A 72,089-nucleotide genomic window follows, 5' to 3' on the forward strand; every position below is an offset into this window, starting at 1 on the left:
TAGAAGACACCTCGTGTTACATGGATTTGTCCTAACGAAAAATCTGAATCACTTGAAACCTTATAGCCTTTAAAACTGAAGTTGAGCATTGACTCAATTGTAAAATGTAAGTTGTGAAATTAGTTAAAGGAGGTGAATATCCGGTGGATATATTGAGGTGGGTCATGCTCCACGTACCTTCTTTGAATTTTGTAAGTATGCTAGCCAATTCAGAACTACCTTAATTCTTATGGACGTAGGCATTAAAGACATCTATTCATATACTAAATAGAGTTTCCTCTAAGTACGTCCCTAAAACTCCTTTTAAGATATGGACAAGACAGAAGTCTGGCCTAATATATAAGAAAGTATGGGGTTGTCAAGCTGAAGTTAAGCTTTATAATCATCAACAAAGGATACTTGACATGAAGATCGTCAGATGTACTTTATAGGATACCCGGCGGAACGCTCAAAGGGTTATATACTCAATTACCTTTCTTATACTACTCGCATAGGATACACGATTCTGCCTCTTATAAATAATGAGGCCATTTATAGTCTATCAATCTTTTTGAGTGGAATAAAACTATGTTTGTTGAGCTTGATTCCATGAAAGCTTGATTTGTTGCTAAACGCTATACCCACTCACATTTTTCATGAAAGTATTCTTTGAGGATCATTATGACCTTAGTAGCTCATTTGATTTAGAGCTACATCAACTAACTTGATGAATTAAGTTTAAAAGGCTTGCAAAATAAAAAAAACTGAATATACATGTATCCAACTTTAGTTTACCAATATCATTTCAAAATACAATATCCACTAGTCAAGAAAATAACATACCGGTGCTAATAGTTTTTAAGAAAAATGAAAATTAAGCTAAGAATAAGCATGAATATAAATTGGAATTCTAGATTCAGTATTACTGAATTAGCATAAATAACACCAATTTAGCTAAATTAATGCAACATAGCTGTGTATTAGTTATTTTTAATTTCTATTTGATGTGGTCAGTGACCTCAATTTGGAGAAGACAAAACTTGCCCTTGAGGGATTTCCATCGTCCAGAGAATTCTCATATATTTCCTTGCATTCTCGTACAACCTGGATTTTGGACGAGAATAGAAGATTTAAGTCAAAAGTAGCCTAATATGTAAACTTTAATGCATAAATTTAACCTCCTAAAAAATATTATTATTGGAACAAAATCATGTTTAATCATATTTGGCACACTTATATTCATTTTTTCGTAAGCCACCTCTAGATCGTTAACGTACATACCTCCTTTGCATCTTTGAGTGGTATTCCTTCACGCAGCCCAACAAGTTTCTTAACAACATCAGGCTGCAATCATAATGAAAATGGATGAAATAGCTCACAGACCAATTATTAGCAAACTAAACCATACTTACTGGGCAATCGGGTTGATGTTCAAGGATATGTGTGTAAATAAGAGTGAAGGTATCCTGGCTTTCAGCTGATGCAAGCTCTCTCAAATCAGTTAGTATCCTGAGCTTGTTTTCAACTTTCTGCTCATTAAATATCATAAGTTTCAAATTTAGAAGTAAAGAGGTCATAGGCAAGTTAGATAGTAAAACCCTTAGAAATTTTCGAGGGAAAAATAACTATAAAAGGTTGGTAAGTAGTTAACTATATTTTTCCCTTTAGGTGAACCGCATTTTTTTTGTTATCAAACGCTACGAAGTAACATTTTTATTAAGCACATTCATGAGAATTTAGAATAAGTAGTGAATTATATAGATATGTATAGTGTGTGTGTGCAGGAGATTTAGTAACTTACGTTAAAATTTATGTATTGCATGAAGAAATTTATAAGAACCTCTTCATCAGCTCTCATCCGTTCAATTGTTTCCTCCTTGATGTAATTTTTCTACAAAAATATTAATAAATTAACTTTGATGTTCTATATGTTAGAGAATATTATAGAATATATTATTAGAGTTTTAGTATTATAGTGTTACCATAGTTAGGAGATTGTATTAGATTATGTTTTCTTGTATTTATCTCTTGTAACTCTATATATAGTTGATCAATAATACATTACACCTTACGGGGGTTTTCATTATTCTACACTATATGCATCCTACACAAAATAAACTTAGGACTAGTGGCATAAGTGTGTATTCACAAAAAAATAATAATAATAAAATATAAGAAAAATAAAAAATTATGAACCATTCTTCAGAAATCTGAGACAGAAGATGATCAACATAAACAATGACTGTTTATTGCAGACATGATTCAACAAAGTGCCTAAATGATCTCTCTTCGATATACCTGACAATTATTAAAAACCATGATTAAAAGTGCCCAATTAAAAACAAGTGGCCTATACATGAACTACAAAGATAACTTATTAATGTTAAAGCTTGAAACTTACATATTCACATCCGTAAAATATTCAACAAATATTCTCACTAGGTATTCAGTAACCCGTCCTTCTCTCCATTCAGTACACGCAATAAAAATCCATAATCCATAAAAACAAAAAAGATAAAAGTAAACTGATAACATGATAGAAAGGAAAGTTTTACCTTTATGATAAAGCTTGACCAGTAATTTCTGCACGCCTGGATTATCAAATATGACGATGACAGTTTGACGGACACCATCCTAAATCAATTAAAAAAGGTTAACACATAAAATTTATTATAAGTTTCGCACAGGCTAACATAATAGTAATAACTAATAGTATACCTTTGCAACCTCCAGAAAGCCTTTACAGGTGTTTTCAAAATTAACCTGATGCAAAGATCAAAGTTGTAAGTTTAAGTGTAATTAGAAAACACAACAATTTGACTTTTCAAATTTAAAAAATAACCTGCTCCGCATAATTTTCTGCAAGAGCATCAATAATGCTTGAAGCGAGCTCCATAGCAAGATCATGGCATCGCAAATTATTGTTAATCTGTCGTTATTAAAATAGTTGAGTGGATTTGAGCATCAGTTTAATTTTATGGGTCTTAGAATGCGGTATGCAATTAAACTATAAAACGATTACAACAGAGTGGCAGGCAAACGGGCAACAAGCTGCGCCGCAACCCCCACGGAAAAACACAGAAAACTGCATACCATGGCGTATTGGTTCTAAACCACTTTCAGACGCAAGTTCTTCCAGTCTCTTTCAAATGCTTGAAAATCATTCATTGCCTATTAAGCAACTTGCATTCAGATTTATTTATGTATGAGAAAACACTGAAGAGTCCCAAAATAAAATCATACCAAATAATTTGAATTTTTACCATCTGTTTATTTGATTTTAAAATTGCAGTATCCAATTTACTTTTTGAAAATAATAGAAATATTACCATCAAAATTTATTTATTTTGATTTTTTTCTAATACAAGTCTTTTTATATTGCAGTGTCATATATCTACAAACTATATAACATGTAACTTGTGCAAACAATATGATTTTGTATACATAGAAATGTTCTGATTTTATATATACCTGAATGACGAACAAAGCGATTCTGTACAACATGACTTCTGTGCTATTTTCTCTAACAATTAGCACTTGTTCTCCTAAGATTGTAAAAAAGTCAACAGCAGCTGGAGTATAAAGCTTCCCTTTGGCTGTCGATTTTGGTGGTCGTACTTTATCAGCCTCGAGTATATTCAAACACCATTTCTGAAAACAATTAAAACAAAAGGGCCACAAAAAAATCAAGAGTAACATAACGCTCCTATGATATTAAGAAAAATGATGATCATAACATAATAACAAGTTCACCCTTGTTGTTTCTTGCATTCTCTCAACGTACGAATCCATTAGGGGATCCACTGCACTACTTTCGGAACAAACTTGAGCTAATGACTCGTCAACTCCAAGTGCAATCAGGCTAGCTTCGTACTCAACCACCCACCAAGTTACCTGATTTCATTTTTAGTTATAACTTATAAGTCATTTTATGATGATCAGAAATTACATGCAAAATACCTTTAAGATTTCCATATTCGTAATATCATTAATACGCCCATTAAGTAGCCTTAGCCACTGAATAAACCTCTCCGTGTACAAATTCACCATCAGCTGGAATATTTCATATCTGCAAACTCAAATTCAAATAAGAAATTAGCAAAAAACTGCTTAAGCAAAGAATCATAGTGCCACTTTAATTAACTGAAAAAATTGAATAAAATAGCACCAAAAAAAATAGTTTAAAACAACCTAGGAGGAAAACAAGGAGCCACAAAATCGTATATGTCTCCCAGCTCTTCCGCAATCTGAAAATAATTTACAAATAACTGCTCAACTGGCAGCTTGTATCCTTAGTTTGAACTAGAGCTACATCCATGAGTATACCTTTTTTGCCTCATCTATTGCACCTTTTAAGTTTTCAAAGACTTGCTGTCACAAGAACATTGTTATGATTACATGGTAAAAAATACGATAAGAAATTGTGTATATAGGTTGAAGAAATACTTCTGATAGTAGTTTGCTAAATCTTTTTTCAACTGCTATTATTATATGCTTATAACATTTATCTTTGTAGCATTTTCCCTGTTTTGTCTTTTGCACTGCAAGGTTTTTATAAAATGCAATTGCAGAAGTGGATTTTCTGCATTTAAGGGTCAAATAAATTAACATTTTAGAAAAACTATAATAAGGTTAATTAGCATGTATATTTAATTTAATAACAATTATACGTACTTTCCAGCCACGTGAGAATTTGCGACTGTTGTGGTTTCACAACCACCTTCAGCCTCAACAGTTTGTTCATCACGAATCTCTTGCATTTCAACAACTCTACAAGTGTGGTAGCAAATACTAGGTGTTTTAGTTTTGAACAAAAAGGTTTTTCGAAGATTCAATAAACCATATCCAAAAAAATGTTAATGCTCTTGAATAATAAATATACCTTAAAGCACGCACAAGTGTTTGTGGGCTGCAATTAAGACACACGATGACGCTCATAAACCAAAAGTTACAAATGAAGAAACATCGCATACAAAGAACGGGCGTATAAGGAAGGATACAACTGTAAATTAGCATACCTTTCTTTGGCAAGTTCAAAAAAGTTAGAAATATGTGACCATAAGGTCTGCTCAAAAGTTTCCCAAGTCCGATCTACTTCTTCAAAATACTCCCTGTAATATTTTCCATAGTAAAAATGTCAACCCAAAACTTTTTTAGTGTGAATAGCATTTAACATAATGATTGTTTTTTGCAAATCATCAAAATTTTAAAAAAATTAAATAAGAGACTTTGACCCTGACCTTAGACTGTCAACCTCCGCTTTATGAGATCCTGCAGCAGCTAATGCAGACCTCCGCTTTCCATCAAGAGCTGTTAACCTCTGAAATTTATGAAGAAAAAAAGCATATATAACAGTCAACATAGGATTAAACTTTAATACTTTGTGTAACATTGCATCCCTACCTCATATGTGTTGATGAGGTCTTTATCATTACTTAAGGAATCAAGTGCAGCAGCAGCTTCCACAGAAAATGACATCATCTCCTCGAGGTCCTAACAGAGGCGTTAATTTTATTTTATTCTTAAAAAATAAGATGAAGCTAGGAAGAGAAAAATGGTTCCATGATTGGCCGTTTTAGATGCATACCTTCAATGTGGTGTTTAAGTTATTCCGTGCATTGCTAAGAAGCTTAATCTGATCATGATTATCAATTAACGTATCACATTCTTGACATAACCTGAATGAGTAAACACTATAATTAGTCTTGAAGGGTCAACTATATCTATTTGAGTCAAAAAGACTTACAAAAATGACTTTATCAAATGTACCTCTGAATACAAACAACGTTCTCACAGAGATTATTTACAATATTATCAGATGATGCAAGTGCTTTTAAAACAGCTTGTGCCTCTTCAACCTGTAAATAACGCACGTAATTAATCGAAAGCATTATCATTCAGGACTAAAGTTTGAACCAAAATAATTTACCTGTTGGGCAACCATGGTGCTAAGTTGTGCATCATTCGCCTGAAATAATGGAAAGAAAAGGTTAGGTGCATCATTCGCCTAGTGCCCTTTAAGCAACTACAGTTTCATATTCCTAATGGAACTTGAAGGTAGAAGAATGGAGAAATAAAAAAGCTAGTATTGATATCCAAAAACCTGTTGGCGTGCAATGTAATCCGCCTTTATTGAAGAAGTCGATTGCCAAAGCTCAGGAAGCGGCAAGAGCTTTGCAACCACGCCAACTGCATACTCCTCAGCTTCCATCATCTTGCCTGACATTATAAAAGCGTCAGCGTGCCTGTATGTATAATACAGTCAAGTTAAACAAACAAACAATGAACTAGCAAGTTATATACTTTTATGATTGTATCGTCTAGCAAACTAGCAGTGAACAAAGCAACACATTACATATACAATATACACACCATCTAACATCAGTTTCTGTATATATATATATACACAAACACACATAAATTAGCTTCCTTTAAGCACAGTTCACTAGACTCCAACGAATAATATAACAAGAAGCCAACTAGATTCCCGTTGATCGATCCATCCTAAGTCCTAAAGACATATTCCAGGAGAAATATAAGTTTTGACAAGTGATTGAGATTTAAGAGTAAGATGTTTTTGCTGCATTTTTTTTTCTAAATACCTATTGTTATTGTTTCGTTGGCTCATTGATACAGTTACTTGAAAAGTCGATTTATGAGCACAAGTTGAGAAAATCCGAATAATCCTTACTTCATTCTTATAATGTAATAATGGCTACTCAACAGTGAGATGTGAATCAATGTGAAGCTTGCTTACTGTACAGAACAATGCTCCTGTGTAAACAGAGTATACTTAACACCTTAGGATGCTTATCCCAAAACATGGATTTATTTTTATTACAATGTTTATCAACAGTCAGCAGTAGATTACATTATCACTTGTGTATAATTAGAACAAAAAAGAAAAAATTTCAAACTTAAAAACATCATCAGTTATAATTAAATGTAGACATGCATTATTATACATAAAGAACTCATGTGCAATCAGAATATCATATACTATTTGTATTTTGTAGTGATAAAGGCTCCTCATTTTCATTGGCAAAGCATAGTGAAGGCCAGGGGTGGCCCCGCCCCCCAAATTTTTTGCACAACAGTGTAAATTTACTCGTTTTTCACCCGAAAATATTAGTACATAGTGTAAATTTATTCGTTTTCAACCGAAAATTTGAGCCCGCCCCCCTCATTTTATGAAATTTTTATACATTTTGAGTCCAGCCCCTGTAGTTGTCGTCCAAGCTTCGTCACGGCTCATTTTGACCTCTCAGTTAAGCTTAAGCTTGCAAATACCCAAATAATATCTTTGATGAAGCAACTGGTAAATAAATAAATGAATAAAAAAGCATGTAGAGCACACACGTAAACTTTTTAAGAAATTGCAACGTTAATATTATTATTAATTTAATTAATATTCCGAATTAGTAAACATTCAGATCAAGGTCTAAAACCCTAATCCGTACGATTAAAAACAACAGAAACGGTGAATAGATCACGTAGATGTTAAGAAAAAGGTGGTAATTGAAGGATTAATGAAAAGAATTTGGTGCTTTGCTTACAGAAGAGAAATAGATCGAACGGAGTTTTGGTGTCGAATGGTATATATGTGAAGAACCACAACTGAAGTATCTCTTTTCTTTTATCTTTGATTTGTTCTTGACACGCATTGACTGCTGTCTTTATGTTCTGTTTACGTGTATGTAGTTCAGCTTGCTTGAAATCTCGAATTAATTAATATTCGTTATTCAATAATATTTAATATTCCATCATAAGTTTTAAAGGCGACTTTTCCCTGGTTTGATTCTTAAACTGAACGAGTTATATTTTACCGTATTGTCGTGCCTTCGGGCAAGTGTTTAAGGAATCACGAGCGTTTGCCTTAGGTGAGGGTTTTTTTCCGGATCGAAAGACGAGTATATTTCAATGTGATGAATTTATCCAGTAGACGAGGATTCGTTGGCCGTTCAAAAAAAATATATTATGTTGGTTTTCAGAATTTAGAAAATACTAATGTTAATAATCTATTTAAAATTGCACAAATTGAGTAGTTACGAATTTACGATTAGGAATTGGGCTGAAATTTCCTAGATGTTGTTTTAGGGCCGAAATTTCATTAAAACTAAAAGATGAAAACTCGCAAGAAACCTGTTACAAAATGAAGAAAAACAACCGGAAATGGAACGAGCCACACGCTACAGAAGAAAGTTAACAATGAAAAACTTGCATCATTTCTCTCAATCTACTGTTGCCCTTTTGCGCCTATGTTTACCCACAAGAAGGACGAGGACCTGATTTCGTTTATCACCTTGGTCATTTTAAAAGGGTATATTGTTGAAAATAAAGGTGTTCCTTGCTTTCCAAATCGTCCAACAAGTTACCACCAATATAGCTTTATTTGCCATACATTCCTACTTATTCTTCATGATTTTACATGGGTAATCAAGGATCTCCTCAGCCGAGGTAAAATATCCCCGCTTTGGTAATTTGACCCAGTCATGTATCATTGACCAAATTCCTCTTTAAAACGAGCAATTCACGATTAAGCGTTCTGCCATTTCAGCAAGTTCACAAACAACATAGTAACTAACTTTCATTCGGCCAGATATTACATATGTAATACAACATATTTGCATGCACATGCATGCGTACGTTCAGAACACCTCACATGAATTCCCACAAATTATTTCATACTGTCTCACCGTTTCTCAATGTTTGTTTCCTCCTTAGCATCCTAAATTGATGGGTGTGTGTGTGGTGGGGGGTGGGGGGTTGATTTTGATACAAGACGATCCACATTTGGCTACTGTTTTCACCAATTGACTTTGTCTTGTTCTAGTGTGGAAGCCGAGTATTAGGGAGTCACCAACGTAGACTCTAAAGTCTGCTAGAATTACACCATCCCCCAACACATGTGACGATTGGGTATTATATCAGCGTAAGTGCCATCTATCTCATTGGCAATCACATTCAACACCAATGTACTAAGTACATCGAAACGGATATTCACTTGATTCGCTAGAAGGTGGCTCGGGGCCAGTTTAGAGTACTTCACATCCCGTCCCATTATCGTATTGCTGACATTTTCACAAAAGAATTACCTGAATCCTATTCGACAATGTTTGATTGAGTCTCAACATCCATGAACCTCTTGCTTCAACTTTGTGACTATATTAGGATATATATACTTCATAGTTTATATAGAATATATTATGAAAACCAATTGTAATCTGTAATTATAGTATAGATCAAATTCATAGGCGCATAGCGTATGTTTGCAGGGCCTCTTGCCTGTTTTTATTGTCGTATGCAGTGGTTACAAAATCTAGTTTTGAAATATAACACTTCTATTCATGTCAATCACTTAGACAAAGTAGATATGTTATCAGTATGTACATTATTATTCTAGGCAAGCAAGCGTTATTTCTAAGGCACGGTATGATGAACAAGCATAACAATACCAGCAGCATGGTAAACAAAATAACAAGGTATGATGAACAAAAGCATAATAATACCAGCAACATGGGAAACAAAATAACAAGTGAACATACGATAAAGCAACCATAAATAAAACATGGATCTCAGTATCAAGTTTACATCCATCAACACCACCTTCATGCAGGGATAACAATTAAAAAACACAAACCTCAACTCATAAACACAACACCAACTCCCTTTATTATTATCCACCATTGTCTACTCCTGCATAAATAAGACCCCAAATCAATAATGACGATAACAATAATAATCGCATTAACAATTTGTAAAAGATTTCATACACGCGGAATAATTGATAATAAAGCAGTGACATATACATGTTGCCCCCGTAACATACAAAGCTCGGCTAGTTTCGAGCTCTATTTCCAAAGCTCGAACTCAGCATGGCTTGGTTCATTTACTGTTTATTACCTAATTTTTATACATTTATAACTTTATATATATATATATATATATATATATATTAATTATAAATTTTATGATTAACATAATATATTATTTAGTTTTTTTTTAAAATATTTTAATACAAAATATTAATATTATACAAATATATAATTAACATGTTAAATAGAAAAAAATATATAAAATAATAGGCTCGTTTAGGCTCACAAGCCAGCTTGAGCTGGGCTCATTTACTAAACAAACTCACTTTTAGCCTCGAGCTCGTTTAAGCTCGATTTGTATCGAGCTTTAGGTCAGCCGATACTGACGAGCAGCTTAACTCGTTTACACCCCTCACTTTTTAAAACCAAACATACAATAAAGAATGAGCACATGTTGATATAATAAAAACAGCACGTACCTCGTCGTCATCGTCATCGTCATCCTCCTTCTTAAGGCGGGTGGTCCCACCTTCCCTATCAAGAGGAAGCTTCATCCCTCCAAATGGTGTGTCCACATCAATATTCCCTTTCATTGAATAACCAGTACCTTTCCCTCTAATCATATCCCACAAAGCCGACCCGCAATCTTTAGGCCTAAAAGTTATGGGAATATCAAGATAAGTAATACCATTTCTCTTAATATTCTCAGTTTTAGCAAGCTCCGCGCCCCCAATGCTGACATCACACAACCAGACCTCATAGTCAAGCGCATTCAACCCCAAATCAAAATCATTTTTGTTTTCCAACTTCAAATGAAGAGTTGCAATCGTCTCTTCAAATGAGAATTTCTGAAACTTAATCTTCTCAATGTCAACATCCGGTTTGTAAGGTATCGGGATCTCTCCGTTCTTCTCAAGAGGCAAAGTAAGCCTCCCAAAAACGGGAACATCCACAATTAAGTCAACTTTGACTTTGTAAGGAATTATACTGCCAGGCTGGATATCAGCATATGTGTTCTTAATGTCATCATATATCAAACAAAGTGGGATTTGAACAGTTTCTGAACCGTGTGCATGGATTGTACCAGCATCAGGGATCAATCCGGATATTAACTTTCTTCCATCACTTTCGATTAAGTAATTGATGTCAATGAGAGGGATGGGAATCGGGTTTGGGTTTGTGACGAGCACGTCTACAATAAGATCAGCCTGTTTAAGGTTGATTTTGGGGATGTGGATTGCTTTCACATCAGCAGTTGGTTTTCCAAATCCTATTGTCTCTTCAATCTTTTCACCAATATCTTGAATAAAATCCTTTACTTTATCTAAAAAGCCACTGTTTTCACCTTCTTCATGTTCTTTCTCCTTAGAACCACGTTCCACTATCTCTGGTTTATCGCATGAAGACATACCTTGAAAATAATAAGTTTTGGTGTTATATTATTAACTTCTAACAGTCTTTAATCTACAAAACCAGTTTTACGAGTTGCTCTATGTACACCCAAATAAGCTTTATGTACAACTAGAAGGTGCATCGCTCTACTCTTTTTACATATCAGCCGATTTATCAAGAAATCATTCATAATTTCTTTATCCCTATGGTTGTTTTTGCATACCAGCCTTAATGGACTCTTACCTTGACCAAATTTGACCTAGCTTTTGTTTATCAATTTGGTTTTCTAGCAAACAATTTAGTCAATTCATGCAAAATCCTAATCAAATCAACATCTTAAAGCTACAACACAACTGTCTCTTGATTGAAATACAAAAACTAACAAGAGTTCTAATAAAACCAATACCTTTGGTTGTTTTTACATTATTATCAGCTTGTACAAACCCAAAATTTGACCTAGTTTTTGTTCATCAACTTAGTTTTAGAACAAGCAATTTAGTCAATTCATGTAAACTTCTAAGCAAAGCAGTATCTTAAAGTTACAATACAACTGTCTCTTGATTGAAATAATATAAAAACTAACAAGAGTTCTATCAAACCAATACCTTTGGTTGTTTTTGCATTAATATCAGCCTGTATAAACTCTAACTTGTACCAACATTGACCTAGTTTTTATTCATCAATTTAGCTTTCTAACAAACAGTTTCATCAACTCAAGCAAAATCCTAATCAAATCAACATCTAAAAGCTACAACACAACCGTCTCTTGGTTGAAATATAAAATTCTACAAGAGCTCTACATCCGTAGACAACTATTATACAATTTTTTTAAAAACATAATCTGAAAATAGAAACATCCTTTCACATCCATTGTATGTTTCGCGATCAGTTAGATATCGATCAATCATATATAATTCTAAAAAAATGTCCATCTTGCCTTTACTAATCGATCTACTTTAACTACTGCTATACAAAGTCACAAATCCGATCAATCACCAAAGCACAACAATAACAATAAGCATTTGATTTGACTATAGTCTTAAGTGCATTGACTTTCACCGAAATCCATCGATTTGGATTCCGATGATCAAACAACAAGTAATTAACTTAGATTTAGCATAATAAAGCTACTTTGAACTCCAAACTAACGGCGATCGGTTATAATAAGTAACAGATGATAAATCAAAAGGATCAGTACCTGCAAATCGTTGGTTAAATTACTTGATTCTGCACAGACAGTTAAACAGATAGATTATATGAGATTAAATAAAGTCAAATAAAAACAAGTGGAAATCAATCAATCAATGAAATATGGATCGGAGATATTTTTGTAGATCTAAAGATATATGTGTAAGAGAGAGAGAGTACCTGTTGCTGTCTGAAAACCCGAGTGTGGTGTGTGTGTGTGTGTGTGTGTGATCGTCCCGCCTTAAATGTGCTGGTTCACCGTACAGCTAATTACAAGTCACACGCTTTATCCACGTCCTAATTTTTATTTGTTTGTATATAGACAAAATAATATTAATACCACCAGCCGACACGACACTTGTTAAAATAATATTAAACCAGTACTTTTATTTTGTCCCAGCCCGATTTTTGACCAACTGATATTTTGTCACCACCCAAATATTTTGTCTTTCACTCTTTTATCATACGATATTCATTTCCTTCTTTTTTTTTTTAACTCATTTTTGTTTTAATTTTAAAAAGATATTAATGTTATATATATATATATATATATATATATATATATATATATATATTTGATTATTTGAAAGGGTAGGCAAGTCTTCTTACTTTTTCAAAACCTTTTCACTCTTCTAACTTAAGGGTTTGCAATAATAAACTATGAATTAAGGGAGGCAATGCTGGCTAAAAATGAGATTACGACTTTATCTGCACCTTTAAATTTTATTGTTATGGGTTGTTCGAGTATATATTTGCAAGTTGAAGCCAGTTTAGTTTGGTCAAACCTGGTTAACATCATATTGAAGAGGTAGGTCCCAGCAGAGCCCAGTTGGACCCGCAAGACTCACCTTGAAGAGAGACGTCTGCGCAGAAACCAACTGGATCAGCAGGACCCACCATGCTCAGAGACGTGACGTCCTTACGCGCAGTACGCAAGCTGTTCCGGCAGGAAATGCCTCCAAATGGCGAAGTACTCCGCCTGTTCCCGCAGCTGCGGATACAAGCCATCAGGGAAGGCCACCCGCGCAGCAAGGCTACACGCACAAGGCACTTAGCTCTCAATAATTCAGTTGTCACCTGAAGGAATGAGCAAAGCCGGGAACAATCCCGCACAGAGGCGGGAGGGGGAATACTCCCGCCCAAATAAGCCAGTCCGTACGGTCGGGAAGATCTTCTGTACTGTACCTGACGAGGTATGGGCAAAAGATCTGACCAAAGATACGACAGCTCATTGACAACAGTATGGCGAGCAGCATGCTCTTGTACTGTATGTCACTATTAGCCGCTGCCTACTTACCAACTCCTGCCATACCACGTGCATAGCCGGCAGTTGGTGGAAAAGGAATAGTACACAGCAGGCCTGGTCACTGTCAGCCGCTGCCTACCCACCAACTACCAGCAGGGCACGTGCGTAGGCCACAGTTGGTAGAACAGGAATACTATTCAGCCGGCTACACCTTCTTGGAAACCTACCTTCGGCTATAAATACCCCAAATGGTATGATCATCTCATCTTATCATCATATACTATCTCGTATTATATATTATACCTGATATCTGCTCTAGCAATCTCTTAATATACATTTATATTCAAGAGCAATCTAGTCTGATTCTCACGCCGGAGGGTGGTCACAAGGAGGAACCCACCCCCTTCTCAGTGACGAGCTCACGGTGTCTGTTTTGCAGGTTATCAGAAGAACCATCTTTGCCGGGTCTAACCCCTCGTGGGAAACATCTATTCAACCCCCAGGTTACCCGTAATCTGCCCGGGGTCCCATTAGTGTTTCTTCATTGGCGCCATCCGTGCATAAAAGCTAGAACTTCATTTCTTTTCAGTTTTTTCAAACTTCTGGAAAGATGGTTAAAGAAACTCCGGTAACCACAACCCCACCTACTGGGGGGAATACCGGTGACTACACAGTTTTTACGAACACTACCCCGGTTACCCAAGCCGGGGCAAGTGCAGTAAATTTTACGAACACTACCCCCGTTACCCAAGCTGGGGCAAGTGCAATAAACAACCATCCCCTGGGATTCAATAATACCCAGGAGGAAAGACAACAGACGAGACTCCCCCGCCAAACACTTGAACAAGTTAAAGCGTGGGCGGAGGCACGTCAGAAGGAATTCCAAGCTGAGTTGGACGAACGCTTGCGTTCCGTCCAACAGGCTGACGAATTCGGAGAGTACTGGGACAATGATTCGGAGGAATCCGATAGTGACGCAAACCCTCGTCATAGGGCGAAAGGGAAGCGTAAGGAAACGGACTCCCAACCGAGAAGGCATTTTGAAGAAGCCTTCAAACCAAAAAACACAGATGGAAACCCACGTGACTTCTCGAAAACATTTACACCAACTGCTGCAAAGGCGGGAACGTCTAAATTTGCAAGGGACATTGCGGAAGCAATCGTCCCGAAAAGTGCCAAACAGATGTCCAACATCGGCACTTACGATGGTATATCTGATCCAGACGATCATTTGAACAGGTTCATAGCGGGGGCAACCGTCAGTAGTTGGACGGAACCTACGTGGTGTTACATGTTCCAAATGACGCTTATTGGGGCTGCTAGAGCGTGGTTCGATCGTCTACCGGTCCACCACATCTACGATTGGGAAGACTTCCAGCAGAAGTTTAGGCAACACTTCAGCCAGCAAAGAAAGTATACCGAGGAACAATGGACAATCCTCAAATGCATTCGAGAGGAAGATGAATCTTTGCCAAACTTCATCACTCGCTTCAACTCAAAGAAGCTAAGTTTGGGTAATATTAGCGAAGATCTTGTTCGCGCTGCTTTCATCCAGGGCGCGAACGACCCAGAGCTCATCCGCACCTTAACGAGTAAAGATGGCATGCCATTCACATGGGATGCCATCATGACAGCAGCTAAACGCTTTGCGGAAACGGAGAAGCAACTGGGTAGAGATCTCCCCCAGAGCACAAACCTCTACACCCAGAAAACAAAAGAAGACAACGTCCTTACCGCCCGACTAAACAAAAAGCGGAAGCTAGGCATTTGGCAGTCAAGGGTAAACTTTGACACCTCATCCGGCTTGCAACATCGGTTAGGCGGAAGGGATAACGTACGGTCGAACCAGAACTCCAGATGGACGCCACTCACCAAAAGCGTCACCGAGATATTCGCCACTGAGGAGCTCCCATGGCCAAAGGCTCCAATAATCCGACATCGTCACAATGCTGATCGGAGCAAATACTGAGACTTTCACAGGACAAAATGCCACAACACTGAAGAATGCACAGACGTTAAGGACATGGTCGAAGCATTTGTCAGAGATGGGACGCTCGCGCACCTCGTGGCGCAATGAACGCTGAGCAGGCTGATGCGTGTAGAACCCCAGTAGGGGAAAACACGAATAAAATTACAGCTTCAATGTTGGAGACTACATACTGCGTAAACAACGAGATCCCAAACCAGGTGCATATCGGCTCGATGGCACTCCCATCCCAACAACATTGAAGGGAGCTCAATTACACAGTTTGCATGTAGATCAATTCCAAATTTGTAAAGAAAAGGCCCAGAGCCACTTCTAATGGAAATGATTCTCCTTAGAACATCGACGCTGATGATTTTACATTTATACTTTTATGAACTTCCAACACTGATGCCGGTTTTCACCGCATACATAAGTGTGAAAGTCGTTGCGTGGGGAAGGCGGCAAAACCCGCATAAACCCAAAAAATGGCAAACCTTCACGCAGGTCAGTTAAAGGTAAACTTCAGTTATCCCACTAAATGAAAGTGCCAGTCTATCCGCATTAATCATGATAGAGGAAACTGAACACTAACCTATTAACAACCGCGCGTCGAACGGTTAATTTATTCAACACTGATGCCGGTTTTTACCGCATACATAAGTGTGAAAGTCGTTGCATGGGGAAGGCGGCAAAACCCGAATAAACCCAAAAAACGGCAAACCTTCACGCAGGTCAGTCATAGGTAAACTTTGGTCATCCAACTAAATGAAAGTGCCGGTCCTAACCGCACAAATCATGAGAAGAAACCGAACATATTGACAACCGCGCGTCGAACGGTTAAGTTATTCAAAATACTTATAGAAAATTTCTAACAGGATGAGGAAAACCTCCACGCAGGTCAGATGTAGGTAAAGTTTAGCCATCCTACTAAGTGCAAGTGACGGTCCTACCCGCACAATCACGAAAGAGGAAGCAAAACTTCAACCTATTATCTACCACGTTCAAAGGTTAACTTATCCTAAACATTTAGAAATTTCTAAAAAAATGAGGAAAACCTCCACGCAGGTTAGATGTAGGTAAAGTTTAGCCATCCTACTAAGTGCAAGTGACGGTCCTACCCGCACAATCACGAAAGAGGAAGCAAAACTTCAACCTATTATCTACCACTTTCAAAGGTTAACTTATTCTAAACACTTGGAAAATTGCTAATTTAAACTAAAGTATGCAAGTCATATAACGTTTATAAAGCAAGGAATCCAGTGAAAGTAGCGGTCTTACCCGCACAAAGATTTATATTTCATAATATTCATTACAAGAATGGCCGGGTAACTACCCGCCTACAAGAATATAAATCTATACAAGCTAAATCTATCCTAGCAGTGGGAAGGGATCTTCAGGATCAAGCTTCAGGGCCACTTCCTCTTGGACCAGCACCATCAGAAGAGTGTGGCGGTTCAAGGAAAGCTTTAAGGATAGCTAGCCCATCATCAGCAGCAGCAACTTCGTTCATCTTCTCCACCACCGGATGTGGGAAGGCGGCATACTGATTCACTGCTTGGTCGTATACAGCTTCAGTATCTACATCAAATAAAGGGAAGTTGGAAGTCGGGATGCCTTTCTTAACGAACCCTAGACCAAGCAGGAAGCCGGCCTTTTCCCCATCCTCATGAGAAGCGTTGAGGGCTGCGCTCATAGCATCGTCATAAGACGTATCCGCGAAGACCCGATGCACAACCTACAAGAGAATACAAGTATCAAAACCTTTTCTATTTACAAAGAAAAGCGTGAAGACATGAAGCTAAACATACCTGAGACAACGCTTCTCGAAGAAGCCATTCCTTGGCAACCAGAGCCTCCTGGAGGGCAGCTTGAGCTTTGTTACGGGCGCGTTCGGCTTCACTTTTGTTAAGGTTGGCAAGCAACACTTCTTTAGCCGCAGCCTCTTCGACGCCCTTTAGCTTCCGCTCAGTATGGTCAAGCACCCCCCTCTGGTCCAAGATCTCCTGGAGCTTTTTGGCGTCTTCCATCGCCAAGGCATCATGAGCCTGCTGGAGAGCCTCTAATTTGGCTTTAAGTTCTTCATTCTCCACGCGCAGAGGCTCAGCAACAGCTTCAGCCTTGGTGGCCCTCTCGGTTGCGTTCCTCGCAGTTTCCTTAGCCAGCCGAAGCTGTTCATTAACAGCTTGGGCAGCCTTGGAACGGGCCTCGAGTCGAGCCTGAACTTCAACCTCGAGGGCCTTGAAGGCCTTCTCCTTCTCCGCAGCCACTGCGGCAAGTTTTTGGTTCTCCTCCCGGACAGCCCGCGCCTGAGCTACTTCCTTGAGGCGAGCTGCTTTTAACTTGTCGTTTTCACGACAAAGCAGCTCGACGCGCGGCTGCATCCGGGCCAGGAGAACCAGAAGCTCATTGGTTAGCCTACCCTCCTGGTAGCTAGCCATGGCTTCCCCCAACGCACCACTGGGAGCAGCGTGACGAGCCCATTCCACGCACTCCACAGGGGTGCGAAGGGTTGTTCCTCGGCGAATGTTCCATCGTGGAACATGCACTTCATTGGAATCCGACACTGCAAAAAACACAAAGCAGTTAGGAAAAGATGATAAAATATATATATATATAAAATGGGCCAGAAAAACCCTACGCACCTGTAGGGTCAACAACAGGCCGATAACCGCCGAACCCATCACCTGAACCCAAAGGAAATCCATCAAAGAGGTCAGGCAGATGGGAAGGTGGCAAAGATTGGCGGGAAGCCCCATGCGTACCTGATGGACCGGCCGTCGTTGCCGATGGCGGGGGCATGGTAGCAGCCGCCGTGGTTGCCGCCGCGGTCGCTGCCGCGGAATCCGCAGCAATAGTAACCGCCGGCTCGGTGAAGGATGCTGTAAAAATCGCACTCACAGCCGGCGGTGACGTCATCTCGGCTGGAACAGTGTGGTCAAGCACCCCCCTCTGGTCCAAGATCTCTTGGAGCTTTTTGGCGTCTTCCATCGCCAAGGCATCATGAGCCTGCTGGAGAGCCTCTAATTTGGCTTTAAGCTCCTCATTCTCCACGAGAAGAGGCTCAGCAACAGCTTCAGCCTTGGTGGCCCTTTCAGTTGCGTTCCTAGCAGTTTCCTTAGCCAGCCGAAGCTGTTCATTAACAGCTTGGGCAGCCTTGGAACGGGCCTCGAGACGGGCCTGAACCTCAACTTCAAGGGCCTAGAACGCCTTCTCCTTCTCCACAGCCGCGGCGGAGAGCCTCCTATTCTCCTCCCGGACAGCCTGCGCCTGAGCTACTTCTTGAATGCGAGCTGCTTTTAACTTGTCGTTTTCAAGACAAAGCAGCTCGACGCGCGGCTGCATCCGGGCCAGGAGAACCCGAAGCTCATTGGTTAGCCTACCCTCCTGGTAGCTAGCCATGGCTTCCCTCAACGCACCACTGGGAGCTGCGTGACGAGCCCACTCCACGCACTCCACAGGTGTGCGAAGGGTTGTTCCTCGGCGGATGTTCCATCGTGGAATATACACTTCATTGGAATCCGACACTGCAAAAAACAAAAAGCAGTTAGGAAAAGATGATATATATATAAAAAAAAAAATAGGCCAAAAGAACCCTACGCACCTGTAGGGTCAATAACAGGCCGATAGCCGCCAAACCCATCACCTGAACCCAAGGGAAATCCGTCCAAGAGGTCAGGTAGATGGGAAGGAGGCGGAGGTTGGCGAGAAGCCCCATGCATACCTGAAGGATCGGCCGTCGTTGCCGCTGCGGAATCCGCAGCAAAAGTAACCGCCGGCTCAGTGAAAGATGCGGTAAAAATGGCACTGACAGCCGGCGGTGATGTCATCACAGCTGGAACAGTTGGCTCAATGGAATGAGCAACTGAACCAGCGGAAGCAGGCGCAGCCGCCTGGGTCGTCGCCTCAGGTAGGCTGACCAAGCCTACCGTCATGGGCGGGGGGGGGGGGGGGGGTACTCCTCCCCGCTCCACCCTGGAATGCGTCAACATCCACGCCTGCACAAAAGAAGATAAATATTAATGATGGAAAGCTATGCAGTTAAAAATATAGTTTGTACTTACGGGTTTTCTTGAGCCTAAAAGTGCGGACAGGCGGGGATGAACCCGATGGAGCCGGCCTCTTCACGCCGGTCACCGTTGTCATCTTGGGCTCTCCGGAGGTGACAATCGTCGCAGCCTCCGGAGCAGTGGTCTTATCACCACCGGGGTTCCCCGCCACCTCCTCGCTCTCGGCCTCTGAGTCAGACCGAGGCACTGGATCGGCAGTGGAGGCCACCTTCTCCTTCCCCTTCCCGCCGGCAGCCTTCTTCTTCCGCACCAACGGAGGACCATCTGCGGATTCCTCATCAGAACATAAGATTAGAGGAATTCCAGCAGAGGTTTCAACATTGAGGGGTCGAGGGTTGAATAGCGCCTTACCTGGCCGCCTGGCGCTCAGGATCTCGTGGCCTAGCGGGTAGACCTCCACGAACCGATCCGCCGTTTGTTCTAGGATGGGCAACTCGTTCTCGTCTAGAGCGCGAGTACCCATCCGAGCGGGACTGTCAACCTCCCGCGGATACAGGAGCGACTGCAAGTCGTTCCCCTCTGAAATAAACAGGAAAGAAGTTAGAAGAGATTCTAAATCAACAAAAAGAAACAGAGCATACCGTAAGGAACAGAGTTCAAACCGTATTCGAGGACGATCGGGATCTTTCGCGCATCCGCATCCTTCCACACCCGGCTCATCCCGAGCATCACCATCCCGGACTCCGCAAACCGGTAAACCGGAGATTGGACTCGGGATATCTTCGAGAACCATTCCGCCTCCTGGTAGTTGGAGGCGTGAAGGCTTGGGAGAGCTTGCCCATTCTTAAATTTCATGGCAAGGGGGATGGCGCGAGCGGAGATGTAGAAAAACTCCCGCTTCCACGAACGAAGACTGCGCTCGGTTGCGCAAATCTTCAAACCCTTGATTCGGGTTATCAGCGTATACCACCCCTGGATGCACCTTCAAGAGTAGAAGGTCATCAGGCGGTCGACGAAGGGCTCAATGCCCAGAATCCGGCACACCCACTCGAAGTGGCGAATCTTCGCGATCGCCATCGGGTGCACCTCGGTCAGGTGTACACCGTGCCTCTCTAGGACACGGTACACAAACTTTGTCAATGGGAACCTAAGATTCCCATAAACAAAGAATGCAGCATATACCCCGATCTTGCCTCTGGGGGCATCATACACCGTCTGATGGGGTTCAGGAAACTCAGGCTCGAGAGACTCGAGCATGAACTTCCTGACGATGTACTGATACAGATCGACAGGCAGAGCACAGTGGCACTCGCCAGCAGTACTCTTGTCATCGGCGAACACCCCAGCCTCCTGGGCTGTAGCTTCGAGATCGTGAGAAGACATCTTGCAGATGAAAGAAGAAAACGATTTCAAGAGAATGCTCGACTGAAAAGGTGAGTATTCGCCGGAAATCGTTTTAAAGATGAAGAGAAAAGTGAAAGTGTGGATTACAAAGAACCCTCTCCCCCTTTATATACTAATCGCAATTAATGCGATGAATTTAATGCGGAAGAGAGAGAAATCGAAGGTGCAATGAAACTATGACACGTGGCAAAAAGCAAGCTGGCAACAGCTATTGAAAGGACGCGTACCATTAATTTCGCGGCCACGCGCCCGAAAAATCGCGCCCACACGCCTGAAAAAGCGTCTGGAATGACCATGTACTGTCACGTCACCATAACTTCCTGCACGTCCTGACACAGTCAGAAGAAACCGTCGCACGACGTTTCAGAGGTTTGGACTGTTCTTATCCTTTCACCAACTCTTCGAATTTCAAAAAAATTCAAAAAGATTCAAAAATAAGCGGGAGAATACCCCTTACCTTGGCAACCAAGTAACTGTAAGACAGGTGCGGGTACAGTGTTAAGGCAAAACCCTTCACATACTTAGCACCTGCAAGGAATTGAAGCCAAGAATACCTTGGCAACCAAGTAACTATAAGACGGGTGCGGGTACAGTGTCAAGGCAAAACCCTTCACATACTTAGCACCCGCAGGGAATTGACGCCAGGAATACCTTGGAAGTAAAGTAACCGTAAGACGAGCGCGGGTACAGTGTTAAGGCAAAAACCCTTCACATACCTAGTGCTCCGCAGTGAATTGAAACCAAGAAGGATCTTCTGGGCAATGCTTGCGGAAACGGGAATAACATCCCCGCATAGCGGGAACGTCGAGAACTACATTGTTTGAAGCTCCAGGATGGAATTGGTGGTTTTAACATAATTGATCACTATGTTCAAAACTACCAAAACCTCATGGAGAATCCACACAAGTGGGACTCAACGCTCCTGACTTGCGAGGAGGTTACAGACCTACCCGCATCATACCCAAAGATCAAGCAGGAAAGTCGGGAATTTCTGCAAGTGACAAGGACTTCCGCGGGAAGAATCCCCATGGAAAACCTTAAAACTAAACCCTTTTCAAAACCCTTTGCTTAAGTCCAAAAGTTCACCTCACTTTATTAAACATTCATGAGAAGAACATTGGACTGGGGGGGACTTGAAGAGGTAGGTCCCAGCAGAGCCCAGTTGGACCCACAAGACTCACCTTGAAGAGAGACGTCTGCGCAGAAACCAACTGGATCCGCAGGACCCACCATGCTCAGAGACGTGACGTCCTTACGCGCAGTACGCAAGCTGTTCCCGCAGGAAATGCCTCCCAATGGCGAAGTACTCCGCCTGTTCCCGCAGCTGCGGATACAAGCCATCAGGGAAGGCCACCCGCGCAGCAAGGCTACACGCACAAGGCACTTAGCTCTCAATAATTCAGTTGTCACCTGAAGGAATGAGCAAAGCCGGGAACAATCCCGCACAGAGGCGGGAGGGGGAATACTCCCGCCCAAATAAGCCAGTCTGTACGGTCGGGAAGATCTTCTGTACTGTACCTGACGAGGTATGGGCAAAAGATACGACAGCTCATTGACAACAGTATGGCGAGCAGCATGCTCTTGTACTGTATGTCACTATTAGCCGCTGCCTACTTACCAATTCCTTGCATACCACGTGCATAGCCGGCAGTTGGTGGAAAAGGAATAGTACACAGCAGGCCTGGTCACTGTCAGCCGCTGCCTACCCACCAACTACCAGCAGGGCACGTGTGTAGGCCACAGTTGGTAGAACAGGAATACTATTCAGCCGGCTACACCTTCTTGGAAACCTACCTTCGGCTATAAATACCACAAATGGTATGATCATCTCATCTTATCATCTTATCATCATATACTATCTCGTATTATATATTATACCTGATATCTGCTCTAGCAATCTCTTAATATACATTTATATTCAAGAGCAATCTAGTCTGATTCTCACGCCGGAGGGTGGTCACAAGGAGGAACCCCCCCCCCTTCTCAGTGACGAGCTCACGGTGTCTGTTTTGCAGGTTATCAGAAGAACCATCTTTGCCGGGTCTAACCCCTCGTGGGAAACATCTATTCAACCCCCAGGTTACCCGTAATCTGCCCGGGGTCCGATTAGTGTTTCTTCACATATATAAGCTCAAACCAAATTGGGTTGAAGTTTATTTATGAGGGGAAAAGGTTTTGCTCGGGTTGAAGTCAGTTTCAGGTTATAACCATGTCGGGTCAAGTTTAGTTGGTTTCAATGGGAGAGTTATTTTCACGATTACAACCCTATTGTTCAGGTAGGCTCCAGAAAGGGTTCTCTTAAACCAGTTATAAAATTGGGTTTAGTTCGGGTTACAAAGCGGTTCTAGTTATGTTTTCCACTTTTCTTTCCCTCTAGATCTAGATGATGAGAAATTGAAATGTTGAGAACTGGTAAAAATGGGCTAAAAAAAAGAGTAGAACGATTAGAGTTGTAGGTTTTCGTTAGACCATCCTCTATGGTGAGGGGCTTCGAAGCCCCTCCACCGTGACACGTCAGCGCCACGTAAGCACCGGGGGGCATCGAAGCCCGCCCCGCCATGGTTTTATTCCCCTATATATATATATATATGTGTGTGTGTGTGTGTGTGTGTGAGAGGGGGACCCACAATCACCATGCATCACGCCCATCGTTTGGACGACCCTTGGGTCCGCGCCCCACCACCAAGGGCATCCCTTGGTGGTGTTCCGCGCCCAAGGGCGCCCGCCACATCACCTGACCACGCCCCATAGCGGGTGGTCTTGTTAATCATCCAGGATAGCTTTCTGAATCATTGATAGTTTCCTTTAAGATGAAAGTATTTCAGTTGTATATGAAATCAAAAAATTAAATAAGACAAAAGGCTCATATCATAGAAAAAGAAGTTATTTTCCATGAAGTTTGATTAAATTCATGTATGTTATCATACCAAATGATTTTTACATACAAGTATAAAACCATTTACAATGGTTTAGGTGAAACGTCGCAATGTTACATAAGTAGTTATGGCAATTAGGGTGTAGCATGTTTTAATTTTTAATCGACTTCCTAACAAACGTTTGTAAACAATATATTTGAGTGTGCTATAACACAGAATTAAGCAGCCCAACAAAAATTCAACAGATAAATTTTTTTTTTTTATTTTCACTAAGGATGTTTAGGGTTTTGTCAGGATTTCTAGGTCAAACCGATAATTACAATTTTGGATAAGCTATACCAAACGGTTAGGTTCGTAGACGGGTCGGTCGGGCTGGCTTGGCCAAAACAGTTCGATTTGACTCCTTGGGTTGGTTTTTCTTAACACAAGACGGTATCATTTGCAATGTTTTCAAGATATTTGAATCTTCGAAAAACAAGATTGTACATTTACCTATTATGCACCAAAGAGGTTTATGAAGAAAAACTTTTTAATTTTATTTTTTTTAACAAGGTATAGTTAAGGCTTAGCTAAGGACATCACTACTGGTCGTATTTGGTTTGGTTGCCAATCCCAAAAAAACAGTGAAGCCTCATAGAATCCTTCTGTCCAGGAGCAATTAGTCCACTTTTGTTTTAGCACATAATTGACTTGATTAATAATCTATACGTTATTTAATTAGAAAATAGTTAGTTATATAATCACTAGATTCATATACATAAAAAAAATCAATAATATAATTATACACATTCAAATAAAAATATTGGTTGTTAATATCTCGGCCAGCTTGGTTTATCTGGCCAGTTCCAACCACTAAACAAAACCGTGAAACCCGGTTTTTCAAACCGTAATCCGAACTGTATAACTCTTGCCCAGCCGAACCAGTCGATTTAGCTCAGTTTAAATAGTTTGGTCGGTTCAATTGATTGCAAACCTATAAAATTTCAACTGCTCTTATACAAAAAAGAGGGAAAAGACGTAAATTGTTTTCATAGTAAGTGAACAAAGTGGAAACTATAGGGTTTAAATTTGAAATGTAAGAACTGTAAAATTGTTCAAAAAAGTTGAACAAATGAACAGAAGCAGGTAACTCACCTCCTTATCATCCTGACAAGAAACTATGAACTAATTACGAAAAAACCGAACGCTCGTTTTTCGAATCAAACTAGATGAATTAACTAAACGCTGTCGAGTAAGAAGACGATACGAAGGTAAGTCCTCGAGTCGAGTCACATTGTCTTGTAAAAGCTCCCTTTCCAACTGGCGGCGTGTTGATTTCATCACAGCCTGTATCAAGGAATGATAATTATGATTACATAAGCAATCTAATTACAACAGTAATTATAGATATTTGAATAAAACTGATATAAGAGATTGTATGCATTAAAAGTAGACCTTGGTTGACTTTCAACTAGGGCTGTAAACGAGCAAAGTCGCGCGTGAGCTTCCCAGGATTAGATCTCTAAAATCTCTAATCGAATTGAATCGAGCCAAGCTTAATCGGGCTCGAGCCTAATATAAGCTTGTTGTAAAGAATAAGATGGTTGTAATGAAAGTAATGTTTATTACTTGAAGGTGTGAATAATACAAAGACAACTACATCTATTTATACACAAACAAACCCTAGCTTTCAACCCATAAAAGGCCTATGGGCTTTAACCAACTACAGGGGCTAAAACCCTAATTATAACTAAATACAACTAACACTCCTCCTCAAGTTGGAGCATAGATGTTAATCATGCCCAACTTGTTACAAATAAAATCTATCTGAGCTTTCTGGAGCGGTTTAGTTAGAATGTCTGCTAGCTGAAAATTTGTCTTCACATGAACTGGTTGAATGGATGGAGGATCAGTTTGTGTGCCTACTACTCGATCTCTGATAAGGTGGCAGTCGACCTCAATATGTTTTGTCCTCTCATGAAATACTTGATTCTTGGCTATGTGAATGGATGATTGACTATCACAGTATAACCGCATCAAGTCATTAGAAACAACCCCGAGTTCTATGAGAAGACGACGTACCCATGTCATCTCTGATGTTACATCTGCCATGGCTCTATACTCCGATTCGGCACTCGACCGGGAAACCGTGTGTTGCTTCTTACTCTTCCATGATACAAGATTTCCTACAACAAACACACAATATCCGGTGGTAGATCGTCGAGAAATCGAACAACCTGCCCAATCTGCATCTGAGAACCCTGATATCCGACCATCTCCTTCTTCCGTGAAGGCACCCACACGACAATGACCCTGATCAGAGTATAATATACCCAAACCAGGTGAGGTCTTAAGATATCTTAAGACACGAATGGCAGCATCCCAGTGACCGGTGTATGGCGCAGCCATAAATTGGCTCAGAACACTAACAGTAAAGGAGATATCCGGTCGTGTGACGGTTAAATAATTAAGTTTACCAACCAACCGTCTGTATCGCTCAGGATCTTTCATTGGATTTCCTTCCTTTGGGAGGAGTTTCTTTGTAGGAAGCATTGGGGTATCAATAGGTTTACAACCCAGTAAGCCACATTCAGTCAACATATCAAGGACATACTTTCGTTGGGAGAGAAGTATTCCTTGTGGAGAGCGAGAAACTTCTATGCCAAGGAAATACCTCAATCGACCTAAGTCGCTGCCCTGAAACTGAGACTGAAGAAACTGCTTGAGTTCGGTGATCCCGACCTCGTCATCACCTGTGATTATAATGTCATCCACATAAACAACTACGATAATCCTCTTTCCTTTCTGGTGTCTAAAGAAGACAGAGTGATCGTAGGCACTCTGAGTCATCCCAAACTGTCCCATAACACTAGAGAATCGACCAAACCATGCCCTGGGAGACTGTTTAAGACCATATAGAAAACGACGTAGTCTGCAAACTTTCGAGGCCTCCTCCTCAACAACGAACCCTGGTGGCTGCTCCATATATACCTCCTCCTCAAGAACACCATTAAGAAAGGCATTCTTGACATCAAACTGGTGGAGCGGCCAATGATTAATGGCAGCAAGAGCAATACAAATACGGACAGATGGCATTTTAGCAACTGGCGAGAAGGTTTCATCATAATCAATGCCATATGCCTGAGAATACCCTTTTGCGACCAACCGAGCCTTCAAGCGGTGTAAGGAGCCGTCCGGGTGTAGTTTAACCGTAAACACCCAACGACAACCAACAATACGCTTCCCTTTAGAGTGTTTCAAGATCCCATGTATGATTGGACTTTAGAGCCCCAATTTCGTCTTCCATAGCCTTTCGCCATCCTGGGTGAGCGAGAGCGCTCGTCACATTTTTGGGAATCGGGTAGGAATCAAGAGTAGTGGTGTACGCATGAGATTCAGGAGATAGGTGGGTGTAGGCAACATAGTCCTGAATTGGGTAACGAGTGCATTTCCGGGGTTCTTTGCGAAAAGAAATAGGTATATCGGGTAGTGGTGCACCAGGAGGATCATAAACGGGTGTATCATGGGTAGCTTCTGGTAAAGGTGTCGGATCGGGTAAGGATGAATCAGTGAGAGGTGTAGATTGTTCGGATGCAGACGGAGGATCTGAGGGTATTTCGGGGTTGTGGCCTGAATGTGAATCAAGTCTCTGATATTTGACCCTTACCTCGCCTAGCATATGTGAAAAGCAGTGGCGGAGGTTCTGTCGGTGGGTCAGAATCAGCAGAGATTGGATCGGTAGAGGGAATCGACACAGGAATGGTGGGGAGGAAGGGAGATGTGGGTATATCGAGGTCTAGAAACGGGTCAGAAACAGGAGTGGAACACTCGGGAAAGTAAGGAGACTCGTGAAAAGTGACATCGGCACTAGTAAAGTATTGGTGAAGTGATGGGCTATAGCATCGATACCCTTTTTGAACCCGTGAGTAACCAAGAAAGACACAACGAATGGCTCGGGGATCAAGTTTGATGGTTTTCGGACGATGGTCATGAACATAGGCGACACAACCAAATACTTTAGGTGCGAGAGGAAATGGATCATCGTTGGGAAATAGTACAGAAAACGGTGTTTTACCATGAAGAACGGTTGAGGGCATGCGGTTAACCAGATATGTGGCAGTGAGAACGGCATCTCCCCAAAAACGATGAGGAACACGTGATTGGATCATGATTGTGCGAGCAACATCCAATATGTGACGATTTTTGCGTTCGGACACACCATTTTGTTGAGATGTATAAGCACACGATGATTCATGAATAATGCCGTTGGTTTTTAAGTATGAGGAAAAGTCGGTGGAAAAATATTCTTTAGCATTATCAGATCGTAAAGTTTTAATGGTGGTGTTAAATTGGTTTTGAACATAAGCATTAAATTCTCGAAATATGGAAAATACCTCACTACGAGATTTCAACAAATAAACCCAAGTAGTGCGAGAATAGTCATCAATAAAGGTAATAAAATATTCAAAACCCAACGTAGATTTGATAGGGCAAGGACCCCATACATCAGAATGCAACAGTTCAAAACAAGAACTGACTCGATTGGGCACCCTAGGGGGATAGGGACGCCTGGTATGTTTACCAAGTTGACATGACTCACAATGAAAATTAAAAGACGAAAGTGGTAAATCTGGTCGCATTTGCCTCAGAACCGCTGTAGAGGGATGACCTAACCGACAGTGAGCCTCCCTGATAGCGGAATCACATAAGTTTGCTACAGGATGCGAAAACGGGGATATACGATAGAGACCTCCTGATTCAAAACCAGTACCAATTACCCGGTTTGTTCGTAGTTCATGAAAAACGCAGTGAGTTGGGTAAAAGGTCACATAACAGTTGTTTTGTTTGGTAATGTGACTCACCGAACAAAGACTGGTAGGAAATTTAGGAACAAATAGGATAGAAGACAGTTTTAGGTTTTCCGAGTTACTGATGGATCCTATGCCGAGAACGGGACATTAAGATCCATCGGCAAGACGTACTGGTGCATGGGAAACATTTTGAAGACTAGAGAAAATACCCCGATTCCCAGACATGTAATGTGTGGCTCCAGAATCAATCACCCATGATGAGTCAAGACTAGAAGATTTACCTGGATGTGCCGAGTTGGTTTGAGGATGAGGCAGTTGCGAGGGAAGAAACCGTTGAATAAGATCATGCTCCTCCTATGCTCCTCCTTGGTAAATGTATACGTGTATTTATCGTCGCCCATAGTAATACACCGAACTGAAAATGGTAATCTTCAGATTGTGAACAGTAACTCTGAGATAAGAATGTGTTTAACCAGAAAACGAGTGCAGGTAGTGGCTGGAAACAGATTTTGGCAGCGGCAGACCGACAACGGTAGACAACAGCAAACAGAAAGTCGTCGGTTCGAAAAACTAACAGCACGGGGAGCTTCGGACAAGAAAAATAATAAATCTGAAAAAAGGACGGTGGCCGGAAACAGGGTCACGCGCCGTCACGCAGTGGCGCGTGGGCGGCAGTGACGGTGATCGGGCGGCGCGTGGCGACGCGTGCGGCAGCGGCTGGCGACGGATTTTTGACAGATGATATTTCGGGGGTTTCTGGTTAAGATGGTGGCGGCGGTGATGGTAGGGGGTGTCTGGAAAAAAGATTCCGTGATAGGGCAGCAGGTTCAACGAGACCGGAGCTCGTTTCAGATCTGATGGCTGTTGATCAGATTCAGGTTCGGGTCAGACGGCTAGGGTTTGGATCGAGAGCCGTAGCTCTGATACCATGTAAAGAATAAGATGGTTGTAATGAAAGTAATGTTTATTACTTGAAGGTGTGAATAATACAAAGACAACTACATCTATTTATACACAAACAAACCCTAGCTTTCAACCCATAAAAGGCCCATGGGCTTTAACCAACTACATGGGCTAAAACCCTAATTATAACTAAATACAACTAACACTTGTTATATAAACGAGCCTAAGCCTGAGCTTCACTTATCAAGCTCGAGCTGGCTCAATAAATAAGCCATTTATTTACACAATTGTTTAACCTATATTTAATTAATAATTATTATTACATATAAGATTATGATTGAAATAACTAAATAATATATATTATTTTTATATATAATATTAAATAAAATATATATAAGATAATTATAAATATATATAGATTAATTAATAAAAATAAACGTGCCAAGCTTGAGCTTGAACGTGAAAAACTGCTCACGAGCCGAGCATGAGCTAAAAATTAGAGCTCGAAATGAGCCGAGCTTGAGCTCTCTGTAAGTTAAACAACTCGAGATCAGGCTCGGCTCAATTACACCCCCTACTTTCAATCCGTTTGACAGATTCGGGTTTAGAACATACATTGAAATCCATGTAAGAAGCGTGCATGGCAAGCCATTTATGATCCAGTAGCTTGAATGTGATGCAATACAGAAGGTCAAATGCTGATTCATTTTCTGTAGGAAAAGAAACTATTATTTTTTGTAAAAATAAACAAATAATAAAGCGAAGACATTTAAAATGAGTGGCCATATATACCTGAAAGAAATTTCAGAAAGGTCGCCCCGACAAAAGTTCGTGGTTTTACTGCACGGTAAAAACACTATAAGTATGCAAAATTGCAAAGGATTAAAAATTTTAAAAATCTTTGCAAGAATCCAATTTAAAATAGTTTAATGCAACTTTACTTAAAGGATTTGGGGTTATGGCTTATCCCTAAGGGTAAAATGGATCACAGTATAGCTATAGGCAAAGCGGGTCAACCAAGTTGAAAGTAGAGACGAGTAGTTGTATGCTTACAACCATGCAAATTGTTTTTTTTTAAATATAGAATATTAATGTAACTACATAGTTATTGTGATCCAGTTAAAAATGAATATACACAAATAAAATATGTTTGTGAGTCAACTGGAACTGATTTGACTAATGTAATTAACAACCCATTTTGTTTGGTCACCCAACCCACCACCTCTACCATTTACACAGCAAGTGCTACAAAGAGCTCGATAAACAAAACTTGAAAAAGAGGATTAAATGTTTAATGAAAAGTTATAGAGAAACATTAGTATCTATTATCTAAATATATGTACCTGCTTCAAGATCAAGCATCTGAATAAGCATGAATGTGATGTTGACACCTGCCACAGCAAAAGGATATTCCCACATGGCCCTCTCACCTTCCTGCTTTTGAAGAAGATCTTGAAATGACTTCTGCATAACATTAGAGCCAAATATGTAACTCACAACTGCCAAAACTAATAAATATAAGAACAGATTCTATTAAAACCAACAAGGTTTTAACATTTCTCTCTCTTAATATCAGCATATGCAAGAAAAAAAGGAACGTACCGGGAAATTCCTGGCTAAATACAGTAAGTTCTCCAGTGATATGAACCCGCCACCCCTGTCATAGAAAATTAGGGTCCATGAAATAGGTAAATAATGATAGATTTCAGGGAAAAATAGAAAATTGTTTTACCTAAAATCTGTGGAAGGATCTTTCCCCTGCCAGCCCATTTCCTTCCACTGTTCAGAAATTAGATCAAGAAGTTCCTCTTCGGGAAATGCAGCTTTCCACAACGCCCGTAACGCTTCCTACAACAAAATAGAAAGTAAATAATTAAAAGCCATAATTTCCCTGTTTTAGACAAAAAGATATATTTGTGCGTTCACATAAATCATATACGTATCTAGGCCTGTAAATGAATCGACACTAATGCGACTTGGTCATGTTCGCTTGTTTAACTTTAATCAAATAAAAAAACGAAGACGAACCCTCAAACGAACAAAGAGTCCGTTCATTAAGAAAATGAACATGTTTGTGGTTGTGTTCGTCCATTCCTCAATAATCTAACGGAACATAAATGAACACGATTAAAGTAAACAAGGATATCCAGATTAAAGTCAACAACAATATCGACTAGGCTGGGCCAATGGTTGGTTGTAAGACTTAACAGTTCTTTGAATGAATATGTTGACGAACGTAAGCGAGCGGACATAAAACGAACCTTAATGAATTAACATAAACGAACCTCAATGAACAAACATAAACGAACCTTAACGAACAAGCATAAACGAACCTTAACGAACAAACATAAACGAACCTTAACGAACAAGCATAAGAGAACTTTCACAAACAAACATAAACGAACCTTAACGAACAAACATAAACGAACTTTAACGAACAAGCATAAACGATCCTGAATGAACAGACATAAACGAACCTAAATGAACGAGCAAGATATGTGTTCATGTTCATTTGTTATGATTAAATGAAAAATAAAAGTCCGTTCATGTTTGTTTGTTCATTAAATACACAAGTAACCACCAAACAGTTCACAAATGGTTCACTAAACATTTGGTTCATTTATAGGCCTATATGTACCTGATGTTCTGGAATCGAACCATCATAAGCGATGTCTAAACGGTGTTGCAGCCTTTGTAAGCAATCTTCCTGACAACATCATAGAGAAAAAAATATGAGTCTAACTCCTATGTGTATATTTGTACACATAATTGTTAAAAAGCAAAGCCGCAGAGATCACAACAGTAGATGCAAATGTTTACTTCCACTATGCATCATATGAAAGCAGGCATGCCTCTATTATGCATGGACACTGTGCATATATAAATAAGTATATCTGTCTACATAACTTTAAAACATTAATTCACACATTACCTCCCTAAACATGGCTAAAATAATAGAAATAATGTATCCTAAGAGGAAATACATGACTTGCTGAAATACTGCAAACTGAGAAGATGCGTATTATTCTAAATTAGAACATGAATATCTTAATATAGATGAGCACATATTAGTGACCAACAATGATCACATACAATATCATGTAACACAAATGAGGGAAAAGAGGAAAGCCACTCTGAAGATGAGAAATGGAATTTCATATGTAAAGAACATTGTAATTTGTACCCAACTCGCCAACTTTTGGGATGCTTGTTAACTATTATTATTATGTTGGATCAACATTACCAAGAACAAGCACAACTGACAGAAAAACAATACAAATCGAGTAAAGAACTGAGAGCACGATATTGTAAAACAAATTTAATATTATAAAACAACTCAACAGTATGGATTTCCAAGAACGAAGTCTATAGGGTCTACAAACATAAAAATTCAAAAAAAATAACTTGTCTAACTAATACCTGGGCAGGAGTCAAATCAAATGAAGGGCGAGAATCGCCCGCTTTTCTCTGAACACAAACACATGAAAGGCTTCTTCCAAGCCATGCTGTTGAGCCCGCAACAACCTCATCTATAACAAAAAGATGATGAGCAAAGCAAGTGAGTTAAAGTATTCCCCAAAAGTCATGTTTTCCAGCTATATACAACTTTCAAAACACATATCATTAGTCACTTAACTTAGACAGCAAACAACTAAAACATATTAGCTCCCTACAGATATGTAAACACTTTTTAATTTGTTTCACTCATAAGTATCAATCACGTCTAAGTAAGAAAAACAACAAATCATGGTAAAATTCCCCTAATACGACAACGCATTTAAAAGTCAAGAAGCAAAAATTGCACAAACAAACAGATTAAAGAATAGATAGGAACATCTTACGCTTAATATAAATAATTAATACCTAAAAAGGTCAAAAAAAAATTGTGCTTAATTGCCGTCAAAAAGCCATGATTACCATTACCAGCAGACAGACGTAAAGGTAATTTTAACTAATCACTAGCACTATGACTATCAGCAATTTGAAATTAGGTCGACTGCTAAATCATTACATTTCATTGAAATGATGTCGTAACATAAGTCTCAATCGATACATAAACAACCAAAACATGTTAGCTTCCTGTAGATATGCAAGCAGCTAATTCAATTCAATTAATCACTGTAACAGTATAGTTCCCCTAAGATAACACAAAATCGGAACATTAAACGTCAAGAAGCAAAAACTGCACAACCAGAAGGAATATCTTAATACTCCAAAATCAAAATAAATATAAATCAAAGCACATTTACTCAAATAATTAATAACGTAAAGGTGATTCAATTAATAACATAACAGTGTAATGGTCAAATTAATGGAAACGACGTCGTAACTGAACTTTCTATCGATCAAATTGACGCTTCTACGCTCATACATAGCTTGAATTCAATGGCAATTCAATACAGATCGGATACTCTACAAAATCACAATAATATTAATACGAATGCAGTTAAACAAACTCATAACAAAGTCAATAGAATAAGATATTGTGTAAACCTGAAGTGGTGTGACAGGTATTGGTTCTATCGAGACCTTGAGGAATCCGTCGGACTGCGACGAAAGATCCGCCGTCGTCTCTATCATCGATTCCCATAGAAACAAACACACGCAGTTGCTTGGCTGGTAGTAATGGAGGTTGTTTGTTACAGCCATTATTATTATTATTATTATTGAGGTGAAATACCGGCGAAGCAATTTGGGAGTAAAATATGGAATTAAAATGTAACCAACGCCACGATGAATTAATATGAGATGGAGATAGGAATAGGAAGTCAAACTTAATTTTGACCTAAGCTGGGTGGGTCAACGGTTTTCTTGACTCTTTCTTTATGCCGTTCTAGAAAATGTGTGTTTCTTCTATTGTATTTCTATCTATATTTTTATAGTTCGAAAATAAAAGAGTGTCGTATTTTTTCACTTTTGTCACTTTTAATTAGGGATGAGTTCGGTTTAGTATCGGTAACGATCTTGAAAATCCCAAATACTTAGTACCGCCGTACCGGTATCGTAATGTTTTGTTCGGTGCCAGTATTGTATGCAAAATTCAGAAAATACAGATACTGTACCAATATCAAAAACTCAAAACGTAGTACCGTTTCAGTACCAGTACCGAAAATTCTCATCCATTCTTTTGATGGATTATAACAATAATGATTTGATCTAAGCTTTGCGAGGTAGTCCGTTCGAATCTTAGGCCCACCTGGGTTTTCATCCCACCATGTGATACGAGAGAAAGTCATGCCCTTGTGGTGGCACAACGGTTGTCATGTAGCAGTCGACGGTATGGTTTCCAGGGGAACGTCCAACCCAAACCTTTGAAGCCAGCATGGGCTCGATTAAAACAGCATAGTCAGGCCAGAGTGAGGCAACGGGACTCTTAAAAATTGGGGAGTGCGACGACCTACGCACAAGAAGTCGACATTCCAAAAAAACGAGTTTCATATTTTCATAATATATGCTTTGATATTTAACCGAATAAAATTATGAAATATGTCTTTGCCAACGACTTGGACACAAATTATCATATGTAATTGATATAACTGTTAGATTCGTGTTTTGCTATGTGAGAGTTTTTATACAGCCGTTGTCGTAACTCTTTAAGAGAATATAAGGGTATATCTGTCTTTTTGACACATCAATCCACGATTAAAAATAATATACCGCTTTTGTCCCTTGACTTTTTTAAAAAAAAATTGTTACACCATTCTCTTCAATCATTCGTTTTAATTTGAGTATGGTATTGTTATAGATTTTACAATTAAAGAAATTAACTTGTTATGTGACTACCGAAGTTTGTGTTCTCCATTACATAGTGACGCCCTTATAATATTATTTTATAAACGTTATTCGTACATTGCACATCACAATGCTTATATTATAATTTCAACGAGTGATAAGGCTTATATTTTTCTTAGGCAAAGAAAATAGATGTTACGGTCTTTGTAAACCGCATTAAAAAAATTTAGATGACAACGATGTCAATTTATAGATTTTATGATATAGCAGGTTTTTCTTAAACTAGTTTTGTAGTGTTATTGGATTAAGACTTGAACTCATGTTTTTATGCTCTTTCTTTACAAATTTCTATCAACTAAAATTTTGAGTCTTCAGTTTCGAAATACTTACGTAAATAGATAAAGTTAAAATGTCAATATAAATTATTATTATTATTATTATTATTATTGTAATCTATAATGGTTCTCATAGAGATTCTATCTCTTAATAAGAGTATTTGTTACATAAGTGGTAAGTAGGTAAAGGATGAAATACGAAAATCGTTTATCGTACAATAGGTACGCGAGTGTCTGGAGCGTCCATCTTTCAAAAACCAAATTACGCGAGCCGGCCTCCTTCAACCTCTTCTCCCGTCGATTCCGTCCACCTTCACCATCGCCGTTCAACGATTCCGTCCACCATCCACCTTCGCGACCATCATCTTCTTCTGACACAACCATCGATCGTTGCTCACATGTCAGTAATTAAATTGCCCAATTGAAATTGAAATTGTTGAACTAATTGACCAATTAAACTTTGAAATTGGTCCAATTAATCATCAATTTGAAGTTTCAATAAATCAATTTTGAGTTTTTGAAGAAACCCAGTTGTAGACGTTCCATATTTTGTTCATATGGTCGAATCAATGATCAAATTAACAGTCGATTGATGATTGTTTGATGATTATGAAATTATATGAAGTGATTTCAGTGTTCAATTTCATGTTTACATGTGTTTAATTTCTTTTTCTTTTTTTTTTTGTTAGTTTTAGAAGTTCTGAACAGCCAGAACTTCTTAGAACTTATAAACAGCCAGAACTTTCTGAACAACCAGAACTTCTTAGAACTTCTAAATAGCCAGAACTTCTTAGAACTTCTAAACTTTTTATCAGAACTTCTAAACTTTTTTGAACACCCAGAACTTCTTAGAACTTCTAAACTTTTTATTAAACAACCTGAACTTCTTAGAACGTATTAGAATGTTTAAATATGTTCATTTGTTTTTGAACACCCAGTGCTTCGTTGAATGTATTAGAACGTTTAAAGATGTTATTTTTTTGTCAGAACATTTAAAGTTATTCAGTTATGTTTCAGAACGTTTAAACATAATATTTTGAACCATAATCAGAGCTCGATTGAGTGCGTTATTTCTGCAATTCCATAATTGATTGATGAATCTAAATGCTTCTACATATCAATTCGATTGATTAAATCATCATTTTGGTGTTTATTTTGGTCAGAACGTTTAAACTTTGAGCAGAACGTTTAAACATGAACCCTAATCAGAGCTCAATTAAGTGTGTTAATCTGTATTTTCATAATCGATTGATGATTCTAAAGCCTCTGACACATCAATTCGATTGATTAAATCATCAATTTGAAGATTTTTAATGTTCAGTGACGTTCTTTTCAATTTTGGGTTTTGACTTTTGAGATTTCATACTGTAAGTTGTGATTAGAGTTTAGAAATTGGATGAGATAGATTAAGGAGTTCTGAATTTGGATCGGAATCGATTAATTTGATCGCGAACTACTGTTTGGGTTATTCACCAAACTGTCATTGCGTGAAATTGAAATCGATGACCAATAGTGTCGCGTACGTAATGTACGATAAGCCATTATTGTACAATAACTCACCCCGTGGTAAGTATATGTTTTTTATGTAACGAATGCAACAATCATTCATATGGGATCTTAAGACACAATTTTTTTTTTCATTTGGAAGGATGTTGGTCCCCGATTGTTGCAACTTGATAACATATTTCAATACCGAATGAATAATTAAAAAGAGACAACCAGATCTTCAGCATTTAAATTTTGATTATAGGAAATGAACATAGTTTGGTGGAATCAAATTAGTAGTTATTAAAAAAAACTTGATTTGAAACATACCATAAATAAAAAAAAACAGGGTTGCTAAACGGGTCATATATGTGTCGTAAGTTGAACCTGAAAATTTTGGCTAAACATGCATGCGGTTCAACTTATAACTTATCGAAACATGTGTATACTATTACCCTAATACCCTCACTTGTTGTATATTTTGTAAAGATGGGGTCCACGTGACCATCTTTGTATGTCTGGTTCTTACTAGGAATTTAGGATACTCTTTTGATCGTCGAAAGGTGGTCTCTGAGACATCGAGACTCTCTAGCGGGTTTATCTTTATGTTGCGGCTATATCTCAAACATCCAGTTTCTTTCATCACACCCGTTTTCGACACCATTCACAAAGTTTTGTAGAAGCCATTTTCCATAAGTTTGATTGGAATAAAACTACAAGCTTAAATTCATTTTCAAAACATATAGAACTATTTTGAATTAGTGGAAACATAATTTAGCCACATTGGAAAAGGCAGAAACATACATGAAAGTATGAAACGATGTCACATGGTGATGTTTGGCATTAGGTCGATTAGCATGATGAGGGGTGCCCACTTTTTCATACGTGTGTGATAATCGTTTTTTCTGTTTTAAAAAATTAAAATGCTATATATAACAGAAATCATTAAACGATGTGTAACTTTATCAAGTATGTAAAAAGGATTGTTGTTTATGAAGAATGGAGAATGAAATGGACTTGACGGATTGTGATTTATGAGAACTTAAAATCTATGTATCATGTATGGAGATTCATGGACTAACTTTCATTTTTGATACAAAACTAAATTTATATATTTTAAAACACAAAATTAGTAAATAAACTAAATAAAAACACATCAATTTATTAATTTAAAATACTAAAAAATACATAAATTTCACTCATTCAAAAAGAAAAAAAAATTACATAAAGTTAAATAAAATGAAAAATCTAAATATAGTATCACAATCCCATCTAGGGTGTAAATCGTGCTAGGATGGTAGGTTAACGAGTTGATAGATTTCGGGTTGGCGGGTTATCAGTCGTGTCAACTCATTTAAATTTGTATCGTGTTTGGCTCGTGTATTGGGTCAACCCATTTTATATTCATTTATGAATATGAGTAATAACTACTGACTTAGGTCATCCGTGGTGGGGACAAAAGGGACTACAAGGGGCATTTTTTTGTTGACCACCGCCCCAGGGTTACAAGGGGCATTTTTCTCTTACTTTTCTTTTCTCTCCTAGTCACACTCACAAACTTGTTTTTGATAGTTGTAGAAAACTAATCCACACTCTCACTCTACATCACACCATCTCTCATCCACATCTCCCTTATTTTCTAAAAAAAGTCCTTAAAAACACCCGTGGTGGATGCTCTTAGTGAGAGCAAGTGGTTTTCTTTGCCTCGTAGGTGCCACCTAAGCTCCCACTCACCGCTCACGGATGAGGGGGTGGTGGTTTAGTTAGTGGATACATAGTTACACACACAGAAACACACATATACATAGGATTAAGTTTACACGAAATGTGATTCTTAGTGCAAGATGCAAACATGGACAACTAATTGAATTTTAAGTATTGATTGCTCGCACTTCTCGATGTAACTTCACTTCTCGCATAAATCATCGCACATATGTGTGTGTAACGGACACTCATGGCCCGATTACAGATGGGAGGAATGGTGTTCCTCGTGAACGTGAGCCACATATGCACTCACGGAGTCACGGGTGCCCATAGCCTAATAACTAAACTTACACAAACATGTGTTCATGACTTCATTCTAAAATGGTGATTGATCAATAACATTTGTTTTTGCCGAATTAGATTGAAACCGAAAACACAATCTTTGAGTGTTGGGATGTTTGATCATATACATGTCTTATACTAAATTACGATTCCATGTAACAAACATTGGCGGACCTACCATGGTGGTAGGGGTGTCGGCCGACCCCTGTGAGAATTTTATATATATATATATATATATATATATATATATATATATATATATATATATATATATATATATATATACGTGATAAAATCCCGACCGACCCTGTTGATGACCATCGTTTGAGTCAATCAAAAACCTAATTATTCTAAATAGTTAGAGCAAGTAGGGTATCGTATCACAAGGAGTATGTGGTCAATGCAATTCGTGTAACAGATTTAATATTATGAAGTAACAAGTTTTAGTGTTGATCACACAAGCAATAGTTTGAATTAAAAGAACTAAGCAGCGAACAAGTAAACGAGTATTAAGCAGTTAACAAAGCAAACCACACCCGGGAATTCAAGTAAGCAACCAAACAGTATCTCATGCAACCTAACAGATTTATTATTAACGATTAACTAAAAACTGATTAACCAGACAAAACCTTAGACATCAACAATTACTTTACACACGGCACTGGTTATCAAACAGTCATTGCCAGTGTGACTTAGTTAAGGGTAATTGTACGTTTTATCGTATTCAATCTAACCAAACAGTTATATGACTAATTATCTAGCAACTAGTAACAGATAGTTCAGACCAACGTAAACCTAAACCGACCGAACACACAGAAATACTAAATATCAATAATCATATATCAATCATCAATAACAATACACAAGTGTTCTTAATCACATGAGAAAAACTGTAAAAGGTTACAAACTATACATCCCGGGTGCGATTCTAGGAGATTAGCCGACCCTAGACATCATCGAATCTTCGATACGGATGATAGAAATCATATGTAGGGTCTTGACACGAGCTATGATAGTGGAAATCGCCTTCTTGGACTGCTGGAATCGCCTCTTGGTCGTCAAAAACGAAGTTAGGGTTTTCAATCATGAAAAAGATGATATTAAACATAATTTCCCGTCTGCACACCCGTCGCGGTACGCGACAGGGTCTTCTATGGCCTATCGCGTACCGCGATTGACCAAAAGTCAACGTCTCCATTTAAGTCTCATCGCGGTACGCGATGGGACCCTCAACACACCCATCGCGTACCGCGATGGGTTCTGCTACAGCCAATCTTCAATAAATGTTATCGTTTCGCGTGCTGGGCATCCCGGGTCTTCATTCCGTGTCACAACAGGTCCATAATGACTACTTTAACGCCTGTGACCTGAAATCCAATAATACACGTATGAAGAATCGATAGTTCTAGAATAAACAGTTAAAACTAAATAATAAACAAACTAAAACATATACAAATTAACCGACCATCACCTGTGAAATTTTGACAACTACCCATGTGGATTTGAGAACGACCACCAACAGAGAGAACTTGAGATGAAATGAAAAGAGTAAATCAACCATATTTTCCGTAGCCGGCGCAAAAAGGTATTCTCATGTTGGAGTTAAAAAAGAACATAAAGAAGATGACCTAATTTAACTTTTTAAGGATGTAATGGGCATATTAACTTTCTTTCACAATCAATTATTTTACCAACATGTCAAAGTAAAGATAAAGTCAACAAAATATTTATTTGTACACGTTTTATTAATTTATGAGTTTACTTATAAATACCTAATATGTTATAAAAGTCGGTATGTTTTTTCCCCAAAATTACTTGTCCATTTATTTAGTATATTATTGACTTTTTAGCTTTTAATAAATTTTTGTTTTGTTTTTATATTTTATATTTTTTTTATCTTATGAATATCAAATGAGTTTATGTTATGACTAGATACCAAAAAATAAAAGCTCGTAGAAAACAACTATAAATATATTGTATTTTAATTATGGAAAACTAATGACGTATCATGTATTTTTTTGGTTATTTGGCATGTCGTTTGATTATCTTTTTTTTTATAGGACCCGACTTAAACGACCAAACCGGATCGAAAAATAAATTATGACTTGACCCGAACCGTTCAATCGAACCGGACCGAAGAAAAATTTATATAGCGACAAGCAACCGAGTAACAACCCAAAAATATTCCGACCCCTGTAAGAAAATTTTCTGGATCCGCCACTAGTAACAAACAGATTTAAAAATAGGTAACTGTATTAAAATTGTTGTGTATAGATGGTTACCATAGATCACAAACCATTCAACATAAAAAATCAAATAAAAAAATGATAATATAAAATTAATAAAAATTAAGAGGTTTTACTTGACTTGGTGAACAATTATAAGGGGTTTTTCTTGACTTTGTAAGTATTATCGGTGGTTGTAAATAGTCACATGTTAAATGTTATATACCTTTGTTAGTGCCAAGATTGTATTTGTATATAGGGGTGTTCTTTTCTAAGTGGCTGGAAGTTCAGGTCTTATATCAAAGAAGATATAGATTTAGAAGTAGAATTAGTGAATATATAAGCCATATATTGTTAAAAGAAAAAGGCGTAGCGTTTATAAAGTATATGGTTACCTAACAGTAACCTACCAATGATACAGCCAGTTTTTCAAAACTAGAGTGACAATTTAAACATGTACAATTTAAAGGTTTCATTAGAATAAAAATCTTAAGAGATATAAATTTGAAGGATAACACGCTTGTTCAACGAAAGTTTTTTTTTTAACAATCTGTTAAGACAAAGCTAGTTAAAACACGTAATTTGATTTTGATTATTGATTTCTTGACTAATGCATTACAATAGATCCCTATATATAGGATAGAATATTACATTCAACTACCATCTAAAATCAAGATTGTAAATATAAGATCTAACATAATATATTGTCTAACATTCCCCCGCAAGTTGAGGGCGGGGAACGACCTGCAACTTGGACCTTACAAGTAGAAATCTTTGTGACGGTAGCGGTTTTGTGAACACGTCAGCGATTTGATCATTTGTAGATATGAATTGAACTTTAAGTTTGCCTCGAGCCACCTTTTCTCTGACAAAATGGAAATCAACTTCAACATGTTTTGTGCGAGCATGAAACACGGGATTAGCAGATAGATAGGTGGCACCTAGATTGTCACACCATAGCATAGGTGAAGACTTGGTGACAATACCGAGTTCATTCAAGAGAGCCTCCAACCAAGTTATTTCAGCAACCGTGTCAGCAAGAGCTTTATACTCGGATTCAGTTGATGAACGAGAAACCGTACATTGTTTACGAGCATTCCACGAGACAAGATTGGACCCTAAATAGACAGCAAACACCCCTGTGGATCGATGGTCATCTGGACATCCTGCCCAGTCAGCATCAGAGTATGCTTTGAGAGTGTTGTGCCAATGAGCATCGTTAAAAGCATGAAGAGTAGATCCAGAGTCATGTTGAATGAACAACCCAAAATGAGATGTACCCATCAAATAGCGCAGAATCCGTTTAACAACTAACCAATGGTTATCAGTTGGGGCATGCATAAACTGAAAAACTTTATTCACAGCAAAAGTGATATCCGGACGCGAGAGGGAGGCATATTGAAGACCCCCAACAATTTGATGATATTTGGTAGGATCAGTAAGTTGAGGGCTGTCGCCGAGAGATAAAATTTGAGAACTACTCATAGGCGAAGAAACTGATTTACAATCAGTAAGCCCAGCACGCGTAATTAGTTCACATATATACTTTCGTTGAGACAAAATAAGACTTTTTCCATGAGGAATGATCTCAATACCCAAGAAATAGTGAAGATTGCCCAAATCTTTTATCGCGAACGAGTTGCTTAACCTGGTAATAACACCATCAATAGCTTTCGGATTGTTCCCTGTGACAATAATGTCATCAACATAAACAAGCACATTCAAAAGAGTACCCTGAGACTTCATAATAAAGAGTGACGGGTCAGTTTTGGAACCCGAGAAACCGAGTTGGTGTAGAGCAGCAGATAAGCGTTCAAACCAGGCTCGTGGAGCCTACTTCAGGCCGTATAAAGACTTATGAAGAAGACACACGTGATTTGGATGAGTCTTGTCAACAAAACCAGGTGGTTGACGAAGGTAGACGGTTTCTTTCAAGTCACCATGGAGAAAAGCATTTTGGACATCTAATTGGCGAAGTGACCATTGATTGGTGACCGCAAGTGATAGTACGACCCGAATGGTAGTAGCCTTGATAACGGGACTAAAAGTTTTTTGAAAATCAACACCCGGTTGTTGGCGAAAACCTTTAGCTACAAGTCGCGCTTTGTAACGAGTGACATTACCATGCTGATCCCGCTTTAACCTGTAAACCCACTTGGAATCAATAACATTAGTATTTTTAGCATAAGGGACAAGAGACCATGTGCCATTCTTAACAAGAGCACCAAACTCTTCAGCCATGGCTTGACGCCACTCCGGAAATTTGTTAGCGATGGTAAACGAGGATGGCTCAAAAGAAGGAGTTAGATCAGTGGATGTATGATAGGAAGATGGATTATAGAGAGTGGTGGGTTTCGGATTGGGCCGAAGATTAGCTGGACGAGTGCGAGATGGTATGGTAGGTGTTTGAATGGGAATGGGCTGAAGGTCAGGTTGTGGAGCGGTGGGTTGGTTAGAAGTAGGGACTGGTGCAGGTGGTGTAGTAGAGGTTGTTTCGGTAACAAGGGCTGGTTCGGTCAGAAGGGTTGGTTCCCTAGCAGGAGCTGGTTCGGTAACAGGGGCTGTTTCGGTAATGGGGGCTGGTTCGGGCTGGTTAGGAGGTGGGCAGTGTAGTGTTAACGTGTGTTGGAAAGGTGGAGAAATAAGGGGCTGGATTGGTGGTGGGCTCGATTAAAGGAACATGTGTAAATGGAAAAGGATGCTCGTTAAATCGAACATGACGTGCAATATACACACGATGGGTAGTCAAGTCCAAACATCGATACCCATGATGAATAGGACTATATCCGAAAAATACACAAGGTGTAGATCGGAAATCTAATTTACGTCGATTATACGGATGGAGGTAGGGAAAACATTGACATCCAAAAACACGAAGAAAGGAGTAATCTGGTGTTCGTTTGAAGAGATGCTCAAAAGGGGATTTGTTTGAGTAGGTTTGGGAGGGTAGTCGGTTGATTAAGTAAACGGCTGTTTCAAATGCAAAATTCCAAAAACGTAGTGGGGTGTTGGAATGAGCAAGGAGAGAGAGGCCCGTTTCGACAACGTGTCGATTTCGACGTACAACGATACTATTCTGCTCACTCGTGTGAGGACAAGAACGACGATGAATAATACCTAGAGAGGAGAAAAAAGGTGTGAGATTGCGGAACTCTCCCCCCCCCCCCCCCCAATCAGTTTGCACATTTTTAAGTTTGGTATTAAAATGTCGTTCGGCCATTGTCACAAATGATTTAAAGTGGAATAAACGTCAGATTTTTGTGCTAATGGATAATACCACATATATCTTGAATGGTGGTCAACACATAACATAAAGTATCTATATCCATCAAAAGAAAGAGATGAAGCAGGGCCCCAAACATCCCAATAAACCAAATCCAAAATATTATTACTACGAAAATTTGAATTATTCAAAGATAACTTAGAAGATTTTCCCATTTGACAAGCAGAACATAAAGCTGGAAATAGTTTTGTAGAAACAGGTAAAGAACAACTAGAAACAATAGTTTGGAAAACACGAGCATGAGGATGTCCGAGACGTTGGTGCCAAATGGTCGAAGAAGCTCTAGTGGCGGTGAAGGAAAGACGTGGAAGAGACTTCAATTTGGGAAGACGGATCGAGTACAAACCACCATTACTTGGACCCGTGAGTAGGATGGACCGTGTAGACTCGTCCTTCACAACAAAAAAAGATGAGTGAAATTCAAAGAAAACATCATTATCAATACAAAATTGTTGAACAGATAAGAGGTTCTTTGTAACATCTGGTATGTGAAGAATATTAGAAAGATTAAAAATTTTGTTTAGGGAATATATTTTGGAAGAGCCAATATGAAGAATGGGTAAAGGTTTACCGTCGCCGACATGAAGTTTGTCGTTACCAGAATATGCCTCGGAGTTATCCAAACTTGTGAAGTCCGGTGTGACGTGACTGTTGGACCCTGTGTCGGGAATCCATGTAGAACCAGATTGTGACCCAAACTCAGAAAAATATGCATAGTTTGCTTGAGGTGATGCACAGACAACAGAGGAACTGGACTGATTAGGGCATTGGGAAGGCAGATGCTAGATGCCACAACGATTACAGTGGCCATAAACTGCGTTCTGAGTTGAAGCCCATGCAAATTGCTGCTGTCGGTTTTGGTTGCTACCGTGTCCACGAGAGTCATCATGAGTTCTGTTGGAATAATTACCACGTGTATTGCCACGTGAATTGCCACGCCTGTTGCCACGATAATTGTTTGACGGGCGATTTGCATAGAATGCTTGAGGTTGAGGGTTTTGAGAGACGGTAGGATGAAGTTGATACCCTAGTTGGGATGCTAGCTGATGCAAAGCAGTTAATTGATTCTGCGGGAATGTGTTTGGTTGCAACAGGGGATTGGTAGTGGAGGCCATGAACGCTTGTGGAGAGGGTTTCATGGTTTTGTTTACCAGAAAGTTATAAACAGAAATAAGGCCATGCAATTCGTTAAATTTTACCGGTGGGTATCGGCCTAGAAGATTTTCCTTGAGGCCATTGTATTCATCACGAAGACCGGAGATGGCAAGCATAACCAAGTCTTTGTCTTTGGTTGGTTCGCTAATGTTGGCTAGGGCACTAGCATATTCTTGGGCGCGGCTGAGATAGGAGATTGGAGTTTCATCTCCTTTCATCTCAATCTTTAATAGTTGAGTCTTGAGAGTGTATTCCCAGGAAGAATTATGTGGTGCATATGCCCTCTCAAGCGAAAGCCAGAGATCTCTAGATGTTATTCTTGAACATGTTGAAAAGAAGCTTCAGATATGGTAGAGATGACAATCATTCTTACATGTGCATCATTGGAGATCCAATGATGATAGCTAGGATTATCAACTAATGCAGTATCAGTTGTGGCAACTGTTTTTGGCAGTGGGCATGGGATTGTTCCACCTATGTAGCCAAATAAATTGTTGGTGACTAAGAAGGGATGGATCATGGCTTTCCAATACCCATAATTGGTGGGTGATAGTTTGAAAGCGAATTTATGGGAGTTGTGTGCTGTTTTCTCCACAGTTGTAAAGGTAGTAATCATGGCCATGATGAATTAGGGTAGAGTTGTTGATCGACAGAGAAGAGAAAAAAAAATATGATGTAGGCTGCAATTGGTTGTTGACGGCAGCTAGGGTTTGAATACCTTGGCTGTGATACCAAGTTAAAACACGTAATGTGATTTTGATTATTGATTTCTTGACTAATGCATTACAATAGATCCCTATATATAGGATAGAATATTACATTCAACTACCATCTAAAATCAAGATTGTAAATATAAGATCTAACATAATATATTGTCTAACAAAGCTACCATACCAAAGAGACAATAACGATATAGCAAACCCGATAATAAAACTGGTTTAACATCATCCAAAAGGTTCATCATCCATAAACAAAGACCAATTCTAAATAAAAAACACCCTCACACTAGACAAATAAAGGGTAGTAATGGCATAAAAGCTTGACCAACACTTATTCATAGATCCATGGGTGAAGGCTGCTTGACCAGTTAGCAACACCCTCGGGGAACCACAAACCAATCTCCTTCTTTGCGCTTTCAACAGCGTCACTACCATGAATAACATTTCTGCACACACAAATACACAATATATTAAAACTATCACAAGTCAAACAAAGTACAAGTCAAAATCGATTTTGACAAATAATAATACCTTCCAATGTCAATGGCAAAATCACCACGGATGGTGCCAGGAGCTGACTCAGCAGGGTTGGTAGCACCGATGATCTTGCGACCGGTGGTGACCACATTCTTGCCTTCCCAAACCATGGCAACAACGGGTCCAGAGATGATGTATTCAACTAGCCCGTTAAAGAAAGGCTTTGCGGACAAGTCAGCATAATGCTTCTCGGCGAAAGCTTGTTCAACAGTCAAAAGCTTCAATCCTAATTTCACAATGTCAACAGTTGAAATAAACATGTAAAAAGTAACGTATATAACGTTATTATGAAACACATCATCAAAGAAGCTTTTGTTAAAGAAAAAAATTGACTACAAAAGATTCCTATACAATCACAACAATTAATCATGATGCAAATTTGATAGTTTGTAATGATAATAACAGTAAATAAGTAACTTTAGTTTCAAATATTACAAAGAGAGAGAAGATAAGACGAAGAAATAGTAATCAAGTTCAATAGTGTTTCCTCCTGTAGTACCTCAACATGTTTTCTAATTACAAAAACAAATCAACTTTCAAAAATGTAGACTTGTGAACATTTTCATAAATGGTTTAATCAAATGACCCAATATATTGGTTGCTATTTAATGACGCGCGTTTTTCACATTTACCCCGTACTATAGATTAAATTCGAAAGGAATAATCACTAAACAATAACCAAGGTCCATAACTATTTCATTCAGATCCCTTAGAATTAATCATTTATGAAAATTTCACAACAAAACGGTTATTATTAGATAATAGATAAAAAATAAAAGTAACTTAGCAATCTACGAGAGACATCCGAAACTCGAAACAAAAATCTTTTTAAGAGAAGAATAACTATACTAACATTAATAATTGAATCTAATTAATCAATTAAATCTCTTAATAACCTTTGATGCAACAATTACAACTTAACTTTGAATAATAAAGTAAAAAAACCAATCAAATGGTAACATGTATATAATCAACAATAAACATTAAACACAATCATAATTAACAGGACCCATTAGTCCCCAATTTCCTTGATCTTTATGTGTAATAAACTTGACCAAGTAATCAAGTAAAAGTTGTACCTTTCAAAGTGAAGCCTTTCTTCTCAAATCTACCAATGATTTCACCAACCTAATACAAAATCGAATTCATTTCATTAACACTTAATCAATCGTATAACTTGTACATCACGCATTAAAACTTATACAATATTATTAAATTAATTCACAAATCAAACAAAACCCAGAATTGATTAGAACCCAATCAGTGTTTTGATGTTTTGAATCGAGAAATCGATAAACAGAGTCATCAAAACCCTAATTGAAATTTCGGGTTTGAGAGGTTGAATTGTGAGTAAAATTATTAATAATAATAATAAAGAGAAGGAAGATGACTTACGAGGCCTCTTTGAACGCCGTCAGGCTTAATCATGATAAACGTTTGCTCCATCTGTGATCTCTGTGTGTTTAGGGTTTTGCAATTGCAAGCAAATCGGTGGTTTGTGGAGAAAACGATAATTTATACGTCCGATGGGTCAAACCCTAAGTGCCAGGAATATTCTTCCTTGCTTTTTACGAATTTACCCTCCAGTTATTATATATAGTAGTCAGCCGGTGTCGCGGCGAGGTAAGAATTATCAAATAACAAGGATTAATCAGGATTAATCAGATTATAATTTATATGTTATAATTTAAATATACCAATTTTTGTATAAAGTTCTTAAATTTTGATCAAATAACGATTAATCGGCGATTGGTCGGTGGAGGAATTGATTAGGGGGATTAATCAGCGTCTAGATGAGACTTTTAAAACCATGACTTTGTGTTTACGACCTACTTTGTTTTATTACTTTTAACTTGAAGTAGGGGTTTGCATGGGTTGACTCGATTAATAGTCTTAACTAAATTAATCAATCACTTATCAGTTAATCGGTTTGGTTTTTGATTCGCCTTGGTTAATTACTAAAATCAATTTTGGGCTAAACTATTTACTTAGAAATAATGAAATGGATGCCTTTTTAAAATAAATGAAATGAATTTATAAATACGTGACATTAATATATATTGATATATAAATATATGAAATGGTGGTATATAAATACATAAAAAGGTGGTATAAAATATGAAATACATGAGAAATAAAGATAAAATCTATACTAATATTAATAGTTTTGTTTGGCTTGGCTCGGTTAACTGAGGATACAAAAAATAAATGATCATTTTCGATTAATTTGGTTATCGTTTAATTTCGGTTTGATTTTTTTTATTTTTGGTTCATCTCGAATCGGTTAATGCTCACAACATAAGCCAAATCCAAACATCCAATAACTCACCAGATTGGACTTCGGAGGTGAATGAATAATAAGGTTGGGTACTTGGGTTTGGTATCGGACAAATATAAGAAGTATTGGGGCTTGAGAGCCCAAATCCGGCCCATACAAAACGTAAATAATGAATTTTTGTTACCATAGGCATGCTGGGTATAGGTGACAAAAACCCAAACCTGAAACTGGACCCGAAAATAAGCCCGGATCCGGCTCTATTTATACCCGGGTTTCTAATACCCGAACCCGTACCTGATCCTACTCGTAGGGTATGGATATTGCATGCATTTTAGTATCAAAACCAGTACCCGAACCGGACCCGATTTGTACCCGGTAACACCCGAAAACCCGAATTGGTTCCATACCCGGAACCGGGTTTTTCCAATACCCAAAACTGGATTTTTCAAATATCCGATCTATGCCTGAAATTACTCAAAAAAAACTGGAAAATACCATAAAAAATTACAATCTATACCAAAAAAATATCCGGAAAAAAAATCCAAAAAAACCCGAAAATATGGTTTTTCAATACCCATAAATAGGTATTCAAATGACCGGTTTTTGAATACCCGGCTCTATAACCGACCCGAGCCTAATACATAGGGTATGTTTTTAGAGGCAATGCCCCATATTGCTAATACCCGATTTTCCAATACCCAATCATACCCGAACCCGTGTTTCTAATACCCGATTTGTGCACCTCTATGCGAGGGTTAATATTGTAAATAAGTTAATTCACCAATGATCGATGCAAACAGCTTCAATGTCATTAATTATGGGTGTTTTTCGAGGGGTTTTGGGTCGGGTTCTTCGAGTTTCAAATCTGACACTGTTTTTCGGGTTTGGTTTTTTTCAAATTGGGTTAATCAGGTTTCAGGTATTTAAGAAAACAAAAGGAATAACAAAAAAGTACAGAAACGCTACAACGCGAAAACTAACCCACCGTATTCTTCTTTACCCGTTATGTAAATAACCAAATAATAAATTAACATAACCTTGTAAAGCAACATATTATTCGATTATGGTTGTTATTAGCCAGAAATATATATAAAAACAATCAATAGTCGATCAACCATAATAAGTAGCGTATACTATTTACCAATTTGTTATTGATGATGTTGTTCTATTTGTGTATATGCATGTCCATGCAATCATGTAGGTTTATATAATTATATGTGTATGTGGTGTGAAATGTTTTCTGAAATTTGTATATTCCAATGGGAAAAACATGTTGAAAAGAAAAGAAAGCTACTTATGGGAATAGTGTCTACTATTAGACCCCTTGTTTCAAAATGTTGAAATTTAGATCACAATGAAAAAAAATATGTGAAGCTTCACTCATATAAAAAGGTTTCAAGGCTAATTAGACATGTAGCGGAACTATTGGGAACAAAAGCACTATATGACTCAATGACTCATCATCTAATTCTAATCCGATAAAAGATGATGGTGACAACTACACTCAAATATTTGATGGATTAGATGGTATATATGAAGAGAAGTGTAGAAGAACTTAATCCGTCAATGAAGAGACATTTTGACATATTGTTACACGATGTTGTTGAGTCTTTGTGGGATGAGTATCAAAATTACTCAATATCGGATTGTGCACGGTTTGATCTATGATGGACTATCACTTATGAGTTTCTTCGTCGTTGAAAGTCATGGTATCTTGATGTGTTAAAAGGTTCACTTCCTCTAATGGTCAAGGGTTCCAGATTGTGGAGTAGAATTAAAAGCATAATAGATTAGGTGTTTGGGGTTTTGTTTTTTTGTTTTGTAACTATTTGTGTTGATAATCAATAAAATCATTTTCATTAGTTTTCCAACCAATAGTTGAAGAGAAAGCTTTTCTAATTTAGATTTTAGGGTAGATAAAAGTGGCAAGATCATAATGCAGGACGGGTTATAAGTAAAAGAACCCGTACCTCGGTTAGTTCGGCCTTAATTAAACATACCTTTGGTTCAAGAACTCAAGTTACAAGCCTCACGAAAATCTGACTGATATCAAACAGTTCACCATCAGATCTATCTCAAGCATAAAAAGAAAAACACTATTTTCAAACTTAAGATTCATTGGGACTTTTTTACCAGTTTTGACATAAAACATTATTACATCTTTAGTAGTTTGGAATTTGTTCCTGGCCTTAACTAGCTGGAATCTATCCCTCTTTTTTTTTTATTTCTCTCTGGTATGCATTGCCTCCGGAGCGAGTTGGGTTATGTTACATACCGGTTTGGGTTGTAAGGAGTCATATGTTGAGACAGGCGTACGTGGGTTAGCCGTCAAAAACCTTTTTATCCATTCTATATATACTTCATGCAATGGTTAATGCATTAGTATGATTCATAATAAAAATGCTATTCTAAATATTTCAATAAAACGACTTATAATTTAGAAGGTTCTATTTCTTGAAAATAAACGTTTGACAAATTTCAAAATGTTACATGTTTTTTGATTAACTTTTTTTGTTTTAATCTTTTTGATTCTGGGCTGGGCGAGTTATTTGTTCAATTGTTCCGATCTCCATTTTTCTACATGTAATAGGCATTGATATTTAACATACACAATCCAAATCCATTGAATTCATGATTGCTAAATTCATAAATTAGTTCATAGTGGTACCCATGATTGAGATATGGTTAATGCTTAGAAGTATAAACAATTATGCATTTGCAGCCTCTTAATTGTTTCTGATCTTTCAGAAACTACTGTGTATGGACCCTAAAAGAAGTATCATGAATACTAGAAGAATGATGTTTTTTCCTACTTACTTTCTTCACCATTTAATGCAGAACAAAATATATTTGATCCGGTATTCAAATTACTCAAATATATGACAGAATCCATGTTTGACCCATAATTTGATATGGTTGGTATATACCCGAATGTGTGTGTTTGGACTTTGGATCATTAGGATTCATTTTGATATAATGTACAATATATATAATCCGAATCCTTTCATTTTCATGTAGATGAATATATATATATTGGTGTCGGTGTTATGAATAATGGAATATGTCAAAGGTTGTGATATCTTGGAAGAAAATGTGAGATGACTTCAAGAATTTCCAACCATGTGTATAAGTCAAAATGATATATAGAATAGATCCACTAAAAATTGAAATAACATGGAACCTCACTATTTAGAAAACGCGTGTAGCTAGTAAAGGTGTATAAACACCAAAAATATTATTAAGAGTTGTTGGTTTATGAAAGTTTAGTTGGTGAATGAATGTTATGTTTCACCATAAGTTTAATAGAGTTCTTGGTTTATGAAAGGGCTGATGTGCATTGCACCTAAGGGAACAACAACATGAAAGCCTCTTTCATCCAGGCTCCATATGCCTCCCACTCTCTCTCTCTCTCTCTCTCTCTCTCATAATTAGAATTAAATTTGTTTGTGGACTTTTGACATTGATTGAGATAAACATTTTTCATGATTACTGCATGGAATTCAGCCCAAAGACCTTAATTTCTCTTTCAAGAATCATTTTTCTCACACAAGCTCAAGCGCGCGCTCTCTCTCTCTCTCTCTATGTATACATACAATATATATATATATATGTATATAGGGGAAGGTTAACGTACAAATGAAATTAACGTGTTAAACGTGAGAATCAAGTAGAGTAATTATGTAATTACATCATAGAGTAATTATCATAGAGTAATTATCATATTTAGTCTACTTGTATATATAATTACTCTACTTGATTATCACGTTTAGCACGATAATTTCATTTGTATATGATCCAGGCCCTATGTATATACACACACACTTTTTTTGGGGTTGAAACGCATCGTCATATATTAACAAGCGATGTCGCTAGTCTCTTTTCGATTGCAAAACCCTGTTTTTATAAATAACTTAATTAATTGATATTGGAGTCATAACATTACTATACATGCTTATCTGACTACTTGTACTCGACGAAGTAGTTCTACGGCCTCAGAAGCGAGAAAACAATATTTTTATGTATGTAGTCATGTAGATATCGATCTTTCTTCCCCACAAAGGCACAAACAATATTATTCTCTTTAATAACATCATATACAGTGTCTCTCTCTCGTTGGAAACTGTTGCAGAGACGTGTTGCTTCAAGTTGTAAAATACTCTACTCATGACAGCTTTGAATATGAAATGAATAATCATGAGGGTGTCGGGTCCGTGGGTATACTTTAAACCTTTACACATATTAATCATGGAATAAAGTATAATATTTATCCACCTATCATTTTCATATATACCTCTTTCTCTGTACGTATATACAAAAATCTAGGATTTATGTATGTAACGATTATCACTGTAGCTTGTTTAGTCAAATAATTGTTTGGTTGGTGATCTGATCATTTTAAAAACAATTATAATGTTAGTCAAATAATAAAGTGAGGGGCTGTAAACTGGTTTTATTTATAAGAATATTAAATATACTACATTTAGAGCCCGTGCAATACACGAGATTATACAAATTATAAAATTACATGAAAAAAATAGTCAATTTGTCAAATCCCGAATTTTTTGATTACTTTCAAAAAAGTCAATAAAAGTAAATTTGAAACCCGAACCATATTTAAAATTCTAACTTTCACTCGTTTGACATTTTAAAGTCAACACTTTGAACCCGTAACAAATCTGACGATAAATCTATTTGTATTCTCAAACTTTAAAAAATACTCAGATTTCTCATTTTGACCCGTAACAAATTTTGACACAAATGTATTTAACTTGTATCAAACAATTTATTTACCAACTTTTGACTGTATAAATCAAATTAAAGTTTCACAAAACCCGAAACAATCCTACATAAAAAATCAAGAAATTAAATATGATAAATTTGTTATATATGAAAGTGATTGGTATATATTTACCAAATAGCCGAAAAAAATATATAGTTTACTAAATTAACTTAAAAAATAAATTGATAGATTTAAAACATATATTTATAATTTATAAATTTATATGACAAACGTATATATAATATAAACATAATGTAAAAGGAAATTAAATATGACATACATTAGGGTCAATTAAGATCTTGGTTTTGGAGGGAAAAATGTTATGAGGTTTAACCATAAACTAACATGTGTCACAGTTATTTTCTTTTATTAGAATATGATCTATCTAAGACTAAGGGGTGTGGGGGCTCAAGTGGGGGCTCCAGCAGAGCCAAGAACCAATAATATTAAGACGTGTGACAGAGAGAGAAACTGGATAAGGGGGGTGTTGGAGTCCCTGGTGGAGCCCCTGGCCCTGGTGTGGAGGGGCTCCAGCGGAATTTTTTTTTTATTTTTTTTATAAATATATTCAAACAACATATTATTAAAAAAAACACATAAATTATTAAAAAAAAACACACATTAATAAAAAAACACATTAATAACTAAAAATTAAAAAACCAACAAAAAAAATAAAATAAAAATTAAAGTACTAAAAAGAAACATTCTTCTTATTCTTCGGCTTGGTCTTCTTCGATCAACCTCTTTCGGATACGTTGCTTTTGCTTTTCCATAAGCATTTGATCGACCGGATTTAGGTTACTGAAGTCTCTAGTAAGAAAGTCCAAATCTCTCATTCGAGTTTTTTCCTTTTTGTCATAAGAGACCACCTCCATGGTTTTATTGAATTTATTGAGGGATTCAACAAGATTGGAGATGTTTACGGCTTCCCCCTCAGCCGGTTTTTTCCCCTTGGTGTCCCTTCCCAATGGCCGCCTCCTCGGTGGTGAAGACGTTTCCTCCTCCGCAATGTTTAGGTCGAATCTAACGTGGCAATCCGACCCGGTTGAAGTGCTATACGCTCCAGACGAACTAGTTTTAGTCCGTTTCGGCCCTACTTCCGCATCAAAGTCCGGCGCCACCAGCTCAACCCACTTGGAACACTTTTTCAACCTGTCCCACAACTTTAAATCGTCCCACGTCTTCACCACCCCATACCTCCGCAAACACTCTTGCTTCCACTCTTCGACCGTGAAATTGTAAACCGCCAAATCATCACTTCCACTTGGTCTCATACGACCGTTGTTCCTGTTGAAAAGATTAGTAAACAAGCCGACAAATTTTCTGATTTCGGACCACCGACCCGAAATCATATCGGCGTTCCGCTCTATACTCCCAACGAGCATGTGGAACGTCTCCCTAACCTTTGTCCAAAAAATCTTTCTCTGTTGGTAGTCGGCTGCAAAATGAATAAATAAATTAGATTTTCATTTAACCTTTTTATTAAAAATCTAAAATAAAAACGTTAAAACAATTACCGCAATGCCGATCCTCAGAAATGACTATCCAAGCCCGACACAAGGCTTCCTTCTCATCCGATGACCACGGAGTGGTTTTCCGTTTCGTCCTCGGAGTCGAAGCCGGTTCCGACCCGTCCGTTGCAACTGGTTTTTTACGGTGGACGCGTCTTTTTGGTTCCGGAGCTTGTGATTCTTGTGTCTCCAGAACAACAAAGTTAAGAGACAGTTGTGTGTTGGATGGTTGAAAGCCGGATGATTCTTGCGGCTCCGAATAAAACATCGGTTGGTGTGGTGAGAAACCCATAAACGTGTTCAATGAATCATCGTCAAGATAATCTGAATCAAGGTTTGGGAACCAATTTCCAGCCATTTTTTAAAAAAAAAGTTGAGAAGATGAATTGATTTTGGGTGAAGGTTTGAAGTTTTGGTATAAAAATGGGTAAATGGAGTATAATTATATAGAAAATATATTTTTTTTTGTTTTTTTCTTCTCCCCAACGGTTGAAAAAACATCAAAAGATGTGCCATCCTCTCTCTCTTCTCCCGCTACCATGCTCACCGCCCCCTCTACCGCCCCTCTAGCGCCCTCGGTGGTGTGGTACTAGCGCCTGGGGGCGCGAGCGAAAGGGCTCTAGCGCCTCCGCTGAAGCCCCCACACCCCTCAGTCTAACATTATATGATTATTTTCTGTAATCATATCTAATTTAGATCTTTCTTCTTGTTTTTATCATTGCAATTTGTCAGTTACTGTAAAAACATTCATTTAATATGTTCAAATTGTTGTGTATACATAAAACACTAAATAAGAATAAGGAAACTTATCTGACTTTCATTTATTTTAATAAATAAAACTCTAACCAAATGAATTATAAAAGTTTTTTAACACTAAAACCAAAGGATTTCAGTAAATTATATTTATTTCTTCTTATTTGTTACGAGCTCCTTTAGCAAAACACCACTACTAAATATTAAATATCAATAAAAAGACATTAATTCTAAAACTATATAAGAATACCCAATTTTTAAAATAAATAAAATTGTACCTTAAAATTAAGTACACTTTTAACTATTTAAATAGATATACACTTTTAACTATTTAAATAGATATTAATTGAATGTTTAAATTACTAATTAAGAGAGTGTGAAAAAAAGAACGAAGAACAAAGAATATAAAGATTTTACAAACCGAAGGTATTATAGGATTTTCATGATTTCAAATACATAAGAAATATTTATTATACGATTTTCATGTCTTAAGAACGAATGATTTGTAACTGTTTATTATTAATATATGAGTATTGATGTTTGATATTACTGTGCATTCAGTCGGTTTAGGTTAATTTCGATTAGAACGATCAGTTTGTCAGTTGCTATGATAATTGCTTTCAGGGTTGTTTTGACTAGTTTAAATATGATGAAGCGTATAATTGCCCTTAGTTGAGTCACACCGACAGAGATTGTTTGATAATTAGTGTCATGTGCTAGCGATTGTTGATGCCTAAAGTTTGCCTAGTTAGTCAATCTGATTTGATCTTTGACAATTAATCTGTTAAGTGAACATGAGATTACTGTATATTTGCTTACTTGAAACCCGAGTGTGATTTGCTTTTGTTAATTGTTTGAAATTGTTAAGTTGTTTAATCAGTATTAAAATCAAAACTAATTGCTTGTGTGATCAGCACTAATACATTTCACTTCATAATGTTAGGATCCAGTTACACATTACACTGACCACATATACTTTACGTGGTTCAATACCCAACTTACCCTAGCTTGCTTAGGTGATTAGATACTTGTTTTAATTGTTTTTGACTAGATAGTGACAGTCTAGCATCAGAATGTGATAGAGTTGGCTAACGGTCTAGATTCACTCATAGTCAATTTGAAGTTGCTTGATTTTGTTAATAAATTATCATTCAACGATGTGAACAAAGTTTGTGAAACATTTGTAAATGTCAGAATTAGAGAAAAAAATCCATATACAACTTGAATAGTGGTCAACACGATTTCCCCCTATCACAAAGTATCCTTCGACTCCCACATGTGCTTTCCTTTGGCATCTCACCCATCCAACGATACCCTCTCTCCATAAAACGACTCTCTCAGAGGCATTGCATCGGATAAGTTCTAAGTACCATGTATATGGTCATGTGTGGATACATTTAAAGATACCTTTGTACATTGTTGTAAAATATATATTCTTTTGAAATACTAAATTTTTTGCACTCCATAGTGTTTCAATCCATGACCTCCTATTTCACACCTTATGCATATTACCACCTTACTAAAGTGAGAATAATATTGTCGTAAAAATATTGACCAATACATTTTGTATACACATAATTTCGTGTTATCTATATATCAAATGTACATGTGTAGTAAAAAGGAAAATAGTTCATTTATAAGTTTTTAAATTTTTTGTTTTCATTTAAGATTAAAACAATTTTACTTGTAAAATGGGTTACTAGAGTTTCTAATTTCTAATAGTTACCCAAATGAAGAGTGGATTTTTTGAACTAAAAAGGTACATTTCTTTTTTTTACGTCTGAATATATAATATGTTGAAATTAAAAAGGTATTTTTCTTCTGATTCTGTCTTCTATTGTGACAATTTTTTATCTTATTGTTTTCCCTTTCGGCATCACTTTCCGTTTTCATGAGATTTAGCAAACTTAAAAAATTATGCTCTTGTGTAAATCAAATCTTAATTCTTTAATAATTTTATAACTTTCTTTTTCTACATTATTTAATGTCACCTTCTTTTGTCTATTAAAAATTAAATTATTTACTCTCCGAGTACTCGCTATAAAGTATGGTGTCGAGGGTAGTTTCTTTAACTCCGCCTAATTATTAAGGACCGATCAAAAGTGATCAACTTCAGCCAGAATCACATATAGTCGGTCAACTTGGGCCGATTTGACTTAAAATATAAAACATAATTCATATTTCTATAATATTAAGAAAAGAATATCACTTTTTTATCTAATGATTAGCAAATTTTTTAATAATTTAGTATTTAAACATGTATTTGTTTTATTTAATTGAAATTCACTTATTTGTTATAAATATTAACGAACTTTTGATATTTGACACATATATAATATCTAAAAATTAATTTTCTTTATAGTTACCATTTACGAATACTTTCCAAGTACTCCGAGTACACATAACTCCCCAGTCGGCCGCCTATGGTCCGCCTGACGACTTTTGCAACCATGCTCCCATGCTATGGATACACTAATATATAGGGTCGGTCATGAGGATTTAAATATTTTGGTTGAGCCAAAAGAAAAAAACTAACCGATAATTCGTGAAGCTCTCCTATCATTCTTGACATCAAACTGTTTGATCATCATTTGAATAGGCGGTTTATGCATAAAGTTATATATAACATCGGTTTGAGCCTTTCTATAAAAAATAACATGTAACGTGAGAACCAATTAGGACAACAACGGGTCAGGTGGGCTTGGGTCATGTGTCAGACTGAGTTACATGTTCACCGATAATGGTTACACGTCTGATGCCGCGTGTACCTCAACACATCGCGCGAGCACTCAGCTAGTAGTCTATGATATTCTTGGCTCCTTAGACATCTTAATACAAACACTAATTTCACACACTCAAGGTGTTTTCTCTCTCAATGCTCTTCCTTTTCATATCATGAGTCTAAATCCGAGTGTGTTATAGCTATTCCACAACTTTATCACATGAATTGATTCAAGATATTGTTAGATCCAATGTTTTGGGAACCTATATGTAACATCCTACTTTCGGTTATTATAATAAAAATAAATTTCATTATTTCATAGTGGGCCGTTATCGGTTTAGATAAATAGAATACGAGTTGGGCTAGTGTTGGGTAAATGAATATGGGTTATGGACTTGGGTTAGGAAAGAAAGAAGGAAAGACCATGGGCTTAAGCCCATGATCCATAAATATATAAACCCTTAATATCCATTTAATCCCCATTCACACATATTCCATACATCACCCAAAACACACACACTTAAGATTTCTCTCTAGTTCTTCCTTATCTCTAGCTGAAATCAAGAAGGAAACCGAGAACCGACCCGAGGTAATGATAGTTTAATATTGTACGAGCCTAAAACGTTAGTTATAGTCGCGTAACGACGAGCCGACACCGTTAAACCGTTTAAATCACAAGATCCGGGTAGAATCGGGTATAAACCGGACCTAAGATGAGTTTAGGGATCACCCTAGCTCAAATCTGGATCAAACGGGACGAAAAACGATGAAAACGGTGGAAGAACGAGTGAGATCTCGTTTTTCCGGAAAAAACACGGTTTTCCAGCGATGACGGCGCCGGAAAAGATAAAGGTGTCAGGGAATGTTCCCTGACCTAACCCTAGTTCGCTAAGGAAACTTAGAGAACTAGAGGGTGATTCTTTAGCTAGTTCGCTAAGGAAACTTAGAGAACTAGAGGGTGATTCTTTAGCTAGTTCGCTAAGGAAACTTAGAGAACTAGAGAGTGATTCTTTAGCTAGTTCGCTAAGGAAACTTAGAGAACCAGAGGGTGATTCTTTAGCTGATTCGCTAAGGGAACTTAGAGAACCAGAGGGTGATTCTTTAGCTGATTTGCATAAGGAAGCCTAACGAACTAGGCTTGATTCTTTATCCGATTCGTTAAGGAAAAGGGTAATGAATTACCCTTGATTCTTTAAGACCATTCGTTAACAAAGATAACGAATTAGAAGGTCTAATTCGCTAAGACCAAAGTAACGAATTGAAGTTTAACAGAAGGACAGAATGATCCCCGAACTTAGAAAGGAATGAATTAATTACAAATAAGCTAGTGATATGGCTAGTAATAGATAATTAATACGAGTAATTGTTATACAGTTAGCCGCGCCCAACTGAAGAAAGGAATAACAATTAACGGTGAACGTAACCGACTTCAGGTGACTTTCCAGCCCCACTTCTGTGTTATGTTTCGGGGCTGTGTGCATACTCGATATGTTTGTTAATGCACTTATCATAAGTGATAAGTGTATGCCTTATATCAATGATGTGAAATGTATGAGTGATTGCTTGTTAGTACGTGAACGATCTTCGGATATTGCACGTACTGTCAGGTTGTAGTGTTACGTATAAGGTAAGTATAATGTATTTGCTTATATGTATGAATGCGATAAAGTTAATAAACGAAGGAAAGACATGGTTGTATGGTAACGAAGAGGGACCAGACCCTAATAATATATGTGATGTTAGGGACCATACCCTAATAATATCTGTGATGTTAGGGACCAGACCCTAATAATATCCGTGATGTTAGGGACCAGACCCTAATAATATCTATGATGTTAGGGATCAGACCCTAATAATATCTGTGATGTTAGGGACCAGACCCTTATAATATCTGTGAAGTTATAGGGCGAAAGGCTCTTTAAAACGTATGATTATGTATGTAAAGAAAGTATGAAGGTAAGAATGAAAGTATATGCACTTATGTGTGTATGAAAGAAAGTTAAGAGGTTAAGTATGAAATGTAAGAAGGTATTGTATGATTATGTGATTAATTAGAACTCACTCAGCGTAGCTGATTTTTAGTATGCACGCAGGTGAGTAGAATGAGGCAGGTATGTGAGGAGGACACATGGCAGAGTTGGACGAAGCTGGCATCTGAAGATTTTGCTATGATGTTTTATTTTAAAAGACTATGTTTTGTTTTTAAATGACTATGAATGCTCGATAAGACAAGAATTATGGTTATGGAATGTAATGGTTTGAATGTTTTTAATGTTCCGCAAATGTTTTATTTAACTCTGATATTTAGAACTGCGTTTATGAGTAAATCCAACACGAAAGTAGGGCTACCGGTAACGGGGCCTTACAAGTTGGTATCAGAGCAAAGTTCGAGAGATTTAAGCATCCTACATGCTTAGACTCGAACAGAGAATGGGATTTAAGTAAGAAAATAAAGAAGATGCCAGTCCAAGATAGCCATGTGTCACTCAAGCAAGCCCAGTAACGGTAAAGTGTATGGATAAATATGTATGTTAATGTTAGCTTGATTGCTAAAGAAAGGATATGTGAATGTTAGGGATAGGATTATTTGATTTCTTAACTGTTTAGAACCAGCACAAATAGACTCATAAGGGGAAGTGTATAGGACACGGAAAGTAACGTGATCAGCTAATCACAATTGGCCACTGTTATTACCTGTTAGCCTTACTATCCTTATACTAAATAGTTCCTTAAGTGATAACGTTTGTGTTTTCCCTTTTTAGAATACGATGGCTGGAACAGGAGGAAATGTGGAAGCGGGAGGTCGAAGACGCGGCAGGCCTCGTCGTGCCCAACGACCTTCGGTAGAGACAACTTCCAACACCGAAGCTGAAGGAAGCACAGCTGGAAGAAACCCGGAGAACAACGAAGGAGTCCAACTGGATCCCATGATTCAAGCAGCTATTGTTCAAGCCGTAGCTACTGCTGTGAAGAATATAACTCCCGGAGGGTTTGCTGGAAGCCGTGAAAGAACTGTGGAAGGGGCAGGTGGTGATGGTAGGAAAGATGATGAGAGGGAAAAGGGTGATTCAAGTGAGGTAAGGTATGTGAAAGTTGATGATAGGAAGAGGGGTCGAGGCGGTTGCAACTATAAGTCCTTCAAAAGTTGTGACCCGCCTAAGCTGACTGGTTTAGGAGACGCAATCGCTACTCTTAAATGGATAAACGCCATGGATAAAATTATCCGCATTAGCGAGTGCCGTCCCGACCAAGCGGTAGGTTATGCTACTCAATCATTCGAGAATGAGGCTATGTATTGGTGGGAGAGTGTGGAGCAGAGGAAGACCCGTGAAGAGATCAAAGCGATGAAGTGGGAGGATCTGAAGGAGTTAGTGATGAAGAAGTTTTGTGCTGACGCCGAGGTTGAGAGGGCGGAGATGAAGTTCCTGAACTTGAAAGCTGGGACAATGGCACATCGTGAGTACACCACCGAGTTCAATCGAATGTCTAGGTTGGTACCCGATATGGTTAACACTGAGGCCAAGAGAATCAAGTGTTATGTGAGGGGATTGCCACAGAAAGTCCGCGTGCTAGTCAGGACGAGTAAACCTGCTACCTTTGACTCTGCTGTCGAGCTCGCAGAGGTGGTTTATGCAGACCTGGCTGCGGATGACGCAGTGGTGGAAGAAGAAAAGAAAGATAAGAAGTGGGTTGCTCATGTTAAGCGACCCGGTACTCAGTTTTGGAACTCCAAAGATAAGAAACAGAAAGTGTGGGAGAAGAGATCGTGTAAGACCTGCGGAAAGATGCATGGTGGCGAGTGTAAGTGGAGTAGGAGTTCTGAGGTTTGTAGCAAATGTGGAAAGACTCACGGTGGAGAATGCTGGATGGGGTCTAATGTGTGTTATAAGTGTGGGAAGGTAGGGCATTATGCCAATGAGTGCAGTGCGAAGCCAGCATGTTACAAATGTGGCAAGACAGGCCACATGGCGAGAGAGTGCACCGATGGTGAGGCTGGAGGTAGTGGGAAGAAAGATGCTGATCAAGCAAGGCCGAGGACTAGGGCCTACATGTTGACCCAAGAGCAAGCCAAGCAGATTCCCGATGTCGTCACAGGTACGTTTCTAGTAAACGGTATTTCCGCTTCAGTATTGTTTGATTCGGGCGCAAACAAAAGTTTCGTAGCCACACCATTTAGTAAACTAGCTAAAATGAAATGTTGCCGAGTGTCTGAAACTCTTATGGTAGAAACCGCTAGTGACACTTCGGTTAAAATAATGAAAATGGTTAAGGACTGTAAGATAGAATTGGAGGGACATGAGTTCCCTGTTACTTTGTATGTTATGACCTTATGAGGGTTCGATGTGGTTTTGGGGATGGATTGGTTGTCTGAGTACGAAGCTCAAATAGTGTGTAGGAGTAGGATAATAAGGTTAAAGTCCTTGGATGGTAGTGCGGTGACGGTTTATGGCGATAAGGAAAGTTCTGGGCTTAATGTCATTTAGATGATAAAAGCCGAGGGTTTGCTAAGGCGAGGGTGCTGTGCCTACCTGGCGTATGTTGTCAACGCTGCGGCCGAGACGAAAGAAATGAAAGATGTTCCTATCATACACGACTACCCAGAAGTATTCCCAGAGGATCTTCCGGGGTTGCCACCGGAGCGAGAGATAGAATTCCAGATAGACTTAGTACCGGGCGCCCAACCCGTCGCGAAAGCACCTTACTGTCTAGCACCGTCCGAAATGAAAGAATTGATGTCCCAACTGCAAGAACTCCTCGACAAAGGTTTCATAAGACCAAGTGTTTCCCCGTGGGGCGCACCGGTGTTGTTCGTGAAGAAGAAGGATGGAAGTATGAGAATGTGCATAGACTATCGTGAGTTGAATAAGCTTACAGTAAAGAATAGATATCCTTTGCCAAGGATTGATGATCTGTTTGACCAACTGCAAGGTTCAAGTTGGTTCTCACGAATAGATCTCAGATCAGGCTATCATCAGCTGAAAGTGAAGGAGGCAGACATCCCTAAGACAGCGTTCCAAACGCGGTATGGACACTACGAGTTCCTCGTAATGTCATTCGGTCTAACAAATGCTCCTGCAGCATTTATGGACATGATGAATAGGGTATGTCGGCCGATGTTGGATAAGTCGGTTATCGTCTTCATTGATGATATATTGATTTATTCAAAGCGCGAGTTTGACCATGCCGAGCATCTGAGAGAAGTATTGGAAACTCTGAAGAAAGAGAAGTTGTATGCTAAGTTTTCGAAATGCGCGTTCTGGTTGCGAGAAGTGCAATTTCTTGGTCACGTGATTAATCCTGAAGGGATTACCGTGGACCCAGCTAAGATTGAGGCAATAACGAATTGGAAGACTCCACAGAATCCGACTGATATACGAAGCTTCTTAGGGTTAGCTGGCTACTATAGGAGATTCATCGAGGGTTTCTCCAAGATAGCCGCACCGTTGACCGGTATGACCCGAAAGTCGGTAGTATTCAGTTGGGGAAAGTTTCAAGAAGAAGCCTTTGAGGAATTAAAGAAGAGACTCACGAAAGCTCCAATCCTTGCTCTACCCGATGGTGACGAGGATTTAGTTGTTTGTGTCGATGCCTCGCATGAAGGGCTAGGTTGCGTGTTGATGCAGAGAGGAAATGTGATAGCTTACGCGTCTAGACAGTTGAAAGTCCACGAGAGTACTTATCCGACGCATTATTTAGAGTTAGCAGCTGTAGTGCATGCTCTTAAGATATGGAGGCATTATCTGTACGCTACTAAGTGTACTATCTATACAGATCATATGAGTTTAAAGTACTTCTTCGAGCAGAAAGAATTGAACATGAGGCAGAGAAGATGGTTGGAGTTGATTAAGGATTATGACTGCGACATTAAGTACTATCCCGGTAAAGCTAATGTAGTCGCTAACGCGTTAAGTCGTAAAAATGAGGAAGTCCTTGCAACAGTAAAGTCATACCAGTTGATCATGAACCCAAGTCTTTTTGAAGAAATCATCAAGGTGCAGTCAGAGGTGTTAGTAGATGAAGGGTTAGTAAAGAAAGAAAGGATTTATGGCCAGCAAGATGAGTTGATGGAAAACACTAATGGAGTTAAGACTAGGTTTGACCGTATGTGGATCCCACGCCATGGTGATCTTAGAAGTCGAATCTTAGATGAGGCTCATAAGTCAAGATATTCGATTCATCCAGGAGCTACAAAGATGTATCAAGATTTGAAAAGGGACTACTGGTGGCCTGGGATGAAGAATGATGTAGTGGATTATGTTAGTAGGTGCTTAACTTGCTTACAAGTCAAAGCCGAACATCAAAGCCTTATGGGAAGATGCAACCGCTAGAGATACCTGAGTGGAAATGGGAACACATCACCATGGATTTCATAACTAAGCTACCTCGTACAGCTAAGCATCATGATACTATCTGGGTGATTGTGGACCGTTTGACCAAGAATGCTCACTTTCTGCCCATGCGAGAGGCCATCTCGTCAGAAACGTTAGCAAGCTTGTTCATTAAAGAAGTTGTAACCAAGCATGGAGTACCGTTATCGATCGTGTCTGATAGAGATACACAGTTTACTTCGAGGTTCTGGAAGAAATTCCATGAAGCTATGGGGACGAGGTTGAACATCAGTACAACGTATCATCCTCAAACCGATGGACAGTCTGAAAGGACGATCCAAACCCTTGAGGATATGCTGCGTACTTGTGTTTTAGATTTTGGTGGAAGTTGAGATGATCATCTGCACCTGGCAGAGTTCTCCTATAACAACAGTTACCATTCAAGTATTGGTATGCCACCGTTTGAGATGCTTTACGGTAGACGATGTAGAACCCCGGTGTGTTGGGGTGAGATTGGTCATAAGGAAATGGGAAGCCTAGAAGTGGTTCAAGAAACGTCTTCAAGGTTCGATCAGATCAAAGCAAGAATGAAAGCCGCTCAAGACAGACAGAAGTCGTATGCGGATAAGCGGCGACGACCGATTGAGTTTAACATTGATGACAATGTGATGCTTAAGGTCTCGCCTTGGAAAGGAATTATCCGTTTTAGAAAGAGGGTGAAGTTGAGTCCAAGGTACATTGGACCGTTTAAAATTATAGATCGTGTAGGCGAAGTGGCTTATAAACTAGATTTGCCAGAAGAGTTAGAAGGAATTCATTCAACCTTCCATGTTTCTCATCTGAGAAAATGTCTAGCTGATGACATGTCCCACCTGCCATTAATGGACATTGAGGTTGATGAACAGTTGAACTACATTGAGCAACCGATCGAGATAGTTGACCGCAAGGAGAAGCAGCTTCGTCACAAGGTTATACCTTTAGTGAAGGTGATATGGAAGCATCGCAAAGGTTCAGATGCTACTTGGGAAGCGGAGGATGAGATGCGCAAGTTTTACCCAAAATTGTTTATGTAATAGTTAGGTTTCGGGGACGAAACCTCTTTAAGGAGGGAAGACTTGTAACGTCCTACTTTCGATTATCATAATAAAAATAAATTTCGTTATTTCATAGTGGGTCGTTATCGGTTTAGATAAATAGAATACGAGTTGGGCTAGTGTTGGGTAAATGAATATGGGTTATGGACTTGGGTTAGGAAAGAAAGAAGGAAAGACCATGGGCTTAAGCCCATGATCCATAAATATATAAACCCTTAATATCCATTTAATCCTCATTCACACATATTCCATACACCACCCAAAACACATACACTTAAGATTTCTCTCTAGTTCTTCCTTATCTCTAGCCGAAATCAAGAAGGAAACCCAGCACCGACCCGAGGTAATGATAGTTTAATATTATACGAGCCTAAAACGTTAGTTATAGTCACGTAACGACGAGCCGACACCGTTAAACCGTTTAAATCACAAGATCCGGGTGGAATCGGGTATAAACTGGACCTAAGATGAGTTTAGGGATCACCCTAGCTCAAATCTGGATCAAACGGGACGAAAAACGATGAAAACGGTGGAAGAACGAGTGAGATCTCGTTTTTCCGGCGAAAACGCAGTTTTCCGGCGATGACGGCGCCGGAAAGGCGGCGCCGGAAAAGATAAAGGTGTCAGGGAATGTTCCCTGACCTAACCCTAGTTCTCTAAGGAAACTTAGAGAACTAGAGGGTGATTCTTTAGCTAGTTCGCTAAGGAAACTTAGAGAACTAGAGGGTGATTCTTTAGCTAGTTCGCTAAGGAAACTTAGAGAACTAGAGGGTGATTCTTTAGCTAGTTCTCTAAGGAAACTTAGAGAACTAGAGGGTGATTCTTTAGCTGATTCGCTAAGGGAACTTAGAGAACCAGAGGGTGATTCTTTAGCTGATTCGCATAAGGAAGCCTAACGAACTAGGCTTGATTCTTTATCCAATTCGTTAAGGAAAAGGGTAACGAATTATCCTTGATTCTTTAAGACCATTCGTTAACAAAGATAACGAATTAGAAGGTCTAATTCGCTAAGACCAAAGTAACGAATTGAAGTTTAACAGAAGGACAGAATGGTCCCTGAACTTAGAAAGGAATGAATTAATTACAAATAAGCTAGTGATATGGCTAGTAATAGATAATTAATACGAGTAATTGTTATACAGTTAGCCGCGCCCAACTGAAGAAAGGAATAACAATTAACGGTGAACGTAACCGACTTCAGGTGAGTTTCTAGCCCCACTTCTGTGTTATGTTTCGGGGCTGTGTGCATACTTGATATGTTTGTTAATACACTTATCCTAAGTGATAAGTGTATGCCTTATATGAATGATGTGAAATGTATGAGTGATTGCTTGTTAGTACGTGAACGATCTTCGGATATTGCACGTACTGTCAGGTTGTAGTGTTACGTATAAGGTAAGTATAATGTATTTGCTTATATGTATGAATGCGATAAAGTTAATAAACGAAAGAAAGGCATGGTTGTATGGTAACGAAGAGGGACCAGACCCTAATAATATCTGTGATGTTAGGGACCAGACCCTAATAATATCTGTGATGTTAGGGACCAGACCCTAATAATATCTGTGATGTTAGGGACCAGACCCTTATAATATCTGTGATGTTAGGGACCAGATCCTTATAATATTTGTGAGGTTATAGGGCGAAAGGCTCTTTAAAACGTATGATTATGTATGTAAAGAAAGTATGAAGGTAAGAATGAAAGTATATGCACTTATGTGTGTATGAACAAAAGTTAAGAAGTTAAGTATGAAATGTAAGAGGGTATTGTATGATTATGTGATTAACTAGAACTCACTCAGCGTAGCTGACTTTTAGTATGCACGCAGGTGAGTAGAATGAGGCAGATAGCTTGAGGAGGACACATGGCAGAGTTGGACGAAGCTGGCATCTGAAGATTTTGCTATGATGTTTTATTTTAAAAGACTATGTTTTGTTTTTAAATGACTATGAATGCTCTATAAGACAAGAATTATGGTTATGGAATGTAACGGTTTGAATGTTTTTATTGTTCCGCGAATGTTTTATTTAACTCTGATATTTAAAACTGCGTTTATGAGTAAATCCAACACGAAAGTAGGGCTACCGGTAACGGGGCCTTACACTATAAGTGGTATTTGAGCTGAAAAGCTCATGCTTTTAAGGTTTCAAGTAATATACCTACGATTGTTTCATCATTAAACGTAAAAGAGTTATTTAAATATGATTGGTTTTCTTTATCATATTTAATCAATTGTTAATATCTCGAAACACACGCCCTTTGGAATCTAAGTAATAATGTGGAAACCGTTGAGACTTTAGAATATTGGCTGAAAGAAAACCATCAAAAACCTTAAACAGGAAGACTGTCCAAACTTATTGGATTGTCAAGTCTATATCGAACTTCCTTAAACCTATTTATGGTTTATATAACAAAATAAATTTTGGAATCGTGTATTAGTATAATGAAATTGAATAATTAATTCAATAAACGATTAGCCATGGATTTGTCTCTATCATTATTAGATATACCCATTTGTGGGTTACATATATAGAATGATTTATCGGATTAGATATAAAAATCAATTGATGGAATAGAATTTTGAATAATGTGTAAAACCTTTGTTATTGGTTTGGTTTTGTAACCACATGTGTCTACGTATATACGATTGAGAGAGGGGGGGGGGGGGTTGATACTAATGGTGATGTGATGACGAGGGTTATTTGTGGTGCTTATCTCTCTCTTATAATCCCTTACATCAATCGAATATTTACCATCATAGAAAATTAATATTTGATCATTAGAATTAAAAAATAATAATAATTGTGACGGTTGTTTACTAGATTAATATAATTATTAATCTTACATTCTCCGACTTGACCAAGTGATTATTAATCTCACAATCTCCGACTTTACCAAGTGATTATTAATCTTACATTCTTCAACTTGATCAACTGATTATTTAGGAGAGAGAGGCCAATTTTTAGAAAATTTTGTTTTGATAAATTGAAGACCATTATAGCTGCATGCCCGCAATTATCTTTATATATATTTCTCTATTCTAATATTGGAAATCCTTGTACCATTTCGGAGACTGCCGCAAGAATGATCTCTTAAATTTCTATTGCTGTTTTTTTTCGTGGAATTGTTGATCTAAAATCTCGAATTCTAACTTTTTGGTTGGCCAATATCTAATATAAAAAAAATGTTTCATTAGGTCAAATATAGAAAAAGAAAAATCTTCCATATTTTTTCAGAAGAAAAGGCGGGGAATGGGGATTACTTTAGACGGTCCCCAAATAACCATTTTACATCTTTCAACACGGCTAGAGCTTTTGATTAAGGCTTCAATTACGCTCAATTAACATAATAATTAAGCCCGTGTAAATTATTACTCAAACCCAATCATAAAATCCAACAACAAGGCCCAAATAATATTAGTGTTAAATAAGGTGTCCTCTCGCGTCAACTAATCGTTTAATCTCTAACGTTATTTTCTTGATCAAAGTTAATCTAATATGCTAAATATGTATTAATAATTCCAAAATTACCAACACTATATAGATTAGCCCAAGTAGAACTTTTACTGAATCACTATCACACCTTAGAACTCCAACAAACTTTAAGTACATTGAAAACATATTTAGGTATCTATGTTACTTTTGAAAAATAAACTTAAATGTAAAAACTTAAATTTGACGAATAGTTTTTATATAAAAGGTAATATTACTAGGAATATATATATATATATATATATATATATATATAAATATATAGTGAAATTCCGTTTGAAAATATTGGCACAAACTAATGGAAAGATATAGTTTTAGGTACATGTCTATTTAATAAGTTAACGTTGTTGTTTGTTGGGGTTGAACAAGATGGTTGATGACAGTGTTTGCTTGATGCTGTTTTTTTAGTGTGTGTTGGAACGTCATTTTCACTGTTCACAAACAAAGAAAACATATGATGTGGAGTTTCAAATGATACCTATATATCGTCCATACTTATTACACAATACATGAGCTTCAAGATTATCATACGTGGATAGACCCAATCCAAAATATTTTGGTATTATGGCAGTAATTTAGCAAACTACCAGATGTAGGGCTATAAACGAACCGAACAAGACTTTGTTCATTCGTTTGTTTAAGCTTTTATCGGACAAACAGAAGATTTATGAAAACCTAACCTAAGAAACTTTTGTTTGTTCAAATTTGGTTATTGAGGAAATGAACTTACTCGTGAACGATTTACGAACACAAATTAACATAAAAAATCTTTTATTTGATTTTGAGAATCGGTAATTGTTGTGTCAACAGTTTAGTCTATGTACTAAGTTTGTGTTGGTGTTTTTCTAATATTCATATTCATATAATCACATGGTACTCAAATATATTTTTGTTTGTATAGTTAATAATTTTACTTAAATCTATATGGTAAAATTATAAAAGTCATTAAAAAAATATAAACAAGATTTTAGTTAACATACATAAACAAACATTAGCGAATATAAATGGATATTAACGAACACCTTATCGAACATTTACAAACATAACTAAATAGATATGACTCTCGTACATTTAGTTAATTAGAAACACAATTGAGTCATTTGCCCCAGATGTTGTTACGTTTCTTAAAAGAATTCAGCGGGTTGTGCGTAGTAACATATCGACACCGAAGAATTGTAAATTTGTTTTAAGTAGGATCGGATTTGCCATACAAAAGGGGGTTGCGGCACAGCTTGTTGCCCGTTTACCTGCCTATCTATTGTAACTGAATCCTTTATGAAATTAAATATAATGAATTGGTAGACGTCAATCAAACGAAATTCCTTATTCATGTTCGTTCATTTATTAAAAGAATCAGCATAAACGAACTTTCCTTCGGACAATACACGAACCGTTTGCCAAACGCTTAGTTCGTTTATAGCCCTAACTAGAATACTTTCAAATCTTTGTATAGGCTAGAATTAGTTTGTGGAGGGGTGGGTATAAAGGAGATGGGGTAACTGTAGATGAAAGAACATGTGAGTGGTGGTGGCGGAGGGTATGATGGGTGTTTTGTATCTTTTTGCAGAAGTTGATAGAGAAATCAGGATGTATATTGAGATCATCATTTCATATCAAGTCCCAACTGCTCCTTTGGCTTGGACAACATATTTTATGGACCCCTACACTCACTCATTGCACCTATGACCTTCCCTCATCCCCTCTCATCTTATTTTTTGATTAGTTACATGAGTTTAAAAATCATCAAAAAATCAATTATAATTGAAGTTGATTATACCTTTTGTATTTAGTTGGACTTGGAGCCATGTTTTATAAAACTGGACTGGACCGGACCGACTGGTCTAAGCATTATAACCGGGAATCGGCTTGGTCAGCAGTCCGGTTTATATTATTTAAATCGCTTTTGGTTGAAGTAGGCGGTTTTTGAGCAAGTTGGGTTGAACAGGGAACCATTGACCGTTTGAACCAGATGTGAGACACAAATTTGAAGCATAGGTATGGTTGGGTCGAAAAATAAATACTCGCAAATGGCAAATATCGAACTCA

At 38.0% G+C, this 72,089-nt stretch overlaps 3 protein-coding genes, 1 long non-coding RNA gene and 1 pseudogene across 6 annotated transcripts; 1 reads left to right on the forward strand and 4 right to left on the reverse strand.

Annotated features, from left to right (window-relative positions):
- Positions 1–768: 768 nt before the first annotated feature.
- Positions 769–6,283, reverse strand: LOC143623432 (exocyst complex component SEC6-like; annotated as a pseudogene). Its single transcript, XR_013151892.1, has 25 exons — positions 6,083–6,283; positions 5,909–5,947; positions 5,749–5,837; positions 5,567–5,657; positions 5,383–5,472; positions 5,220–5,299; positions 4,998–5,090; positions 4,862–4,888; positions 4,654–4,749; positions 4,426–4,561; positions 4,306–4,350; positions 4,171–4,226; positions 3,940–4,048; positions 3,733–3,873; positions 3,451–3,630; positions 3,076–3,150; positions 2,822–2,913; positions 2,698–2,742; positions 2,536–2,613; positions 2,381–2,451; positions 2,192–2,277; positions 1,781–1,872; positions 1,392–1,508; positions 1,261–1,323; positions 769–1,083 (listed from the first exon to the last, which is right to left on the reverse strand). The product of XR_013151892.1 is annotated as an exocyst complex component SEC6-like (transcript).
- Positions 6,284–8,120: 1,837 nt separating this feature from the next.
- LOC143623452 (uncharacterized) lies at positions 8,121–9,593 on the forward strand. Its single transcript, XR_013151897.1, has 3 exons — positions 8,121–8,436; positions 8,857–9,409; positions 9,462–9,593. It is a non-coding gene; the product is annotated as an uncharacterized LOC143623452 (long non-coding RNA).
- Positions 9,447–12,632, reverse strand: LOC143623451 (desiccation-related protein At2g46140-like). Of its 2 annotated transcripts, none has more exons than XM_077094357.1 (4): positions 12,555–12,632; positions 12,385–12,413; positions 10,274–11,205; positions 9,447–9,672 (listed from the first exon to the last, which is right to left on the reverse strand). In XM_077094357.1, exons 3-4 carry the CDS (start codon positions 11,201–11,203, stop codon positions 9,670–9,672), a joined length of 933 nt encoding a protein of 310 aa, XP_076950472.1. In that variant the 5' UTR covers positions 11,204–11,205; positions 12,385–12,413; positions 12,555–12,632; the 3' UTR covers positions 9,447–9,669. The 2 variants fall into 2 exon arrangements, with proteins under 2 accessions (XP_076950472.1, XP_076950471.1); XM_077094356.1 differs by having other exon boundaries at positions 9,447–9,675.
- A 12,266-nt stretch (positions 12,633–24,898) lies between these two features.
- Positions 24,899–34,372, reverse strand: LOC143623433 (uncharacterized). Its single transcript, XM_077094343.1, has 9 exons — positions 34,061–34,372; positions 32,987–33,096; positions 32,205–32,273; positions 31,299–31,414; positions 31,169–31,223; positions 30,910–31,030; positions 30,359–30,406; positions 30,182–30,276; positions 24,899–25,199 (listed from the first exon to the last, which is right to left on the reverse strand). The coding sequence occupies exons 1-9, from the start codon at positions 34,155–34,157 to the stop codon at positions 25,038–25,040; spliced, it is 873 nt and encodes a 290-aa protein (XP_076950458.1). The 5' UTR covers positions 34,158–34,372; the 3' UTR covers positions 24,899–25,037.
- Positions 34,373–46,741: 12,369 nt separating this feature from the next.
- Positions 46,742–48,627, reverse strand: LOC143623453 (nucleoside diphosphate kinase-like). Its single transcript, XM_077094358.1, has 4 exons — positions 48,480–48,627; positions 48,164–48,212; positions 47,079–47,310; positions 46,742–46,993 (listed from the first exon to the last, which is right to left on the reverse strand). Exons 1-4 carry the CDS (start codon positions 48,528–48,530, stop codon positions 46,879–46,881), a joined length of 447 nt encoding a protein of 148 aa, XP_076950473.1. The 5' UTR covers positions 48,531–48,627; the 3' UTR covers positions 46,742–46,878.
- Positions 48,628–72,089: the final 23,462 nt, after the last annotated feature.

This window comes from Bidens hawaiensis, unplaced genomic scaffold (genome assembly GCF_021521415.1).
Source record: "Bidens hawaiensis isolate Kalapana, Puna unplaced genomic scaffold, B.hawaiensis_p1.1 tig00003469_1, whole genome shotgun sequence".
Classification (NCBI taxonomy): Eukaryota; Viridiplantae; Streptophyta; class Magnoliopsida; order Asterales; family Asteraceae; genus Bidens; species Bidens hawaiensis.

Excerpts from the sequence above, each read along its gene's own strand:
- LOC143623451 (XM_077094356.1), bottom strand. The coding sequence starts at position 11,203 with ATGTCTTCATGCGATAAACCAGAGATAGTGGAACGTGGTTCTAAGGAG.
- LOC143623433 (XM_077094343.1), bottom strand. The coding sequence starts at position 34,157 with ATGGGAATCGATGATAGAGACGACGGCGGATCTTTCGTCGCAGTCCGA. Across the intron at positions 33,097-34,060 it reads TACCTGTCACACCACTTCAG|ATGAGGTTGTTGCGGGCTCA; the intron begins GTTTACACAATA and ends TTTTTGTTATAG. Across the intron at positions 31,031-31,168 it reads ATTTAGCCAGGAATTTCCCG|AAGTCATTTCAAGATCTTCT; the intron begins GTACGTTCCTTT and ends AATGTTATGCAG.
- LOC143623453 (XM_077094358.1), bottom strand. The coding sequence starts at position 48,530 with ATGGAGCAAACGTTTATCATGATTAAGCCTGACGGCGTTCAAAGAGGC. Across the intron at positions 48,213-48,479 it reads ACGGCGTTCAAAGAGGCCTC|GTTGGTGAAATCATTGGTAG; the intron begins GTAAGTCATCTT and ends ATTTTGTATTAG. Across the intron at positions 47,311-48,163 it reads GAAAGGCTTCACTTTGAAAG|GATTGAAGCTTTTGACTGTT; the intron begins GTACAACTTTTA and ends TTGTGAAATTAG.